This window comes from Pan paniscus, chromosome 9 (assembly GCF_029289425.2).
Source record: "Pan paniscus chromosome 9, NHGRI_mPanPan1-v2.0_pri, whole genome shotgun sequence".
NCBI lineage: Eukaryota > Metazoa > Chordata > Mammalia > Primates > Hominidae > Pan > Pan paniscus.
The window spans coordinates 32,989,245-33,061,333 of NC_073258.2; the positions used below are offsets into that span (position 1 = coordinate 32,989,245).

Consider the following 72,089-nt stretch of genomic DNA (forward strand, 5'->3'; position numbering starts at 1 on the left):
GTTTGCATTGGGGTCTGGAATTGAGGATTAGTGTTCTTGTTCCTTACTGCTATTTCTAGACCCTAGTCCCTTCCTTCACCCTCAAAACCCCTGGCTCCTTTGAAGCAGGTGACATTAAATGACCATTTGTTCTCTCCTGTTTTGCAATCTCCTGTCCCCTGGTCACTTCTCTCAACCTCTGAAATTTTAGCACTGGCTCACTGTCTTTCCCTCCACTGTTCTCCTGCCATTATTCCTGAGAATTTCGATGCCCACACCCTGCCCGTCATTACCCTGACCTCATTGCTTCCTACACACTTTAAGTCTATACCTCCCTCCCCCACCTTCCATGGTCTGACCCTAGGACTTCCCAAAAATCTTAATGCCAAATACCTCACACTCTAAACTTCAAAATCTTAGTGAATAAATATTCACTTTCATGTTCCAAATTACCTACTCTACCAAACCCACTTCGGTCTACCCACTTTTACTACCTATCACCCTCTCTGGTCTCTCATTCCTCCTCACTCCTCATCCAGTTTAGATCCACCGTTGATGATCATAAAACTTTCTATATAACTTGTCTGTCTCCCCTCCCATCATGTTCTACTGGCAAATCCCAAAATCTATTTAATATTTATTGCTATATTTCATCAGTTAAATAGAACTATAGACAAAACAAAGCAATACAACACAAATGCATATAGACTGGTTTCATTTTAAATTTATGTTTATAATCTCAAGAAAATCTTCAGCACAGCCTGGAAATTCTGCATATTTCATTACTCAACTTGCTTGTCTGTTTTCTAAAATAATTATCTCAACTTGTCCTCTACTCTCCAAACTCCAAAATATTTTCTTTCCTTTCACTTTCAACTAATGGTGGCTCTTTTTTAGTTCACTCAAGTAAAAAACAAAAACAAAAAAACAATCAAAAGAGGCAGGTTTAGTTCAAATGCCAGTTTTGCTACTCACTACCTGAGTGAATTCTGTGAGCCAGTTACTTATTTTCTCTGGGGCTCAGTTTCCTCATCTGTACAAGGGGTAGATAATAGCAGTAGTGTCCAGTTATGAATGACACGTAGTTTCTGCTAATGTAATGTTCACTTAACGAGGGAAACCGAAAACTATCTACTTTACACTATCAAATCTTCTGTCCTACCCAGGTATTTGAATATATCTGTGAACTCTGCCTTCCCTTCTTGTGCATACAGTTGTTTCAGGACCCCCATGAATACTAAAATCTGAGGATGCTCAAGTTCCTGACATAAAATGGAGTAGCATTTGCATAGAACCAATGCACATCCTCCATATACTTTAAGTCATCTCTAGATTATTTACTTTAAATCATCTCTGGATTATTTAAAATATAATACAATGTAAATTCTATGTAAACATTTGTTGTACCATACTGTTTTTAATTTGCATTATTTATATTTTTGTTGTTGCATTGTTATTTTTTATTGTTCTTCCCCCTGGATTTTTTTGATCTGTGGTTGGTTGAATCCACAAATGTGGAACCCACAGACAGGAAGGCTGACTATGTCCTTAGCCCCCGCCTCCCCTTCTGAAACAGTGGGTGAACTGTTCCTGAATCTCATTTCAACCCCTCTATATGAGTGTTGGATCTCCTTCCCTCTCCCCTATTCAATGACTTTGTTCCTGCAGTTGTTCCTCTTCAATCATATCCTATGGAATTTCCTCTGTCTACTAAGTTATACCATCAGCATATAAACGTTATGTATTGTCTTCCATCTTAAAGGTCCTTCAGTGCTGTCATGGCTTAGTTCTTGATTCCTTTTGTAAGAAAACTCCTTGAAAGAGCTGTTTACGTTTGCTTTTATTTTCCCGACCTCTGCCCCCTTTTTTGAGTGAATTGGAATCTCACTCTGTCACCCAGGCTGGAGTACAGTGGCATAATTATAGCTCACTGCAGCCTTGAACACCCAGGCAGTCCTCACACCTCAGCCCCCCAAGTAGTTGGAACTACAGGCATGTACCATCACACCTAGCTAAGTGTTTTTATTTTTATTTTTAGAGATGAGGGTGGTCTCACGATGTTGCCCAGGCTGGTCTTGAACTCCTGGCATCAAGCAAAACTCCTGCCTCAGCCTCCTGAGTCGATGGGATTACAGATGTGAGCCACCACACCTAGCCTTTTCATCACTCTTTTGAACCCATTGCAATACCTCTTGTCAAAGTTTATCTTTCCAAATTCTCAAGTACTCTGCCCTTCTTCATTAAACATCTCAGAAGCATTATTCTTCTAGGCTTCTAGACTTCATTTGGTGTCTTAGTCAGCTTGGGCTGCCAAAACAAACACCAACAACTGGGTGCCTTACACAACAGAAATTAATTTTCTTACAGTTCTGAAGGCTGGGAAGTCCAAGGTCAAGGTGGTGGCCAATGCTTTTTCTGGATTTTGGAGCAGACTGCTTTGGTTTAAATCTAGACTCTGTCATTTACAAACTTTGTGACCCTGACCAAGACAGTTAACTACCAGTGCCTTGGTGTCCTCATCTGTAAAATGGGGATCATGATAATATACTCATCTAAGTTAAATAAGTTAAAATATGCAAAAAGCTAAGAATGTTGTCTGGTACAATTTAAGTTCTTAATAAATGTTAGCTATTACTTTATGATTCATATTTGTCCATTTTCCTCTTTAGAAAAAAAAAAAAACTCCCAGAAGACAAGAACTTTCTGCCCTGCTGAAATACATGGTAACCCCAGTGCCTAGACCACTGCCTGATATTCCACATACATTTGTTAAAAGAACAAAGGTGTAAATGAGTGCTTTCTTGGAAGGATTTTAAAACGTGTGGTTTACAGTGTCAAATGCTTCAGACAGCTTGGCAGATAAGGACGTAAGCCATTTGTCAATCAAAAGGTCATTGGTGATTTGAGTAGTAGTAATAGCCATAATTTACTGAGCCACCTTGCTAAGTGTGCTAATCTACACAATGGCCCTACAAGGAAGCCATTATTATCACCATTTTATAGATGGAGAGCGTATCTGCAGCTCTATGGGACAGAAGTAAGACTGAAAAGGATTGAGAGATGAACGGGAATTAAAGATACACTATCAACTCTATTATAACTGGCAGCTTGTTTAAATATATTAACCTATAGGAGAAGAAATAAATTCAACTGGCCAGAGACATAATTTGTCAACCACTCTTATCAAAAAAACCAAGTATGAGTGAGTCAAGGGGAGTGGAGTGAGAAAAATATAAAATAAATGAAGGTTCTCAACTTTATACATATTTTTTTTTCTCCTGGGTCATTTTAAATGCTACCTTGGTAATGATCTTCATTTAATTTATTCTTCAGATCCTCTGTGCTTGAAAATACAGAGATGATATGTAAAAAAAAAAGTTACCATCTTTGTAAGAATCTTACTGAATAAGAAAGATCTTTTTTACAAATTAAACTGCTGAAGAGATTTCAACTGGGTTTGGAATCCAGATCAACTCAATCTCTGGCAGAATATTTTCAGGAAAAAAAAAACCCTGGAACATTTGAGAATTACAGTTCTGTACCTCTGCAAAGATTTGTATATTCTTCCATTGGTGGATGAGGGGGCAGGAGGAAATTCTCTGGGTAGGCTTACAAAAACAAGCTTTTTAAGCGCTTCTGATGATTCTGAGCTACATTTCTGGACTGGGATTTGAGTGTTTACGTCACTGTTTCTTGGATAATTAAAGAGGTATGTGTCTGTTTCAGAGAATCTGCTCTCTTCTACCTTGCTTTATTTGGGTGGTGTGACCTTGGCTCTTCTATATATTCATCCTGCCTGTCACTTTTCAGAACCGAGTAAGGCAGCACCAGCAACGTAAAGATGTAATAGTCACTTTGGACACAGAATATTTAAAAGTTTTGTGTTTTATTTTAAATTGGAGGCTCAAATATCATTGTTTATTTTCAGGGCAGCAAAGGACCATAAGCAATTCTCCAATGGTGAAGATCAACCCCAGTCATGTAAAAACACGTACGTATTCATTAATGTGTACATTTCTTTTTCTGTGTTAGTTTTCCCAAGCTATTTCCCTCCTCAGCCCAGTCTCCCTGCTTCTGTTTTTTATTAGCTTTTCATAGTTCTTTTTTCTTACTCCTTAGTCTTAGCTCTTTGGCTGTCAATAAAGATGGCTGGTAGGGATTTGCAGGGGCCAATGAGTAGTTAGAAAAGGTGATTTGCCAAAATAAGAATGATAATTTCATTATGCATATCTCACTTGGAGTATTGAAAATTAAAGCTTAAAAATAAAGCTAATCCCCTGTCTTTTTTTTTTTTAAAGCTTCCGTATTGCTGGGGTGACCTTTTCTGTTCTGTCCTGTGCTAACATCACCATATGAATTTTAAGTTCTCCCCTGCCCCTGTGGCTATGTTAGGTTGATAGTTAAGCCAGGACTCTGCCCTGAAGCACTGTGCTGTTCTCAGCTCCAGGCAGCAAAGGGTTAACAGAGTCTCCAGTGCCTACCGAGTTGTAAAAGGAACTGCTGAAGCTGATCAATGACCACTGTTAAGACCTGGAAACCAATTATAAACCTGAAATTTGTGATGAACAAAGCCTGAAACACTGGGATGAAAACTACTGAATTAGTCCAGTTCATTAAAATCATTAATAGTCATGAAATGAAAACCACCAGAGTCCAAAAAGGCTTAATGCTCTATCCATATTAATTAGATGGGAGCAAATCTGAACTGAAAAGCAGCACATGCTTTGTAGAATTAGCAATTGGTCTCTACAGACTACACAGATCTCTATTAAAATTCAGTTTAATTAAAATTGATCACGTTAAGAAACTGATGTGGTTAATTAACTGAATTCCTGGACTTCTTTTCATACGTTTCACAGACGCCTTTTACACTGCGTTTGTGGGTGACACTTCATGTTGCACAGAGCAAATCCAATTGCAAAGGTTAACTCTCTGTGTTCCTGGAGAGGATACAGACCACGGAGGAGGGGTGTGTGGGGGAGAGGTAGAAGAAACCCGCTTTATGGAGAGTCAAACCCCAGGTTAAACTTGAGGAAACTCCTTTAGAAAATTTGTCCCATTCACGGTGGATAAATGAATGTGTATCTATCAGTGACAAAGAGGTTCTCTCTCCCAAGCTGCCACCTCTAGAGGAACTGAGAAGTATTGCCAAAAATAAGAGTCACTCTAACTTCAAAAGGAGGACAGTAGGCAGTTGGTTAAGTGTGGCTAATTCTGTACCAGGATTGCTGAAGGCATCTTAGTTTTATTGCCTACACACCTCCTTGTTCTGTTTGGCTCAGAAGTCATTTTCTGTTTTTTCCATCTGCAGAATGGTATACTGACATTTCTAGATTTCACCAAGGCCTAAAATAACAGCAATAGTCCCTCTGCCTTGAGGCTGCTCTGCTGCTCCTGGCCAAGTCTACCCCCCTTCCCAAGTCCACCAAGCACATTGCTGCTAACGCAGCCTTCCCAAGACTGCAGCTTATGGTGTCACCGGCCTGCTCAGGACTCTGTAATGACTGTGTGCTGTATACAGGACAAATTCTAAACTCCATAGATTTAAATCCAGAGCTCTTCATCATCTAGCCCAACATACTCTTACTTCCTTTGCCTCTTAGAGATGTACTTTGCCTATGAGATCTATTTCTTTGTTTCAGCCACACTGGCCAATTTACAAACTTTGAGTCCCTTATTTGCTTTACAGCCTGCACTCCTTTTTCCTCTTAGAAATTTGTTTCAATCCAGCCCATCCTTAAGAATTCCACTGGAATCCCATCACCATAAAGTAATTCTGTCATCAACCCTCACAAAAGATCTCTCCTTCCCCTGCCCTCTGGTAGTTGGTATGATCTCAACGGTCAATTGGCTCTTGTTCCCCAAAATCTGAAATAATTACTCACATGTACACATCAGCTCCTAAACATTTTAAGTTCTTATCAGGCAGAGGCCATATCTTATATTTCACTGAATCTGAACATGCGCCAGACACAATGTGTGCTCCATAAATGTTGTTTACAATGAGGGAATAACTTATCCTTTGATAGCTTCTGGCAATTTTTCTCAGCGAGGGAGGTTTGAGCTTCGTCTTATGATGAACTGGCAAAAAAATTTGAATGTGACATGCTAATAGCAATAATAATAATAGATGATATTTATTAAGCTCACATGTCATTGTGCTAAAGACCTATTGTTTTACAAGGAAATCACCCTTTCCCTCTGTTTGTTGTCAGAGTTGCAAGTGCCTCTCCCAGCGTTTTGTTCATCTTTTGCATCTAGGATTGTGTCTTCCATCTCGTTTCTAATTCTTGTATATTTTTGTTCCTTTTTTTCTAACATAATTTGGCAATTCTTTGTGGGTTTTGTTGTTGTTGTTGCTTGTTGTTCTTGTTGTTTTTCAGGTATTTTCAAACAACCAGCTTTGAATATACACATTCTTTGTTTTTATCTTCATTGACTCAAATTTAGCTTTTAATTTGCTATTTCTTGGCAGATTTCGTTGTTTGGTTTTTTTCTTTCTTTCTTTCTTTCTTTCTTTTTTTTTTTTTTGAGACACAGTCTTGCTCTGTCACCAGGCTGGAGTGGAGTGGCACAATCTCGGCTCACTGCAACCTCCGCCTCCTGCCTCAGCCTTCTGAGTAGCTGGGACTACAGGCGCCTGCCACCACGCCCAGCTAATTTTTTGTATTTTTAGTAGAGACGGGATTTGTTGGCCAGGATGGTCTCGATGTCTTGACCTCATGATCCACCCACCTCAGCCTCCCAAAGTGCTGAGATTACAGGCATGAGCCACCGCGCCCGGCCATTGTTTTTTTTTCTAATGCCTTAATAAGTTAAAAGTTTCTTAATAAGTATTTAATTCCATTTTCCCCCTTTTCCCTTTTTTGGTCTTTCTTCCTTAATAATAAAGGCATTAAGAACATACATTTTATCATAAACACAATTTTTATTATGATGCTTAGATTTTTGATGAAGTATTTTTATTTTCACTTATTTCTATAAATCATTTATAATTTCAGATTTGATTTCTTTTTTTGATCTAACGTCTTTTATAAATTATTATTAGAGACTATTTTAAAAATTACTTATTTTTAACTTCATTATATTTTGATTAGAGAGCATGCCCTATATGGTTTCTTTGGTCAAGTATGGAATTAATTCTTATAAATATTCCACAGATATGTACACAATGTATTTTCCTATTTAAAAGTTACAGAATTATATTCTTCAATTATTTTATTTATATCCTTATTTTTTGGTCTAATTCAACTGTCCAGTTCTGAAATAGTCATATTAAAGAGTACCACTATATTGTATTTTAATTAAACTCTACTTACATATCTATGCATTTTTGCTTTCTGTTCAGCTGCTATGTATTTTGATACAAAAAGGTGTGAAACAATTATATCTTATTTTTCTTAGAATTTTTTAATCCAAATTCATTATCTGATTTTAATATTATCACTCTTTTTTTCTTATTGTTTGGCTTTGCCTGCTATCTCTTTGCCCATTCATTCACTCATAAATTTCTTTTCATTTTTGGGGGTCATATTTTTCTTCAAAATATATTTGTATGTAGGCTTTTTTAAAGGAAATGTATGCTACTTCTTGTTATAAAAGATTTTTTGAAAACATACACTATATCTTGTTATAAAACATTTTTGAGGCAATTTACAAACTATATAGACTCTCAAAAAAATAAAATAAGATAGCTGGAAAAATTAGTGCTGGTAGAAATAAAAAAGAAAGTTCTGCCGGGCACGGTGGCTCATCCCTGTAATCCCAGCACTTTGGGAGGCCAAGGCGAGGGGATCATCTGAGGTCAGGAGTTCAAGACCAGCCTGGCCAACATGGTGAAACCCGTCTTTACTAAAAATACAAAAATTAGCTAGGCATGGTGGCAGGCCCCTGTAGTCCCAGCTACTCAGGAGGCTGAGGCAGGAGAATTGCTTGAACTCAGGAAGTGGAGGTTGCAGTGAGCTAAGATCGTGCCACTGCACTCCAGCCTGGGCGACAGAGCAAGACTGTGTCTCAAAAAAAAAAAAAAAAAAAAGAAAGTTCCAAGCCAAAATGTTTGCTCAACTCTAAAATGCAAATTTTATGACACACATTTTGTATTTATTTTTATTAATTAATATTTCCTTTTTTCAAATCTTACTGTCCTTTGTATTTCAGTCATTGCAAAACTAAAAACAAGATTAATTAATGACTGGCTGTATCCATATGCCTCTCTCTTTTGTTCTTTGTTTCTGCTGATTTGATCAAGCGAACTATTCCAATCCCTCTACTCCCACCACATCAATTAATTTAGAAGGGCAATTAACTGTATTTACCATTTCATTAGTGGTTAATTTCCCTTTCCTAAAATTCCTCATCAAACTAATATTTTTCTATTATTATATGAAAATAAAATACAACTCTTCTCTTCCCAACCTCCCTCAAGATTTATTGCCTCATTGGTTTGTCTGCTATTACTTATTCTTTCCCCCATCTCTACCACTTTGACAACTCAGGTTTTGCTAAGACAGTTAAAAACTTTTGGTTTCAATCCATCATTAGGTCTTCCCTTGAAATATGGCTCTTTCTTTTAAGAATACTTATATAGCTCACATATTATGCTCTCAGGCAATTTTTCTAGCTACATATTTTGCAAGTTTTATGGTTTCTTCTCCTCTTCCACTTCTCCTATGTTAAGATCTCTGTTCTGACTCATTATTTTTTTTTTATAAAAGTCTCTTCCTCAAAAGGGGCTTATGGGAACTTGATTCCTCGAACTTTTTCTTATATACAAACATCTTTCCAACCTCCTGGTAGTTGAGTGACTTTCAGTCCTTCCCTATCAATCTTCTGTAGATGTTATTCCATAGTCAGAATGATTGTTTTCCTTTGCAAATCATTGTCATTTCCTCTCAAATAATACTTAGAATTAAATAAGGTATTTTACTTTCCAGACTCAAGTTTATTTTAGCATAGAGAATTTAAATATTGCCATCTATTTATTTTTCTCCTTCTAGATCTTCTATTACTCACATTTAGTTATCTTCCAAGTCTTCTACCTTGTCCTTCATGATTCCCATCTTTTTGTATTTTTTGCAAGGTTTTGAAATACATATTCCATTTGATATTCTTGGATACTAATGAATTCTGTCATTCAATTTACAAATTAAACTTCTGTTTCAAACATAGAATCTTCTAGGTATTTGTATTACTTTTTTTGTATTGTTTTAGTAATAATCTGCCTCTTTTAACAGCTTTATTTAATCAAGAACCACCTTTTCCAGATGTTCTGAGTGTTCTTTCTCTGGCTGCTAGGATCCCTTACGTGGATTATAGTTTTCCTTTGCCTACTCTGCAGGCTCAGGCTGAGTTTATGGGGTACTCACTCTTGAGGGTGGTGAGGCACAAATATATCTCTGCCAGTGTGGCGAGTTCAGTACCAGCTGATAGGTGGTAGTAATTACCTGATTGAGGCTCTCAAGGGAAGGGGAAAAGGAAATCCCCTTGAAATATTTTTCTGGGCACCACTCTTCTTCTTGGAATGCCACAGAGTTCCAAAACCTACGTTCTCTCCAAGACTATGGTACACTGATTTTTGCTCCAAAATTCTCTACAACTCCAGGCTGTGTCCCAAGCCAAAAGAAAAAGTCTGACATCAACTTTCTGTGTCTGGATCCGCAGAGCCCAAAGTCATATTCTTACCCTTCAATGCCCTGCCTGCCTGCCAGATAGACTCAGGAGAGGAAGACTGCTGTTAGGAATGGAGATTTGAGAACAGCAGGGACACATTCAGGGTGCCATATTCCCAACATTCCCCTAAATACTTTTTAAATGTTTTAAAATGTGAAATATAACACTCATATAGAAATGTGCATAAATCATAAATATCAGTGTAATAAATGATTATAAAATAAATACTTGTGTAACTAATACCAAAGTCAAGACATAGAATATTGGCAGCAACCCAGAAAATGCCTGTGTCTTCCTCATTTAACACAATACTCTCTTTGCCCTTCTAAAGGTAAATCACTATTCTGTCTTTTATAGTAATTAGTTTTCTTGCCTCTTTAAAAAGGTCTTACATTTTTGTATGCTCAAAAAATGGAGTTTAGTTTTTACTTTTGAACTTTATATATATGGCATCATATAGTATGTACTCTTTTGTGTTTTGCTCCTTTTTGAACTTTATATATATGGTATCATACCGGATGTATTCTTTTATGTTTGCTTATAATATTTATTCATCTATCTATAGCTCATTCCTTTTTATTCACTATAGAGTATTCCATTGAATGGATATGCCACATGTCTTTGCTTATTCTCCCATCAATGAACATTTGGGTTGTTTCTAGTTTAATGCTATTTCAAAATATTGCTACTGTAAACATACACAGTGCGTGCTCTGATTCACATGTACACAAGTTTATAACATATAATTAGGAGTAGAATTGATGTGATGGCTAATAAGGCTGCATATCTTTGATGTTATTAGATAACGCCAAGCTGTTTCCAAAGAGGTTGTATCAATTTTATTTATTTATTTATTTATTTATTTATTTATTTATTTTTGAGTTGGAGTCTTGCTCGGTCACCCAGGCTGGAGTGCAGTGGCACAATCTTAGCTCACTGCAACCTCCGCCTCCTGGGTTCAAGCGATTCTCCTGCCTCAGACCCCCGAGTAGCTGGGACTACAGGTGCGTGCCACCACGGCTGGCTAATTTTTGTGTTTTTAGTAGAGACGGGGTTTCACCATATTAGCCATGCTGGTCTTGAACTCCTGACCTCGTGATCCACCCACCTCAGCCTCCCAAAGTGCTGGGATTATGAGCGTGAGCCACCATGCCCAGCCTGGTTGTATCAATTTATAACAAAGAGCCGTTTATCAGAGTTTATTAGCAGTTTATTAGTGTTCTCATTTTTTCATGTCCTTTACCAATCTGTTGAATATGTAATGTTATCTCATTTTGGTTTTAATTCACATTTCCCTGATTAGAAGTTAAGCATCATTTTTTATAAAAGAAAAAACAAACAATAAAGAGTCATTTACAAAATGAGAGTGAAAGTAACATAGCTGCACTCAATGTTTCATAGAGTGGTAATTCTCCTAACAATCTTGATTTAGGTAGTCTATTATAATCACCCCCATTTTACAGATGGGGGAGTTTTAGTTTTAATGAAGACATACAGCTAGTCAATAGCAAAGCTGAGATTTGAACCAGGCTTGAACTTCTCAGCACTGAGTCCCCTATGCTTTAAGAAGCTAACTATAACAGCCATGTGGATAACAGTGTAGAGACAGGAGTTACTAATAGTAGTGAGAGCAGGCAGGAGCCTGTAGTACAGTATTTGATGAAAATGTTCAGACGGTGAGTGAGTCACACAGGTGTAGCTTTAAAGCTTGTTAGCTAAGGCCTTAGGGGGAAAAAAGCAAAATGTCATATGAATTGAGATTAGGCTTAATTATGCCGTAAAGATTTGAGTACTCATGGAACCCAATTGAGAATTATTTTTAATTTTAAGACTCAAAGCTATTTTTTTAAAATTTTTTCCTGGCATAAAAAGGGATATATTTTATCTCTGATATAAGGGATAAAAATCACCCTTGATGTCACTACCCAGAGATAACCACTATTAATATTTTATTTTATCCTTCCAGCATTTTTGAGCCTGAAGAGATGTATTACATTTAAACAAAGTTGAGATCAGAGTGTATATGCTGTTTTATAACCTATTTATCCTAAACAAAATATTGAGAACAACTTTCCTTGTCATTAAAATTTCTTTTGCACATGACTTTTAGCAGTAGTTCATTTTAAAGTTGTATCATAATTACTTTTTAAGTATTTCAAATACTACATGATAAGAATATTTGTAGATAAATCTTTGCCACACTTCTGATTATTATTTCCTTATGTAACATTTCTAAACGTGTGTGTGACTGTGGATCATAGTTCATAAACTCAGGTTTGCAAAATATATCTCACCTGTGTAATTTCCTTAGATCGATTCAAATTTGATCCCAAATTCCCTTATCTTAAACCCTTAAGATTTTTTAAGAATCTGAGAAGCTTATATGGTGCCTGGAATGAAGAGGAAAGATGCAATCACTCTAAGCATCTATAGTCAGCATGGACAACAGCAGTGGTCAAACTCCTGTTGTCCCTCAAAGTCATGTAACTCTCAGCTTGTATACCACTTGTGGGACAGGATGACTTTCCAAGCCTGAGAACCTCAGTGCCCATTATCCAGTCTCTCCAAGGACACCACACAACTGGTCCTCTCTGAGTTGCTGCCACCACCCTGAGTGCTCCCAAGATAAGGACATGGGTCAGTGACCGCTGCCTCCCTACCCAGTCTGGGAGAGAAAAGCCCTGTCCCTACCTTTGCATGTTCTCCAAGAGCCCTTTTCTCTCCATTTCTCTCTGGGATGATTTTAGGCTTTTATGTGAGATAGGACACATTCTTGACTCTAAGCAGCTTCAGCTTTCCAATGTGTAACAAACTTCTCTTGGGACAAAGAAACTTAAGGTTTTGCCACCTTCTTGAAAATGAGGAGGAGAAAATATATAAGAATACCACCAGTCAAATTACCTGTGATCCTTTTCTTTATATGTTTCTAATATGTCCTCCTGTGATGTCTAAAACACTTGCCAAGGTGATTTCTGACCAGTGAAATAGATAGAAGGTAAAAAGGTGAAAGATACCATATAAAAGGCATGGATAGAGTCTAATGAGATTAAAAGAACTCAGGGCATCAGCTCACAGAGGAAAAAAATAAAGCTTGAGAATGGGTAAATATTAGACATTTCAAGCAGAGAACAGAGGGATGAACAAAGGCACAAAAGTGGGAAATCGGAAGTGTGTTAAAAGCCTTGCTACTCAAAGTTTGGTCCATGGACCAGCAGCACTGGCGTGACCTAGCAACTCATTAGAAATGCAGACTCTTAGGACTTGCTTCTGACTGACTGAATCAGAATCTTCATTGTGACAGAACCACAGTGATTTGTAGGCAATTACAGTTTGAGCAGCTCAGCTTTACAGCAGTGGTTCTCAACATGTGATTCCCAGATCAGCAGTATCACCTCCCCCTGGGAACCTGATCCCAGGAGTTTGAGAGCAGCCTGGGAAACATACAAGACCCCATCTCTACAAAACAAATTTTAAAAATAGGCATGGTGGCATGTACCTGTAGTCCCACCTACTCTGGAGGCTGAGGCAGGAGGATCTCTTGAGCCCAGGAGTTGAGGTTGCAGTGAGCGTGATAGTGCCGCTGCACTCCAGCATAGGTAGCAGAGTGAGACCCTGTCTTTTAGAAAAAAGAAAAAGAAATGCAAATTCTTGAGCCCTATCTCAGACCTACTGAATGAATATCTCTGGAGGGAAGGCCCAGCAATGCATTTTAATAAGTCTTACAAAGTGATTCTGACACATGTACAAAGTTGACAACCACTGCTCCAGAGCAGAGTTGAAAAAGGCTTCATGGAAAAGGACCAGATACTAAATATTTTAAGCGGGCTTTGTGGGCAATAAGGTCTCTGTCATAACTTCTCAATTCTGCCAATGTAGCAAGAAAGTACCAATAGGCAGTCTGTAAAAGAATGAGCATGGCTCTACTCCATTGAAACTTTATTCACAAAACACTGGAGGACTTGATTTGGTCCATGGGTCGTATTTGCCAACCCCTTTTCTAGAGTACAGATTTTCAAACTTGCATGTGCATTAGAATCACTTGGAGAGCTTCATAAATCTTGATATTCAGACCGTATCCCACACCAATTAACCAGCATCTCTACAGTTGGCTGAGGGATCGATATTTTTTAAAAACTCTCCAAGTGTTTTAAACTCTCTGGAATGCACAGCAAGGGATGAGACCAGATGCTACAGAACGGAATAGAAGGCCTGAGAAAGAAAGATGGGTTGAGAGGGTCAAGGGAGATTCAGTAGGAAAGGTGGCTAGAAGCCTGAAGGTAGAGGCCTTTCAAATTGGGATGTTCCCCAAGCACGACAATCCTGTGGGGATTTGAATATCCATACAGGTCAGGGCACACATTTTCATTTTTTTCTTAACCACATGTTACTGCATTTAAACCACAATATTAAAAATGAGAAACGTCTGAACAAGGAGTAGGCCAAAAGGCTTTTAATTCCCCAACAGCAAAACCCTGTTAATACCTTGCCCTGTGTCAGCAAAATAATTGTGGTTCAAATGAATATAAAACACTTCCATTCAATCTTCTCCCTCCTCCCTAAGGCAAATGCTTTCTTATCATGGAGAAACAGTACTCCTCAAACTGTCAGACTGCATCAGGGGAGTTGAACAAGAATTATAAAGCCAGGCTAAATCAAGGCATCAGCTAGGAGGGCAAAATTCTCCTGCAGGTGCACTTTCTTTAGCCCCTTCCCTGACCAGAGCCTTCACTAATGCTGCTGTGGAAATGCTGACAGAGAGTGAGCTGAGACTTTTGCAAGAAGATGAATTAAATTTCTTTGGTTGCAAGTAGCGAAGCAGTCACTGGCTAAGTCAAGTGAAAAAAAAAAAAAGTTAACTGAAAAGATCTGTGGTGGCCCAGACAATAAAAGGAGACGCTAAAGAACTGGTCTTGGGAAGGATGGAACCATAGCGGATCTGAGCCTTTGTAATAGGAGCTGTGCAAGGTCTCTTCATGGGCTGCCTTCTCTATGGGAACTCTGCCTACTTTCTGCTCTAGAGTCCCACCATCTAAGGTGCCGTGTCCAAGAAGAGAACATCTAATTGGCCAAGCATGGGCCCCAAGACCTTAATAAACAGTCCCACCTTGATTGATGGTTCCCCAAAGTCTGTGGAATTTTATTGCCACAAGAAGGAAGAATAGATGCTAGGAAGCTAAAAATAGCAGATGTCCATTACGGAGAATAATAATCAACATTTTTTAAACAATGCTAAACAATGCGTCTAGAGACTCAAACAGGGTTTGTCACATATTGATCATGGGACTGGGCACACAATCTCTTACAATCCCCAAAGGAGAACGCTTATCTAGTCATAGGCATTGGGTCAAGAAAAACTTAAAAATACAACCCCCTTTTTTACAGGGGAGAAAATGAAGGATGACTGAATAATTTTTCCAAGCCTTTTCCTATTCATGTTTAATGTTATTCATGAAAAGTGTACAATCAGATAAGAGTCCAAGCTGGACCCTTCATCCAGAGTATTCTGCCTGTGGTTGTGAAAGTCAGTGTTTTTTAATTTCCTTGAAGACTCTGTGCATGCATCATGTTTGCTCTTTTAAAGATGAGAAATAACAGTATTTCACATTTGTCCAGGGGTTCTTATTTAAAAAGCACCACTGGCCAGGCACAGTGGCTCACACCTGTAATCCCAGCACTTTGGGAGGCCAAGGTGAGCAGATCACCTGAGGTCAGGAGTTCGAGACCAGCTTGGCCAATAGTGAAACCCCATCTCTACTAAAACCCCATCTCTACTAAACCCCATCTCTATTAAACCCCGTCTCTGCTAAAAAAATACAAAAATGAAACCCCATCTCTACTAAAAAAATACAAAAATTAGCTGGGCTTGGTGATGCACGGCTGTAGCTAGACTACAGCAGAATTGCTTAAACCTGGGAGGCGGAGGTTGCAGTGAGCCAAGATCGCGCCACTGCACTCCAGCCTGGGGGACAGAGACTCCATCTCTCAAAAAATAAAAATAAAAATAAAAAGCACCACTTCCTAGGCCCCATATTTCAGAGATTCTGATTCAATAGGCCTGGGTTAAGACCCAGGAAGCTGCTTTTTCACACAACTACCTATATACCGTTGGTGTGTACAATGCATTTTGAACAACAGTGTGGTCCCACGCTCAAGTGTTTGCAGAGACCAGAGAGGTCATGTGAGTAAAGCCAGGAGAGGATAAGAAAACGAAAAGAAGTGAGGATGGTGACTTGGGAAGTACATGTACTGTCTAAGGGTACTCGGACTCCATCTGTTTTCAAGCACCCTGCAGGCTAAAGAAAACCTTACCATAGGACAAGTTTTATTCTCATAGATTCTATAGGTTGTGAGTGCTGTTAGCGCTTTCACATGAATTTTATCACTCAATGAACTTCTAAGATGGGGAAAAATTATTATTATGAACACGCTTTCATGAATAAAAAGGGGGACGTTTAGAGGAGCTCCCCTAAGGCTCCTGCCATCTGCCAAATTTGAACACAAATCTAATTTCTAAACCGAGGTGCTTTGCAAAACCGCAAGTAATGCACCCCTGTTTATTTTTTTAACTCCTCTCTGTCATGTGGCCTGCATAAACAACATTCCTTTCAAATGTGATTATGTCTGTTCAATCATAAATAGGGCAGAAAAAAAAGCCTAGCTGTAATTTTTTTAAATATGTGAAAAGCACGCAAAACAAGCAGAATCTTCAGGATTTCAAATAGTGATACAAAGCCTGGCACGTCATTATGTAAAATTACTACAAGCCTCTTGAAGATTGACCCAGTTTACATAGTTTTCTTCATTTTATCCAATAAAGTTAAAATATATTATTCTCATATTACAGTTGGATGATTTAGAAACACAAAATATGTTTGGCACAGATTCACAGTTCCTTAGTAAAACAAAAGACAAAGTCCCCGCAATAGTTAGAAAGTTAATTATTTATCTTGGCCAAAGACTCTGACTGTTGCCATGACACAGATTAAAACAGCACTTTTCAAATAAGGTGGTAGTTATTTCATGTCAGGCTTTGAAAGTGCTGGGCTGAGTCCCTCTTTCAGTAATCGGAAATTCTGGACCTATCTTACTCAACACTTCAAACCCTTGTAGTATTTCTATATGATGTTGGAGTTTGAGAACAGAATTAGGACTAGGTTAGAGGTTAACTGTGTAACATCAGTCTTTCACAAAACAAAGCTTAGTTCAGGGAACATGCCTTGACCTACCTTAACCTAAAATCTGTGTGATAATGAACCAAGTTATAACAAGGCTTTACAGTACATGGAAGACCTTTTTGGGACATTAGAACCACTCAAAGGAGGAGAGAGAAATACAGGCCCTTCTGGTTATAAGGGGATATACTTGTGGTTTTAATTGTTACCCAATTAAATGAGGTTAGATACTTACAAAAATACATTAAAATAACATTAAAATAAGGAAAATTTTATAACAAAGGAGACAGAAACTAAGTTATTGTCTACAATATGTAAAGAGTGCTTAAAAATCAATAAAAATTAAAAATCAACCAACTACAAAGATGGTAAAAGGATATTGACAATTCATAAAAGAAGAAATCAAACACCCAATAAATGCATAAAACACATAAAAAATTCTTTTACTAAGAACAAAACAAATGCACATTAAAACAGAAATAAGACAAAAATTGTCACCTATCAAATTAGTAAATATTTAAATATTAAATATTATTAAATATTAAATTTTATTAAATATTTAAAAATATTTAAATATTTTTTAAATGATACTTAAAAGTGGAAAGTATGCAGTGAAACAAGGATTCTGAAATAATGCATGTGAAAGTGAAATTTCATACAATAATTCTGGAAAGCAATTTGGCATATTATATCAAAATGGTAAATGTTTCCTTACCTGTACAAACATATTAAAAGTAAAATATTAGAAGTGCAGTCCAATATTGGTTTCTAATAAGGTATATTTATTATAGTTTTATTTATAATAGAAAATTGGATGATCCTCAAATGTCCAATAAGAGGATGGGTTAAACAGTCCAGGGCTATTTGGAGACAGGGAAAAACCAAAATGTGTTTCCTACTCTCTTTCACACCAACCAAGCAATTCTGACACTAGATGTGTATCTGTTGGGGGTAGTCTCTCCACGCACCAACGAGTTCTCCAGCAGGCACCATCTGGGTGTTCTCTAATTCAAGTCAATTCTTACACTATCTACCTGGAGTTAGTAACAGATCCCACAAGTTGAGGGCTCAGTCCTACAAGACTGTACCCTGCTTTAGGTGCCCGTTGCAAGTAGTAGCAGTTGTCACCTCTGCTTCTGATGGACTGGCTATGAATTCAAGGTTCTAACAAACCCCTTCTTGGGTTTGATTAATTTGCTACAGGTCCTCACCGAACCCAGGGAAACAATTTACTTCTGTTGACCTATTTGTTATGAAGGATAGAATAGCCAGATGGAAGAGATGCACAGGACAAAGCATATGAGAAGGGACATGAAGCTTCCAACCATGTACAACCAGAATAACACCCTCCAGGCACCTACACATATTCTGCTATCTGAAAGCTCCCTGATCCTAGTCCTTTTGGGATTTATAGAGGTTTCATTACTAGGCACAATTGATTACATCATTGGCCATTGGTGATCATCTCAACCTTCAGCCTCTTACTTCTCTTCAGAGGTTGGGGTTAAGGCTGAAAATCCCAACTCTCTAATCATCTCTTGGTCTTCTCAGTAACAAGCCCCCATCCTGAAGCTATTTAGGGGACCCCAGCCACCAGTCTTCTTATTAGCATATAAAAAACACTTATCATTCCAGAGCTTTTAATCATTTTAGGAGCTGCATGTCAGGAAACAAAAACAAAGACCAAATATATATTTTACAGTATCACAAGGACATATCCATATGATGAAATATCATGCATTCGTTTCAAACATCAGCTTGCCAAGAATATTTAACTTTTTGGGAAAATTTTAATGAGTGAAAAAGGAAGGATTCAAAATGGAATCTGTGGAATAATCTTAATTTTATTTAAAATATATGTTCTGTATTAGTTTACTTGGGCTGCCATAAGAGAATATCAGAGACTGGTGGATTAAACAATAGACATTTATTTTCTTACAGTTCTGGAGGTTAGAAGTCCAAGATCAAGGTGACAGCCACATTGGTTTTTGGTGAGGCCTCACTTCCTGGTTTGCAGATGACTGCCTTCTTGCTGTGTCCTCGCATGACCTTTTCTCTGTGTAGGGCACATGCCCCATGTTTCTTCCTTTTCTTATAAGGACATTAGTCCTGTTGGGTTAGGGTCCCATCCTTATGACCTCATTTAACTTCAACTACCTCCTTGTTAAATCAAGTTTAGCCTAAAGTTGCCTCCTTATGTATTTTAAGTTCGGCCTAAAGGTTTTCCTGTACATTGTGAACTATAATAAGTGGAGGTGTAAACAAACCATAGCCTACACTTGTGCCAATCACTGAGTTTTGGCCGATCAAATGTAGCCAACTGTTGGGACCGTGTTGAAATAAGGCAAAAGCTGAGCTGTAACCTATCCAGCTGTTTCTGTACCTCATTTCCATTTTCTGCATGTCACTTTCCTTTGTCTGTCCATAAATCTTCTTCCACCATGTGGCTGTGCTGGAATCTGTGAGCCTGCTGTGGCTCAGAAGGCTGCCTGACTTGTGAATCATTCATTGCTCAATTAAGCGCCTTTAAATTTAACTTGGCTGATGCTTTTTCTTTTATCATCCTTAAAGGCTCTACCTCCAAATATAGTCACATTGGAATTGGGACTTCAATTTGGGGGCACACAATTCAGTCTACAGCACGTTTCATATCCATAAAGGAAAGCCTAGAGGCCAGGTGTGGTGGCTCACATCTGTAATCCTAGCATCTTGGGAGGTTGAGGCGGGCAGATTGCTTGAGCTCAAGAGTTTAAGACTAGCTTGGGCAATGTGGTAAAACCTCCTCTCTACGAAAAATACAAAATAATTAGCCAGGCATGGTGGCATGGTGGCGTGCACCTGTAGTCCCGACTACTGGGGAGGCTGAGGTAGGAGGATGGCTTGATCCCGGGAGGCAGAGTTTGCAATGAACCAAGATTGTGTCAGTGCACTCCAACTTAGAAAGAAGGAAAAAGAAAGAAAACAAAAGAAAGAAAGAAGGAAAGAAGGAAGGAAGGAGAGAGAGAGAAGAAAGAAAAAGAAAGAAAGAGAAAGAGAGAGAGGGAGAAAGAAAGAAAAAGAAAGAAAGAAAAGAAAAGAAAGAGAGAGAAAGAAAAAGAAAGAAAGAAAGAAAGAGAAGGATGAGAACGAAAGGATGGAAGGAAGGAGAAAGAAAGAGAAAGAAGAAGAAAGAAAGAAAGGCAATAGTCTTAATATTGATTATCCCTGAGTAAAGGGAATATAAACCTTTTAACTTTATGGTTTTCCTTGTCCTCTTCTCTCTCCACCCCCTCCTCGTTTTTTGTTTTGTTTTATTTTTACAGTGATCATGCATTACAGCAGGGGCGGAAAGGTAAACAAATGGGAAAAATAAAACAGTACTCAGTTTCATAGATGTGGGGAAAAATCATGAAAATTAAAATCATAAAACTGGAATTCGAGTTACATTATTTTGGTTTAAAAAGGTATGTAATCTTATGCTTCAGTTTCCAGAAGTGCAACAAAGGGATGAAAAGAATATTCATCTCATGAAATCACTGTGAGAAACAAACTAGATGATATATATAAAAATTATTTTGCAACCTGAATACTAGTTTTAGTTTTTTTGTTTTGTTTTGTTTTGTTTTTTGTATTTTTAGTAGAGACAGGGTTTCACCCTGTTAGCCAGGATGGTCTCGATCTCCTGACCTTGTAATCCACCTGCCTCGGCCTCCCAAAGTGCTGGGATTACAGGCGTGAGCCACCGCGCCCAGCCTAGTTTTAGTTTTTATTACTTTTTTTTTTTTAAGACGGAGTCTCGCCCTGTTGCCCAGGCTGGAGTGCAGTGCAAGATGTCGGCTCACTGTAAGCTCCGCCTCCTGGGTTCACGCCATTCTCCTGCCTCAGCCTCCGGAGTAGCTGGGACTACAGGTGCCAGCCACCATGCCCGGCTAAGTTTTTTGTATTTTTTAATAGAGACGGGGTTTCACCATGTTAGCCAGGATGGTCTCGATCTCCTGACCTCATGATCCACCCGCCTCGACCTCCCAAAGTGCTGGGATTACAGGTGTGAGCCACCGTGCCCGGCCTAGTTTTTATTTCAAAAGTTTAATTCTTTTTTTTTTTTTTTGAGACACAGTCTCGCTCTGTCACCCAGGCTGAAGTGCAGTGGTGCGATCTCGGCTCATTGCGACCTCCAGCTCCTGGGTTCAAGCAATTCTCTTGCCTCAGCCTCCTGAGTAGCTGGGACTACAGGTGGGTGCCATCAGGCCTGGCTGATTTTTTTCTATTTTTAGTAGAGACGGAGTTTCACCATGTTAGCCAGGGTGGTCTTGATGTCCTGACCTCATGATCTGCCCGCCTCGGCCTCCCAAAGTGCTGGGATTACAGGCGTGAGCCACCACACCCGGCCAAGTTTAATTCATGTTAAAGACATTTGGAGAGCATTTCCTCTGGGCATAAGGGCCTTCTACCTGTGATGGGGATCTATATTTATATCTATAGTTATATCAATATCTATACCATCTAGATCTGTTTCTATGTCTAAGCTTTGATTTCTGAGAGTTTGCAGCTCATTAGAGGTAGAGAATAACAATTAGGACCACTTCAGGGAAAGGAGATGGGGCTGGGAGGGTGGCAATACAAAATCATGGGGATGAGGAGAGGAGGAAAATGGAAAATGTGAAATAAAAAACCAGCCAACTAGTTATATGAAATATGAGCAGAACCTCAGGCGTGTATTGTATAAGGGTCACATGTTAATTTCATGTTTGCTTATTAGTCTCTTCGCTTTTCCAGAACAAGTCCTCCCATCCTGACAGGGCCATCAATTACAAAGACATGACTTGTTAACATCAGAGATGGGCACATGACCAACTGACCAACCAGAAAACCTCATCCCCTGGGAGATGGTAATTGGTTCAGAGGTGATCAAGTGACATTAGCAGGGCTAGAGACTTTTTGCAACACTTTTTAATAAGAGTTCACCTTAATATCTCCTTCTAATATCATGAAAATTAAAAATATAGTGAGTGAATGATTTATCATGCAAACCAGGACATTTTTGAGAGTGAAAGGGGTTGCTATCCATACACATGCTGGCATGATAGACGTAAACTGGACTTATTCTGGACAAACTGTGATATGTGGTCACCCTAATTAAGGACCGTGCAAATCCAGAACTACTCAGAACTATGATGTAGGAGAGTACAGGCCTGCAAATGACACTGGGAGAAAGGAAAGCAAAGGGAGAGAGCCAGAGAAAGAGCGCTGGTGACTTGTTTGTACACAATGTCTGATGCTGCCCACTTATGGAATTTTCTATTTACAGGAGGCAACACATTTCACTTTTGCTTAAGAAGGATCTTGCAGAAAGTGAAGAAGAGCAGGAATAGAGAAGACATTTGAATGACGACTGATGTTCTCTTCTTTGGCCTGAGGTTTTAGAACACATTCACTGCCTGATCACTGTGGCCCAGAAGCCATGGCCTCTGCTGAGAGATAGGGACCCCATGTTCCCTCTACACATCTTCTTCCCCAAAGCCTCTCTGAGGCTCCTATATTCAAAGAAACAGTCCTCTGGCAATGGCCTGGTCCTTTCTGCCATACAAAAGAAAGTTGTTTTTTGTTTTGAGCAAGAGATCACTTCTGATTTTCCTACCTTTGACATGGACCAGACTAATTGACAAATTCTAGAAGGACAGACACTTCCAAACGTCTCTTGACATACTGGCTTCACAAAGGTTAGGAAAGCTGTTATGGGGAGGACGGAGCCTTTCTCCTCTTCCTGAGAACGTTTGAAGAAGAAAGGGGCTACTGAGAAGTCTGGTAGATTCAGCAGCTAGTAAATATCGTGTCTAAATGGGCATCTTTTATTAAACTCTGAGGCAGGGTTGGTGTGTTAGGCCATTCTTTCTTGCTATAAAGAAATATCTGAGACTGGGTAACTTATAAAGAACAGAGGTTTAATTGGCTCATGGTTCTGCAGGCTGCACAGAAAGCATAATGACATCTTCTTCTGGCTAGGCCTCTGGAAGCTTCCAATGATGGTGGAAGGCGAAGAGGGAGCTTGCGCATCACATGGCAAAAGCAGGAGCAAGAGAGAGGCGAGGAGGTGCCACACACTTTTAAAAGACCAGATCTCATGAAAACTCACTATTGTGAGGACAGCACCAAGAGGATCGTGCTAAATTATTCAAGAGAAATCCTCCCCCATGATCCAGTCACCTCCCACCAGGCCCCACCTCCAACATTGGGGATTACATTTCAACATGAGATTTGGATGGAAACACGTTCAAGCTTTATCAGGTAGGTGGGTGAGGGGGTTGGCCATCTTTTCTGATCTAAAGAAAGTCAGCAAACCTCCCAAGAAAAGACTCACATGCCTGCCTCTTATATCTTGCAGCCCAGCTCCGGGAGTTCTTAAACTCATAAGAATCTATGAGCTCCCAGATTTATGGGCCTTGAAATAGACTTTGTAAGTACACAAAACCAAAGTTCTTTATTAGAGTTGACACATTTATTTTCCTCATCTATTCTCCCTTTTGTGATCTTTTACTTTCTTCTTTCTCTTTCTTTATATTGAATACTTATCTCTTTTTCACTTTCCTCCCTCTACAAACATCATCTATTCTTTCTCTTTAAGACTTTCTTTTTGGAAATAATTTCAGATACATGAAAGGATTGAAAGACTAGTACAAATAATTATATACCCACCACTGAGCTTCCCTAAATACTCTGCTAGCATTTTTCCATATTTGCTTTATGCGCTGTCTCTCTCTCTTGCTATCAAGCTCTCTTGCTCTCTCTCTCAAATGCTCTCTCCTTCTCCATAAATATAAATTTATTTTCCAAGCTACTTGGAAATAAGTTGTAGACAAATGCCCCTTAACCCCTAAATATTTAATCATAAAAATAAGGATATTTTCTTTCACAACAACAGTAAAGTTATTATAATCCAAAAATAGCATTGATACAACACTATTATCTAATTTGCAGAGCAAATGTATAGCAAATTTCATTTTTCTCAACCAGGGTCTAATCCCGGATTACACATTACATTTAGATTTCCTGTCTCTTTAGACTCCCTTAATCTGGAATATTTCCTCCATTTTTCCTTGTCTTTAATGATCTTGACATTTCTGAAGAGCACCATCCAATTATTTTGTAGAATATTCCTCAGTTAGGGTTTATCCTCAGTTTGGGCTTCCTCATGACCAGACTCCAGTAACACATTTTCGGCAGGAACAACACGAAAGTGATGTTGTGTCTTCAATTCATTATATCAGAAGTCATATAATGTCTATTTGTCCTATTACTGGTAAGTCAACTCTGACATCTTCCTTAATGTTGTGTCTACCAGATTCTCCACTACCATTTTTCCTTTGTAATTTACAAGTGTCTTATGGGAAGCGACATTGAGGGTATGTAAGTATCCTGTTTCTCATCTAATTTTTACCCACTATTGTAGCCAGTATATTCATTCTTACTTGAATCAATTATTACTACCATGTTGGCCAAATGATGATTTTTCTAATTCCATCATTCATTCTTAATTGATTAGCTGGTATTCTATTATTAAAAAGAGCAACTGCTTCTTCCCTATTTATATATTAATTAATTTATATCAGTATTGATTCATGGATTCCTATTCTATTCAATAGTGTTTAATAGGTTCTAATCTGTAATAATTATTTTGACATTCAAATGGTCTCAATTTCTCTCCCTTTTCATATTTTTCCTTTTCCTGCTCCCCTTGTCCCCTTGGTTTCCTATTCTCAGCCTCCCAGCCCCATCTCTTTTCCTTGTCCTGGTCCTAAGCCCATCCTTTTCCTTTATTCATTAGATGGCCCAAAATGTATGCAGGTCCCCTTCCAGCACAGCCTTTCCTCATTTCCTGGGGCTGCAGCTGCACTGGAGCAAATCTGCTAGTTTCTAAAGGTGATATAATCGTAAAGATACCAACTGCAGTTAAGTGTCTCAGTATTTCCAAGGGTTTGTAACTCAGCCATAAAAATTCACTTTAGGCTATAGCTTGACATATAATTTCTCAGCCCAGGAGTGAATTTCTTTAACCATTTTCTCTTTAATTCAACACTACTTGATTCAATGTATCTTTCATATATGCTCATGAGTTGTTACTGCATCAATACAAATCATGTCTATTGCTAAAGTAATTACTAAGGGTAAATATGAAAAAAGTTACAACTTCACTAGTTCAGAGTTTGTGAAAAGAAAACAGTATTGATCTATGTTACTCTCTCTTCTATTCATCCTTCTACTGGCAAATCTTCAATCTATGAATCCAAAAATGTTTTCTTATGTTCAAAGGAAAGATATTATGGCATTTGTAAGATCCTGGCTTCTTTGCGGGGGTTTGTGTCTAATTTTTGTTTCACAATCTGGGTTCAAATTAAGGGACATCACTTGACCAAAGGATTTGATGGGGTATTCTACGTTTTAATAACCAGAATTTGTAGAACTGAAATATTTAGAAATATTAGTTTCAGGAGACTGGCAACTAGCTGTGCGGCTGTGGACAAACTGTAGGAAGGGAAACATATGATAGAGAAAGGGTTGAATTTGAAAGCAGGAGATTGGTATTCCAGGTCTGGCCCTGTGCAGCCACTGACAATAAGAGTCCAATCACTTCAGCTTTCCTCTAACTCATTTTCCTCATCTGTAAAAGTAAACAGTTTTGGACATAATGACCCATAAGGTCCCTTCTAACCATACTGCAGCTCTATAATCCTTCAGCTCCATAAAAACAATTGCTCCTCTATTTAGTTTTAATATGACAAAGCAACTTTAACCTGCATTTGGGAATAGTGAAAAGAATAGGATTGGAGACATTAGAATCATAGATTTTCAGGAAAGAAAAAAAAAAAACAGGAAAAAGACTAGAAAAATTCGGTGGGAAAAGTTGTTTGCTGATTTGCCTAGTTGTTTGTTTAAACTCATTTAATTCATTTGATCAAAGTGGTCTCCTGTGTATATCCAGTCTCAAAGGGCAGCAGAGGTAGAACATCTTTGAAATTGACTGTACATACCTTTCTCTCTTTCTAGTCCTTTATTATCATATGTACAGAAGGAAGGATGCTTTCCTGGTTAGAAGGAAAGTGTTTAGGCATCTTATATACAGCATCATCCACTAAGCCTAGTTTAGTGCCTTAGACTTAATGAGCACTACAAAGATAGCTATTGAAGGGAATTACATTGAATCTATATAGAGCCCTTCTAGTTCTTTGGCAGTTTCTTTGTGTCTCTGTCAATTACTTTACTTCTCTTTGTTATTCTGTCTTTAAACAAAAGGTAGTTTCAAGTATTATCAGTGGTCTTATCCTCTTCTGCACTCTCTCCTTAAATGATTTTGACCTGTTTTCTGGTTACACTTAGCTCCTGAGTGCTAATGACCCCCAGATCTTTATTTTGGGGCTTGACCTATCTTCTGATACACGGATTTGCATTTCTAAGTATCATTTTCAACAAGAGACCCATCAGTATCCTAAATTTCACATGATATAAATGGAAATATTTGTTCTCACCAAGAAATAGGTGAGATTAGGCAATAACTTGTATTATGGTTAATACTCATTCCTTTTTTCCTGGCATATTGTCTAGAAATGGTGGTGTCATCTTCAATTTCTCTCTTTACCTCATCCACTTTTTCTCATCTCTGCAGCTAATCAGACTGTGTATGCTAGTCAAGTTGGCCTCCTTTTCAAGTTTCCTGTATTTAAATTCTGGCCTTGACAAGAAATAAGGGAACCCAGGCCAGTCATTATACCTCTTAAATGTTACTTTCTTTCTTGGTTGGGTTGCAGTGAGGATTAAAGGGGATAATGCAAGTAAAGTGCTAAGCACAAGTCCTGGCACATAGCATGAACTCCATGAATGCTGCTGTTGTCTTTGCTTTTATTGCATTTTCATTTTTCCCCTGTAATCCCTTGACATCCTGTGTTACCTTCTTTTAGCATGTATATCAATCTGCCTTGCAGTATCATTAGGTACTTATGTGTTGATTTTACCGAGGAGACTGTAAGCTCCTGGAAGCAACCAGTTCAGCTGGGCCCTCTGCAATCAGCCATCAGATGACCAGACAGAAAGATAACTCATGAAAGATCATGTATTAAGGGATGGGCCTGAAAATGGCGAGCTTCCCCTCAGCCATTTCAATGACCTACTTTACAATGACCAGAAGTAATCACAAGGCCCCATTGTGGAGAGGGAGGGTAAGGACTTGCTATCTTCCCATGTGCTCAAGAGGGAAACAAAACAGTAAACAAAACAGTGTGGAGAGCGCATAACAGTGTCTCTGCCCCACAAAGTGTGTGGATGGGGGAGAGGGATACAAAAAATACAAGACAAAACAAAGACAGTACAATTTTATTTCCTCCAGATGTCTCAAGTTCCTTTACTGTAATGTTTTCCAAACATTGGTCATTCTAGCACCACGTAAGAAGTTTTGCTATGATGCTATGAGTCATTTTTTTTCTTTACATGGACTTCTTTTATTGAATATGGGTTTTGTTTGTTTGTTTGGTTGGTTTTTTGGGGGGGATTGGAGTCTCGCTCTGTCACCCAGGCTGGAGTGCAGTGGCGCGATCTCGGCTCACTGCAACCTCCACCTCCCAGGCTCAAGTGATTCTCCTGCCTTAGCCTCCTGAGTAGCTGGGATTACAGGCGCATGCACCACCACGCTCGGCTAATTTTTGTATTTTTAGTAGAGACGGGGTTTCACCATGTTGGTCAGCATGATCTCGAACTCCTGACCTCGTGATCCGCCCGCCACAGCCTCCCAAAGTGCTGGGATTACAGGCATGGGCCACCGCGCCCAGCCATTTATTTTTAAAAATAGATTTTTTCATCACTGCGATAAGTAGAAAACCAGTATTTTTCCAATCTATGTCAAAATAAATCATGAGTACTCAAATAAATTTATCCATTGCTCACCTAAAACATTTTTCATAGCACTCACAGGCATTCCACATTTGGGGAAACACTGACTTACTGCATTACACAAACACACACACACATACACACAAACATCTACACACATTTTAAGTGAAGAGTGTTTATTGTTGGGCAGATATGTTGAGGAAATGTAGAACAAAAAAGAAATTGCCAGGCTTTTTCATCGAAAAGTTTTTTCCTTTATCCCTTTTTTCTCTCTTTCCCTCTTTCTGCCTTTCCACCTTCCTTCCTTTTTTTTCTTTATTTCTCTCTCTCTCTTCATCTTCCCCTCTTTCTGTTACATTTTGAAGAGGATGAGAGAGGGCAAAATCTTGGAAAAATACGTCTTTTATTAGTTCCCCACAATACTTTTCTTGAGATGCGGTGAATTCTGGTCATGAAGGCAACATCCTAGCACAATGAAAAAGTCCTGTCTAATTAAATGAACTTTGAAGCTCTAGGATGACCCCACTACCCTCCTTTCCACCTCCCACTCCCATCTTCATTTCCTGAGCGAACACAACCCTCAGCATGCCAGGCTTCTTACCACCATTTGCAACTCTACTCTTTAGAACAGAAAGCATGGCAAACTGTGCAGTCTTTCAAAGTGAATGTTAGCAGTAGCAGAATCAGTTGGGGCCTCTGGGTGCAGGTCAGGTTAGCCCTGTCAGACTTGGCCACAAGGCTGAAAAGCTGGAGTTGTTATATTTACCTGTCCTCAATTATGCTGAAATGAGGAAAGCCTTCTAGCAAGGTCTGGGGATTCAGGACAAGGATCAAAATGGCCCAACAGGAGTGCCTGAGAAAACAGTTCATTTTCTTACCAATAGAGTTTTACATCTAAGCAGTAAATTTTATCAGAGCCCTCTAACTCTAGTGAAATACAGCAAAGTGCAATAAATTTCACTTTATGGGTTTTATAGTTTAAAAACAGCCTCAGGCAGTCTGGTTACTGAGAGAACCTGGTTGGAGCAGTCTCCAAGGGTTGGTTTCTATATGCAGGGATCCATGGAGATGACCCCATACAGGTTAGCAACCAGCCATTCAGGTAAGATGTTACCTCCCGCTTGAACATCACTAAAGGTATGATCTAAGTTCTGTGTCTACACCTGTGAAGCTGGCTTTAAACAGTGAAGAAAGAAAGCAATTAAAGTACTAAGCAAAGGGCTTCTAGCGTCCCTGGGACAAGAATAAATGAAGTTCATTAAAGACAGGGGTTTAGTCACTGACTTATTAGAAGATAGCTGACTGCTCTATAAGGTCCCTTGGCCATTTTTTGTTTTTTTGATTTTGTTTGTTTGTTTTTTTTCCAAGTGGTTTTGGACTTGGAGTAAATCAAACAACATTTCTTAAGGGAAACTCTTCCAACTGCCCCTCAACCAAAAATATTTTTATAATTTTCCCTGAGGCAGGCTTTTGTCTTTTCAATTGGACTTTAATTGACTGTTTTCTTTACCTTAATAAGTTGTTAAGACTTGAGAAGTTCTCTTAATTCTAACAAGGCCTGGTCACAATAGCAATTTGCATCACATGGGACCTCCCCCTACCCAGACGTCAACGACCAAACTCTGATCCTATAGTTCCTTTATTTTCATTATTATTATTATTTTACTTTTTTATTTATATATCTACATATTTTGAGAGGGAGTCTCACTCTGTCACTCAGGCTGGAGTGCAGTGGCATGATCTCAGCTCACTGCAACCTCTGCCACCGAGGTTCAAGTGATTCTCCTGCCTCAGCCTTTCAAGTAGCTGGGATTACAGATGCCTGCCACTGAGCCTAACTAATTTTTTTTTGTTTTGTATTTTTAGTAGAGATGGGGTTTCACCATCTTGGCCAGGCTTGTCTTGAACTCCTGACCTCATGATCCACCCGCCTCGGCATCCCAAAGTGCTGGGATTACAGGCGTGAGCCACCACACCCAGGGTATTTTTATTATTTTTTAATCAACTAGGATTCATGTTGAGTCCTTGTAATGGATCCACTGTCTAAGGCCTTTTGCCTTTATGTAATGATAAAACCCACTGGCATTTATTATTTGGCAGGCATGATTGGAAGCACTTTATCTGTATTACCTTGTTTTATTCTAAAAAAAAAAAAAAAAAAAAAAAAAAAAAAAAAAAAAAAGGAAAAAAACAGCCCATGAGGTAGAGCTTTATTCCTGGCCCTTTTACAGATAAGGACACCAGTTTTCCCAGAGTTGCAAAGCTAGCAAGTGGGAAAGCTAGATTCAACTGCCACTTAACATCCTCCATAGGTTCTTGGACACTGCTACTTTAAGCGAAATGATATACTGCAGGTCTTCAAATAATGTTGTTTTCCTTCAATGTCATTTTGTTATAACACTGATGGAAAACAGATTGGTTCATTATAGGTCATTTGGCTTAAAGTTTCCTTTTTCAAGAACCTATGGACAATGTTAAGCGAGGACTTAACATACTCCCTTCTGGTTGGCACCTGGATGGTAGATGCAGTGTTCCCCATCAAAGCATTCATGTGCATGAGTTGATAAGCATGAGAGCTTTTATTTTGACCTGAGAAGGATTGAGTTGTTTTCAAAGAACATTAAGGAATACTTTAGTCTTTACAGTTGGGATGGAAGGGGTAGGGCAAGAACCCAACGGTTGGTTCTAGGTTCATGAAAAGAAAGGGAGGCATTGCACTTTGGGAACTGAGTGGTATCATTAAACCAAGTCAAAAGAGGAGGGAAATACAGAATCAGGGTATCCCACTGCACTGGCAACTCCCTCCAACCACAGACCACAGGCCCTCCCTCCTAAAATGCATCAGCAGAAGCAGTTATGAAGCAAATGGCCTAAGTGGCTGGCAGATATCCTCAACTGTCTGTCCCCAGAGAGACCTCAGGCACTTCATTCCCCATTTTCCATCTTCTACCCCAACCCTGTTTTATATTCCTTGGTGGTCCTCATCATTGCTTAATACAAATATGCTTATCTTGTTTTCTTATCTCTCTTCTCACTAGAATGTCAACTCCACAAAAGCAGGGACCTTATTTGTCTTGTTCATTGATCCCTGGTGCCTGGCATCTGGTATGACCTTAATAAATATTTGTTGAGTAAATGAATAAAATGTAGACAGGAGATGTACCTGGAAGTCCCAAAAATAATTCAGAGGTGGTCAGTTGTGGTGGGGGAGGGTGGTTAAATGTGCTGAGATGGAAGTCACCAAGTAAGAACTAAGAGGCATAATCATTTTGGATTGGTGAAGTCTTGAAAAGTTTTGTTACAAACAACATTTCAATATAAGCATCACCATTTCCATTTTACAGATGAGAAAGCAAAGGCTCATGAAAATTAAATAAATTACTTGCCCCTGGTCCCACAGGCCATATGTGGAAGAACAGGAATTTGCAACTCCATCTAGCTGTTGCTATAGCTCATGCTATTTCTACTCCACCTCGTTAGTGAACGTCTACCACTGGAGCCTGTCTTCTATCTATGAGGTAGATGGAGGGGAAGAGACAACATGGGCATAAATCTCTCAAAGAACAGCTGCAACATATCTTTTATTTTGACAGCACTATGCAGGGCCAAAATCAAAACAAAACAAAAACAAACACAGCCAAAGTTCATGGCCTTTGTCTGCCAAAGCACAGCCAAAACAAAAGGGAGATCTCTTTGATGTAGGTGAACTAAAATGATCTCTTCATGGTCAACTTATGACCTAAAAATGTTTATTAAGCTGCAGTTACACAAAAGTGACATTGAGCTATCCTTTTTCATGGACCACATAACTCTCTAGGTACCACAGCATGGGAATGATAATGTCACAAAGAAAGAGACTGTGGTAGTAAATGTGTGAGGTCTTCTTATTTAAAGCTAGCTTATTTTCATTGTGGTTGACAATTACAGGATTTGTTGCTTTCACTGTCCTTGAAATATCCTTTCAAACAGCAGTGGTGGCGTCTTTGCCTGGTCCCTTGTTCCCTCACAACTCCCAGGAGAGTTCTGAACTTTATTTTGCCAAGTGCAAAGAGAGTCAATGAGTAGTCAATGGTTGCAGCTAATCAATATCTTATCCCCAGTTCAATTTCAACAATGGAGAATAAAGTGACATTTAAAAGGAGACCAAAGGGGAATTCTGTTAAGAACATCTCAGGAAATATATCAAGTTAGGATTAAAATGAAATCTTCTATCTTTTGCTAAGAGATTTCATTTCTATAAACAATTCTTAGGAAAATAATACTAAATGCAGAAGTTTTACGCAAAAAGCTCTTGATTGAAACAGTACTTATGATAATGGGAAATTGGAGAAAACCTAAGCAGCTACAGCAGGTAAAATGGTATGTAAGTTATAGTTACATTCATGCAGGAGACATGAGGCAATAATCAAAAGATTATGAAATAACATAACATAAGGAATTGCTTATGCTTTAATGCAAAGTGGGAAAAAGTAGAAAACAAAAATTAATATTTGGTATCAGAGTGACTATTAAAAAACTTTAATACATAGAAAAAAGATTGGAAGAAAATATACCAAAATGCCTAAAGGACTAGATTTATGTGACAGGACTAGAGATTATTTTTCTCTCCTCTGTTGGTTCATATAAATTTTTCAGGTATGTTTTATGTTTATATAAGGAAAACATCCTGATACACTTCATTTTTTAAGCTTTGTTTTTAAAAGAAAGATTTCCAAAGCTCTTGTAAGAAAACAAATTCATATCAAATAATTTCTATTTGTTGATGAATGTGGCTTTCAGTCTGCATGAGATGAATCACTCAACCTCTTTTAAAGCACTGGGTCTGAACTGGGCAGACACCTCTGAATATCCCTGAGAGAAGCAAGTGCTGTTTCAGAGGTGTCCTGGTCCCATGAGAAAATGGGGAGGAAGAGACCACAGTTCTTTTCACGTCTGAGTCTTGTTAACATCACTAAATGAGAGAACACACCGAGTGTGGTAGCCAGAATTCTGAGAGCAACCTCAAAATTCTTGGGGTATATACACGCCTGGTATATACACTCCTTCTCTCATTACTCAGTCAACACTAATTTAAGTGTTGCCTTGAAAGGATTTTACAGATGTAATTGAGGCCTCAAGTTAGTCAACATTAAGATACAAAAAATTTCGAGGTGACTCAATCTAATTACATGAACCCTTTAAATTCAGGTCTAGAGGGCAGCATCAGGGAAGCCAGAGATTCCAAGCACAAGAAAGATGTGATGCAGCCTTGATGACTTGGAGATGGAAGGGGCCATGAGGCAAGGAATGTAGACAACTGTAAGTGTTGAAAGTGGACCTCGGCTGGCAGCCAGTAAGAAAAGAGGAACCTTCAGGCTACAACCTCAAGGGACAGAATTCAGCCAACATCCAGAGTAAGTTTAGAAATGGACTTTTCCTCGGCGCCTCCAAATAAGAGTCCATTCTGGCCTCTGCATTGATTTTAGGCTTATAAGATTAAGCAGGTGACCCAGCCACACACTTCTGGTCTTCTGAGCTCCCGAAGAAATGCATGTTGTTTGAAGCTGCCAAGTTTGTGGCAATATGTTACTCAGCAACAGAAAACTAATATACTTGGAATAGAATATTCACTGTGAATGAAGGAAGTTTTGAGCTCTATAAAAATGGAAAACTTTTATCTTACTCTCACTTCCAACTCATTTCCCAGATGCATTATCACTTCAGAACATTCTTCAGGGTATTGGCAATGATTTTTCTTCTTTATAGAGATCCAGTATTAAGTTAGAGAATAAATAGTGGTAATAATAATAATTAATAATAATATAGATAACATTTTGAGAGTGTTTATCATGTGCTAGCATTTTGCTAAACGCTTTATCTACATTCTTTCATATAATTCCCACAATGGTCATTTTAAGACAGAGATTATTACTATTTTCATTTTGTGTTTTCGGAATTAGAGAATTGCAGACATGTATAAATCTTCATATATAAACCTGTGATATTGTGATATAATGGGAAATATATATTTTGTTTCTGCTCCTGGTTCCTGGCACAAAGCTACTAAAACCCTTGTAGTTTCCTGACTAATAGGGGTGCTAGGTATATCTTTGGTTCTGATATTGGGTCTTTGATTCCAGTTCCTGACATGGTGTTCATAATCCCTTAGAATTTTCTGGGTGATACATGTGTCTTTTTTTCTAAGGAAGTGACTCTTGATGGGCTACTGGATTGGAGCTTGTCACCAGAAAGACCAAGCCACGATTAGAAGCTTGGAACTTTCAGCCTCATCCCCTATCCTCCAGGAAGCAGAGAGGGGCTGGAGATTGCTAATAATCAATCTTGCCTATGTGATGAAGCTTCCATAAAAATCCCTGAATTCTGGGGTTCAGAGAGATGCAAGGTTGCTGAACATGTGGAGATGCTAGGAGGGTGGTGCCCTGGAAAGAGCATGGAGGTTCAAGCGCCCCTTTCCCCATACCTTGCCCTATGCATCTCACCCCCTCTGGCTGTTAATCTGTATCCTTAGTAATATTCTTTATGATAAAATGGCAAGTGTAAATAAAGTGTTTCCCTGAATCCTATGAGCCACTCCAGCTAATTAAGCAAACCTGAGGGGGTTCTAGAAAACACCAATTTATAGCCAGTCAGTCAGAAGTTCTAGAGGCCCATACTTGTGATTAGCATCTGGAGTGAGGGGCAGTCTTGCGGTGCTGAGTCCTCACCCTGTGAGATCTGACTCCAACTCCAGGTAGGTATTGTCAGATCGAGTTAAATTGTAGGACACCCCATTGGTGTCCACTGGAGAACTGCTTGCAGTATAAGGGGAAAATCCCACAAATCTGGTGTCAAAAGTCTTGTAATGTTTTGTTGAGAATATAATAGAAGAAAACAGTTGCTTAGTTCATCTGTTTGTTTGTTTACTATCATACAGAACCAAAATCCAGGTCTGTCTGATCTTAAACCCATTTGCCTGGTGGAAAGTTATGGATGGTGCTCAGAGTTCACTGTTCTCTTTCTGTTTCATATGCTCAGGTGTGTTGCTAAACATGAGATGCTGGGAAACTGAAAGGAATACGTAAGAAAGATGGTAACAATTAAAAAATGCAGAATGAGGTTGATCTAAAATAAAAGTTGACAACCAATGAAATGGAGTCCTTAAAATTCATTTTTCATAGAAGAACAGATAATGGAATTACATATTTAAGACAAATAATTGCCTGGGCTTGGTTTACTGAGATTTTTCAACCATGTTTTATATTTGTGATTTAAAAAACTATCAGGGAAGCTTATCTGCAATGTGTTAAGAGCCAACTACATAAATAGAAATCATAGACTCCATCAAGAGGGACAAAATCATCTGATTCTTTTTATTAAATTATGGTAGCATAGATATTTAGAAAGCCAAGAAGTAAATTCTGTAGGACAAAGTAGGTCATATCTATACTACAGCCATTAAGAATTATTGCCAACTATTGACAATTATTATCAACTATGAGTAACAGGGTTATGTATCTCAGACAGGCCAAATATGAGGAGCTCACTCCAAAGCAGCTCTGTCCAGTGGAAATGTAATGCAGGATGCATATGTATTTACAAATATTCTAGTAACCACATTATGAAAGCAAAATGAAAGAGGTGAAATTAATTTTAATACTATATTTAATTTAACTCAATACATCCAAAACACTATCATTTCAACATGTAATTAATATAAAAATGTTGAGATATTTTGTATTCTTTTTCATACTAAGTGTTCAAAATCTAGTGTGTATTTTATATTTATATAATAGTTCAAACTAGCCACTTTTTTTCTTGTCTATAACTTTTTTTAAAAAATTTATTTTATTTTAAGTTCTGGGATACATGTGCTGAACGTGCAGGTTTGTTACATAGGTATACATGTGCCATGGTGGTTTGCAGCACCTATCAACCCTCATCAAGGTTTTAAGCCCCACATGCATTAAGTATTTGTCCTAGTGCTCTCCCTCCCTTTGCCCCCTATCCCCCAACAGGCCCCAGTGCCTGATGTTCCCCTCATTGTGTCCATGTGTTCTCATTGTTCAACTCCCACTTGTGAGTGAGAACATACAGTGTTTGGTTTTCTGTTCCTGTGTTAGTTTGCCGAGGATGATAGTTTCAAGCTTTATCCATGTCCCTGCAAAGGACATGAACTCATTCTTTTTTATGGCTGCATAGTATTCTGTGGTATATATGTGCCACATTTTCTTTATCCAGTCTATCATTGATGGGCATTTGGGTTGGTTCCAAGTCTTTGCTATTGTAAATAGTGCTGCTGCAATAAACATATGTGTGCATGTGTCTTTATAGTAGAATGATTTATAATCTTTTGGATATATACCCACTAATGGGATTGCTGGGTCAAATGGTATTTCTGGTTCTAGATCCTTGAGGAATTGCCACACTGTCTTCCACAATGGTTGAACTAATTTACACTCCCACCAACAGTACAAAAGCCTTCCTATTTCTCCACATCCTCACCATCATCTGTTGTTTTCAGACTTTTTAATGATCAGCATTCTAACTGGTGTGAGATGGTATCTCATTATGGTTTTGATTTGCATTTCTCTAATGACCAGTGATGAGGAGCTTTTTTTCACACGTTTGTTGGCCATATAAATGTCTTCCTTTGAGAAGTGTCTGTTCATATCCTTCACCCACTTTTTAATGGGGTTGTTTTTTTTTCTTGTAAATTTAAGTTCCTTGTAGATTCTGGATATTGGACCTTTGTCAGATGGATAGATTGCAAAAATTTTCTCCCATTCTATAGGCTGCCTGTTCACTCTGATGATAGTTTCTTTTGCTATGCAGACGCTCTTTAGTTTAATTAGATCCCACTTGTCAATTTTGGCTTTTGTTGCCATTGCTTTTGGTGTTTTAGTCATGAAGTCTTTGCTCATGCCTATGTCCTGAATGGTACTGTGTAGGTTTTCTTCTAGGGGTTTTATGGTTTTAGGTTTTACGTGTTAAGTCTCTAATCCACTTCGAGTTAATTTTTGTATAAGGTGTAAGGAAGGGGTCCAGTTTCTGTTTTCTGCATATAGCTAGCCAGTTTTCCCAGTATCATTCATTAAATAGGGAATCCTTTCCCCATTGCTTGTTTTTTGTCAGGTTTGTTGAAGATCAGATAGTTGTAGATGTGTGGTGTTATTTCTGAGGCCTCCATTCTGTTCCAGTGGTCTATAGATCTGTTTTGGTCCAGTACCATGCTGTTTTGGTTACTGCAGCCTTGTAGTATACTTTGAAGTCGGAACGTGATGCCTCCAGCTTTTTTCTTTTTGCTTAGGATTGTCTTGTCTATACAGGCTCTTTTTGGTTCCATATGAAATTTAAAGTAATTTGTTCTAGTTCTGTGAAGAAAGTCAATGGTAGCTTGATGAGAATAGTATTGAATCTATAAATTACTTTAAGCAGTATGGCCATTTTCACAATATTGATTCTTCCTATTCATGAGCATGGAATTTTTTTCCATTTGTTTGCATCCTTTCTTATTTCCTTGAGCAGTGGTTTGTAGTTCTCCTTGAAGAGGTCCTTCATGTCCCTTGTAAGTTGTAATCCTGGGTATTTTATTTTCTTTGTAGCAATTGTGAATGAGACTTCACTCATGATTTGGCTCTCTGCTTGTCTATTATTGGTAAGTGCTCTGTAGACACACATGGCTACTGGCTGTCACGATATTCAACAGCACAATTCTAAAGTTTATTCTCATTGGGGGCAATGTTGTATACAATCAAGCAAAAGTTGAAATTGATTCTAGAGGATGGAAATCTTACTCGTTTTATGTATAAAGCACAGATGTACATACAGTACACAAAAATATATAGAGTTTGTGGTATTAAAATTTCATGGCAAGCCTATTAGTCAAGAGTTCTCTAGAGAAACAGAACCAATAGGACACACATATAAATATAAAATATATGTAAGTATATATACAGAATTTACTTTTCTTGGTTTTCAAAATCTCATATATTTACATATCTAAATATATATATTTCATATATATGAAAATTTAATGCCATAGATAAAATGTATATCTTTTTATGCACTGTATATAATCTTACTCGCTTTATATATAAAGTATATATATAACATATATATGACGTAAGTAAGATTTCCTCATTCTCTAGAATCAATTTCAACTTTTAATCCTTTGTATACAACATCATCCCCAAAGAGAATGAACATTTTAGAACTATGTTATCCAATACAATGAGAACCAATAGCCACATGTGGCTATAGAGCACTTGAAATGTGACCACTTTGAGCTGAAATGTTATATAAATATAACATAATGTATTTTGAAGCCTTTTAGTATGAAAAAGAATGCGAAATATCTCACATATGGAGAGAGAGAGTGAGGGACATTTATTATAAGGAATTGATTGGCTCATCATGGAGGGTAGCAAGCCCCAAATTCACAAAGCTGCTGTCCCAGTTCAAGTTTGAAGGCCCACAGCCTACAGTAGAACCAGGAAGAGCCAAAGTCCCAGTTTAAAGGACTTCAGGCAGGAGACTTCTCTCTTGCTGCGGGTAGGGTTAGCTTTTTTGTTCAGTTCAGGCCTTCACCAATTGGATGAGGCCACCCACATTAGGGAAGACAATCTGCTTTTCTTAGTCTACAGATTTAAATGTTAATCTTATCCAAATAGACCCTCATAGAAACACCCAGAATAACATTTGACCAAATGTTTAGGCACATTGTGGCTCAGTCAAGTTGACACATAAAATTAACCATCACAAGGTTAACATTAAAAAAAAAAAAAAAAAGTCTAAAAAGCTCCTTAGTGGATGGGGGAAGCAGTAATGCTCAAAGGTTGAAGAAGCTGTTCTGGAGAGACCACTACATGACTGAGAGCTGACCCTTCCCGTTTTGAAAAGACAAAATACTGTAGAAAAGCAGCTGAAGCTTTAACAAAGCACAAAGGCCAAGTTTACAGTCTCCAGAACTGTGCCGTCCAATGATTAAATTGCCACTATTCAAGTGGCAATTTAAATGTAAATTGAATTCAATTAATAATAAATGTGGCACTAGCCACATTTCAAGTGCCCAATAGCTCCATGTGGCTAGTGGCTACCATATCCGACAACAGGTAGAGAATTTTCATCGTTGCAGAAAGTTCTATTGGACAGTGCTGCTCTTGGGTGTGGTGAGTCAGGAATCAAACCCCATTTCTGCCACTTGCTATGTGTAAAACCTTGGGCAGGTTGCTATATCTTTCTTTGTCTCAGTGTCTTTACCTGTAACATAAAATAATGATAAAAGTACCTGCTTTAGAGAGCTATGTGAGTAGTAAATGGGTTAATTCATGTAAAGAGCCTAGCACAGTACTTGGGATATAATTAAATATTTCCTAAATGGCAGCTATTATTTCAGTCATCTTCTTCAGGTTTTTTTTTTTTTTTTTTTGGCATCACTCAATATTTGTAGTATTTATTAAACCTGAAGAAAATAGGAAATAAAACGTTCGCTCAAATAACTTAATTTTGCTACTTAGATAAAATTATCTTGAAATAATCTCAATCATTATTTAAGATGTGGTCTTGGTAACCCCATTATCACAGTATTTAAAATATGATTTTTATTTTGGACTGTTTGTGTGACGGAAAACTTGACCTCATCAAAATTTTAATTAATGCCTCAAATACTGATCTACTATAATTTCATCAGTATCAAAATGTAGCTGTTATAATGTCAAGAAAACAAATTGCATTAATTGGTGGTGTTTATTCACTCACACAGAGGTGGCACTGGAGCTGGTTAGACCATTGGCAAATGTCATGCGGGAGGTAGCTGCTTTCTCTTCTTTTGGCATTGCCCACTTAGTTCACTTTATATAATCTAATTCAGAGCTTCTGCCCCTGTTTTTTTCTTTCCCCCAGTCACTTTTGCAATGGGTACAAACTTTGGTATTTCTTATTACAAACACCAAGCAACTCACCATCTAAGTCAGTATTGCTTATAAAGTGCCACACCAATGAATATACCAGCTTCATTCCTGCATTTGAATACCTGGTGAAAATCAGAATCTCTGTGTGTGGCTCATGGTGATCAAAATATGTCTGGCTTCTGACCAGCTAAGTTTGCATATAGTCTGATGATTATTTAAAAATCTACCCAGAGATGCTTTTCCAGGAGAATGGGTGGTAGTAACATATCTAGGAGTAAAGAAAGTTGCCCAAATTTCAAATTCTATGTGATACAAAAATAGGTTTTATTTGTTTAAAGTAAATGTCAGGCACTGTTGGTTAAAGTAATTCTACAAATGAAATGTGGCAAGACGCAATGTCTCCCTTAAGCAGTGGCTGCAAATCAGAATACATTTATAGTTAGCAAAAACTGGGAAAAAAATAAAAAGCTGATCGGCAATGAGTACTCCATCTGCTTGTTTCAGGCCTGGAGAATATTTATTGCATAGAGCTTGCGCTGCTATTTTAGTTAGATTTTGGATTTAGATAAACTTTTTCACATAAGATATCCTAGATGCTTGTGTAGTTTGATGGGTTTCTATGATCTCCAAACTTATTTTTTCCATATGTAATATTGTGCAGAACACAAACATATATTTAAAGGAGATGAAAGTGGAACTGTTCTGGTTAGAAGATGGCTCTCCTTCCTTCCTTCCTCAACTCAACCACCACCTTCCATCCAAATTGCTTAGTGCCCTAAGGCTCTCTCATATTAAAGTTTTGGAGCATATTTCTATGTCCTACCACAAGACAATCTTGTGTGACACCTCTAAGAAAAAAAAAAACGTGGAAGCTAGGGCTATACAGAATGTGGTTTGAAAATATTGTATTGAAATAGTACTGAGGGGTATTTACAGTAGAAGGAACTATTCAACTTATGTTATTTTAATGGAGAACAGTCTCACTAGCTAGAGGTCCTCTTTAGGGGGAAGAAAAGCTAGAAAGTTGAGGCCAAGAGATTTGAGTTCTAGTCCTGAACCCCACTCATCAACTGGGTGTTCTTTGGCATGTCATTTAACCTCTAGCCTCTTTCTAATTTGACTTCTTCATCTGTAAAATGAAGGATTGAAGTAGATATACATACCCTTGTTGCCAGGAATTAAGTTCTATGATGCCATGATTCAAAACCAAGACACATACAGGGAATTCAACTTGAGTGGGAATTGAATATTGGTAATTTCATGTGGTTCAACCTATAGTATCTAGAGGAATCCAGGTAGTCACAAACTGAACACACATATATATTACAACACTGTAATTTAAGAGTTTATTTATAGAACACCATAGAAAATTCAAGAAAGAGAGAAAGGGAAATTATGGCAAATTTGTCTTGACTCATCTGTCAGTAACTTTTTCAGGGAATAAAAGTAAGTTCTGAGATATGTAGCATAACGTGTCCAAGATGCAACATCCCCAAATCATTTTCTCTGTTGTCTATGGTAAGCCAAGGAATGGTAATAGGAGCCTGTGTTAATTCTATCTGAAAACACCATCTGGTTCTAAGCACTTATCTAGGCCATGGATGTCACAGTCTAGATGTGGTCACCATGATATTCAAAGGTCAAAGAGGGGTCTAATTACATGCCCCAGTACTTAAAGGGCAGAGCCACCAGAGCATGAACATAATCACTCAGGCCAAACAAGACCCATTTATAATTTTAATTATCAGTGAATCAGACAACTCTATCAAATACCAATTATTTGGCTGTTGCTGAAAATAACTGTCTTGTCTTGTTAGTCTCTAGAATAACCCCTTGAGGGAAGTTGGAATGTTCCCCTTAATGTAAATATTTGATAAAATCCATCAAGCAGAATTAGACTCATTTATTGACACTCTGTATTGGTGGTTTATTTTATTTATTGTAAAGGAGTTTCCAATATAGGAAGAATGTGGTTGAAAGCCTGTTAACTGTCCACCACTACCAGCCAGGAATGTGTCTTGGGAGCACAAGGCAGCTTCTACTTCAGAGCTCACTTTATTTTTTTCCATTAAAAGAAATACTTCACCTTACAACTCAGCAAAACTTTATTTGGGGTCTTATTTATCATAGTGATTTGACGATAAATACTTTACGTGTCTGGGTACTCGGGCTATGCATTAGAAAAGGCACGAAGCCTCCTCTCAAGAGTTCACAGACTATATACATCCATGTTCAGAAAAAATGAATACATGCTAAAGAAAAATTTAATTCAGCCTAGAAACTATTTTTCTTTAATTATAAGATTGTGTTCTGCATAAAGAATCCAAGAAATGTTCCACAAATGATTAATCTTAATGTTAAGCAGTGGCTACCCTGAGCACTCTATTAAATGAACCGTATGAAACCGCCTGGTCAATAACTGTGGAAAATCAGTAATTTTATATAGTTTAACCCAACAGCATCTGGGAGAGATAAAAATAAAAAAGACCATCCAGACTCTCCACATTTTTAGAAATTGACTATCTTGAAAATGAATATCTTTGAATAAATTATTTTTCAAAGTGTCCAGGGCTGTCACTTTGAGATCTGCCTTCTTGTGAGTGGCTCTCAAAGACAAATATGAGCTCCACTTTCTGCTGTCATCATTGCTTCCCTTTGCTTTTTACCTACAGCAATTAAGACACAAGTAACATGTTATCTGCACTGCTTAGATATTTCCATTTCATTTGCAACTTCAGTGCTCCTCAGTCATTTTTGACACTCTTATCATTTTTATCTGCAATTACGCTTTCATTATCTTCCTTCCTGATATTTTAGATGTCCAATAAGCCTCTCAATTTCCTTAATTACCAAGTAACCTTCCTTCTTCATGCCGAGGTCTATTTTTATTCCTACAATATTTATTACTAATTGGCACCCACACACTTTTATACTTATAATAATTTTTCTGTTCTGCCCTTTATTTACCCTCTGTTTCTCTCTTTGAGAAACATTTTACCCTCCTTGGCAATACTTGATGCTAGTTCTTGGGAGTGGCAATATGATATAAATTTTCCTTGAACATAGTTTGAGGTCTTACTTTAAATTTACAAGTGTCATTTTATGCTTCTTGAATAGTTGCACCAGCTTCCTTCCTTCCTTCCTCCCTTCCTTTCTCTTCCTTCTTCCTTCTTTCCTTCCCTTCTCAACAAATATCATCATACCAATCACAACTCCTGCACCAGAACTATGTTATTCCTATGTGCTGCTACTTGGTCTTGCAGTTCTTGCATTTACCATTGAAATATTTTGCACTTTGCATTCTGACCTTGGAGCAAAGAGTTTGTAGCTAGGGACACATAGAAGCATTGACACTAATTCCCTGTACATTTGGAGCATGTCTCAGAAATGCTGTCTCAATTACAAGTTCATATTGTCAATTGTTTCTTCCCATAAGTAGAAAGTAGACTTTTGTGTGGTACCTTCTACATCATTGAAAATTCAGTGGATATTAGTATGTTGGATGTGAGTCACCAGAACTTACCCTTTTAGGAAAAGTAACACTACCTTTAAAATATGTATCTTTTGAGGCTGGACACAGTAGTTCATGCCTGTAATTCCAGCACTGTGGGAGGCTAAGGCAGGAGGATCGCTTGAGTCCAGGAGTTCAAGGCTGCAGCTAGCTATGATCACACCACTGTACTCCAGCCTGGGCAACAGAGTGAGACCCTGTCCCCCTCTCTTTCTCTCTCTCTCTCTCTCCCTCCCTCCCTTCCTATCTCTCTGTTTCTCTCTCTCTCTATATATATATATATGTTTAATTAAATGAGAAATACTTATTAATTGCAGATATATCTATTCCATCTACAATGTAGATGGAAAATGAAAATAAAACCATCTGTACTACCCCAGAGATAACTACTATGAAATTTATTCTTGAATTTTTTTTTTAGACGGAGTCTCACTCTGTCACCCAGGCTGGAGTGCAGTGGTGCGATCTCTGCTCACTGCAAGCTCCGCCTCCCGGGTTCACACCATTCTCCTGCCTCAGCCTCCCGAGTAGCTGGGACTATAGGTGCCCATCACCACGCCCAGCTAATTTTTTGTATTTTTAGTAGAGATGGGATTTCACCGTGACAGCCAGGATGGTCTCAATCTCCTGACCTCGTGACCTGCGTGCCTCGGCCTCCCAAAGTGCTGGAATTACAGGTGTGAGCCACCGCGCCCGGTATCTTGAATGTTTTTAATAACCTTTGTTTCAACTAACCAAGAAGGCTTCCCTCTCTGCACTTTTCCACTTTACAATTTATATTTATTTTTCTCTCCTGGAGTAAGGTTTATTATTTTCTCAAGGGGCTTATGATGTGTTTTTGTTTTTTCTTTCATCTAAGAAGTCTAAGTTTTAATTTCTCTATGCCTCAGAATAACTTTCTCCCAAGTTCTCTGAATATATTCACTTTCCATTCAGTTAAATGAGTTTCTTTCTTGGCTTTTCCTTCTATATTCTGCACTACACCCAAAACCAAAATACTTGGGGATTCTGCTTTCCCTTTTACTTTAGATGAAAGTTTTGATTTCACACTCTATTAACTCAGAGATTAAAAACCATGTCCTGTGCTTAGGACAGAATGAAGGACAACCAGTGATTACAATGAGGTATCCGCTTTGCAAGTCAAGCGTTTGCCCCAAAGCTGTGTGACTGGGAAATCTAGCAGGCTTGAGTCCAGTAAAAGAACACTTGAACTAAAAGTATATTATCCGAAAGTGCACATTTTTATTTAATTCAGGGTAAAGCAGAATGAATCATAATAGGTCAATAATAATGACTTATGGCTTCCTTCATATGGCACATTTACAATAAATGGTAATTTACCATTAAAGAGAGATATATTTCTTTTGTGTGTGTGCAAGAAAAATTAGCATTAAGTCATACTGAGAAAGAACAGGTTTTCCATTCCTACATTTAGGATTTTATTCAGTTATTCAGGCTTAGAATATCATATGCAAACCACTTTCTCCCAAGTTCCCCCCTCCCTATTCCCATTTAGAAAATACAGGAAGGATTAAAATGTAACCATTTATGACATCATTCCAAATGTACAATGATGGACTGCAGATCCATTCAGTGGAGCCATTTGGAAAATATTTCATGTTCCAGTCATTAGACTTGCTAAATAAGTTCAGACATGGAATTGTATAGGTAGAGAAAGAGAAAGGTAATATCTATAGGTGACTGTATATAAATAAAAGAAATACATGCATATAATTCAGGCTCCTAACTATCGCTCTGATGTTTTAGGATCCTTTGTGCTTGGATTCCTCCCTCCTTCCCTTCCTCCCTTCTTTCCTTCTTTCCTTCCTTCTATACAATACATGCTGATGCTTTACCTGAGGTGTTAACTCTGTTCATTGACAAAATTATAGGCCATTATTGTTTTCACCAATAAAGATCTCAGACTTGGACTATCCCAGCGAAAAGTGATTGACTCTAATTTGTTTGGTGTATACTCTCCAGGAAAAGAATCAGTATAAAGTAGACTACAAAAATATAATTCTAAAAGTTCAATCTCTCTACCCACCTTTTGAGTATTCGGCTAAAACTCTCCTCCAGCTCAGAGAGATGCCAAATTAAATTATAGAGAACATCCTAACACTTTAAAACCTGCATATTTTATGTCTGTGGTCTATAAACTGGCTCACAATAACTTGATTAGAGAAAAGTCTTGAGTAATTGGATGAAGTCAGGCACAGAAGATTTGCCCAATAATCAATGAATCTCAGGCGCCTAGCTCTGCTGGTTCCATACTGCTTTTCTATCTGTCCAAATAGCCCTTTCAATGCTGAAGCTTCAGAGAAAGAATATCAAATCCTCAAAACTGAGCTAATTTCATAAGCTTTTTGAAAGTAGATTGGATTTAACAGGGCTGTGCTTTTGGAAATGAATGGTTGATATAAATCAGAGGTACTGGAAAGGTAACGTTTATCTGATTTGATTTAGCAGCAATCTGGTCCAGATGGCAACGTGGAATTTAAAGATATTGAAATATATGGTTGCAGCTGGAGACTGTATAAACCTAAATATAAATAATTCAGATGTGTTTATGCATTTAACAATGTCAGTTTTAAATATAGATAACAGCCAAGACTTTAGGCTCACATTTGAAAACGGGAAGATGACTAAATGCAGGTGCTCTTATGTATGTGACCACATTTTAATGCCTAATTTAGCTCCAATCTGAAAATCAAGGTGGAGCTCATCAGATGTACCTGTCTGGTCTAAGAGCATGAAGCACATATTACTATAAGGTTAAATCTGGAATATCGGAAGCAAAAGGTGTGATAAACCAAAACTGAGTGCAATGAATACACCTGATTGACTAGGACTTGGAAAGACACAACCTTTCTCTCCACGCTAGGATCACAGACCTATCTTTTTGAAAAGGAAAAAAAGAAAGAAAGAAAGATGGAAATATGTCAGCTTGAGCCAACAAAGGTTTGACACCATCCAAAAAGGAGATTGGAAAAAATCCCAGGGTGCCAGAATGATGAGAAGAGTTTCTAGAGTTTAGCACATGGCTTCTTCTACCATTCAGAAAGAACTCTGAGTTTAAAGACTTGAGTTCAAATTCTGCCTGTCACTTGAGAGCTCTGTGGCTGTGGGCCAAGGACGTACAGGAGATAATCATCCACACCTCCTAGGGAGCTATGAGGTTTTCTTGGATCAGGAGTTTTAAGCCCTGACCTGGCAATACTTTGTTTCTTTCCCTGCTTTGACCTTTACTTCTCTTTTCTGTCTCTTTTTCCTTTCCTTTCTTCCAATATATTATCCACTGGACCTCAGAGCCAGGGTTGGACTGAGACTATGGGCTGAACTAGGGCTCTCCTGAGATTCAGTCACTCTTTCTCTCAAGTCAATCCTGCACACCTTCACTGCCTCAAGGACAACCCCTTAACTTGTTATTTGGGCTCTGTCTCTTCGTTCCTCTTCCTTAACCAAGGGCCCACTGATAGGACCCTCAAAATGATGACTTGATACTTGGTAAGATCTTAAACTAAAATTAGGGATAGAAAAAAAAGCAATGCCTACAGAAAATATTGTGAATGAAAAATTAACAAATTTGTATAGGCTGTCTGAGGAGTGGGGAGGGCTGATAAAGAGGTAATGAAACATCAAAGATGACCCCAGGATTCACTCTTGGGTCTGACTGAACCACACCTAGAATCAAAGACCTGGCTTGAAAAAGAAGAGCCTACTTGGGAGATTAAGTGACTTGTCGAAGGCCACAGAGCTAATTATAGTTTGGCTTGGAGAAAAGGTCTCTTGGCTTCTGACAGAGAACCTGCTCATTCTATCTCCACAGAAACATTGGAAGAAAAATCTTACTAAAGCCACAGGGAAAGCAAGATTGATCTAGAAGATTTTCATAATTAAAAATGTTTATGGGAGTATGATGGAACAATGCCATGCTTTCTAAAATAGATCAATGCCATCACTTTTCCTGGAGACTATTTTAGGAGGAGGAACAGGAAAGTTAAAAAAAAAATTATGGGAGGAGGAGGGTCAGGAAGTTTGAACAGAGGAGTATTCATCCTGACACACCTAACATCGCCTCAATGCTTAAAATCACTTTATACAGTTATTTTTCCAAATTAAAGGTTTGATTTCATTAGGAATATTCTTGAAATGTCAGCCTTCACCTCACCTGCCCATCACAGATGGTTCACAGCCCTGTCTCATTCCCACAAGCAGAGCCCAACCTTACCAGCCAGCAGAAGAAAACAGTGCTCTTTCTTGTATCACATGCCCTAAGGCAGTGAAAATGAATCATGCCTTTACATCAGTGTCCTACGATGCTTTCTGAAGGGGTCACTTCTTTACCTCTTTTTTAAGTCCATGGAGCTGCACTCTGTATTAATTATCCACTTACATGCTCTACTATGAGTGAGAAGCAGAAGGAAGGTTCTTGTCCATCTTTGTATTCCCAGCCCTTAATACAGAACCTGAAACAAGATAGTCACACTCTAAATGCTGGTTGACCAATATGATGGCAACTGCTTACATCTGCACAGCAGTTGAGTAATTCATTCATTTATTTGTTTATTCAAATATACATCCCCAGAGTACTCTAGTACTGGGATGACTACAGGGATTATGGCACATCCCTACCCTTGAGGGGCATGTAAAATCTTTCATTGAGACAATTTTAAAAGCAATTCCAATAGAGAGTAAAAAGTGCTGTGATAATAAAAGTGCAGGGGGCTCTATGTGGGAGGACACAGAGAGGTACACAGCTCACTCTTAGGGACAAGGAAGTCTTCTCTGAGGAAGTCATAACTAATCTAAGACACAAAAGACTGGGAAGGAAAGGAAAGGAAAGGAAAAAGAAGAAGAAGGAGAAGCAGAAGCAGAAGAAGAAGAAAGAGGAGGAGGAGGTCTAGGAGAGGAAGGACGGAAAGAAGGAAGGAAGGAAGAGAAGTAAGGAAAAGTGCATAGTGATTACTAGTAGCAAGATAGTAAAAAAGATATTACAGGTGTTACAGGTAAAGGTGGGAAGGCGAGAGTGCAACACATTCAGGAATTGCATGGCCTTCCATTTTCAAAAGGACTTTCATTCCCATGAGCTCATTTGACCCTCATAGTCACTTTCTGGGATAGACAGTGTTTTTCGAGGGGAGGGCTGAGTTAATTGTTATGTCTACTTTACAAGTGAGGAAAGAAAGACCCAGACTCTGAGAGTTTAAATAACTAGTTCAGGTCACACTTGCCAGGGTCTTCTGGCTCCAATCTCTGTGCTCACTCTACCATATCACAGTGAAAATCATTTAGGCCTTACTTGATTCCTGAGGTCTGTGATTTCTGAGTGATCTAATCCAGGGCTGCAGGTTGGCCCCTGGGCTTGAAGGGCATGCTGTCCCCACGCTGGGTATAGTGGTGACCTCGCTCAGCTCTGTGGCCTCTGGCCTTTGCCTAAGCACACAGATGCCCAGAGGCTTTAACTTCAAAGACATGCCAAGCCAACTCCTAGAGCCTTCAGCTCCCTGTGGCTTCTTCTGGAATCCACACTCTTTGTGCCAGAAACTCCAACTGCCAACTAAGGGACAACTTGCTCCTGAGCCTGTGCTAATGCACTCTCAGTAAAGGCCCTTGGGGAGCAAGGATTGACTGGGCAGATCACCTATGCTGAGCTGTCCCCTCAGCCCACCCCTAAATGGACACCAAATTGCACCAAAGGCACAGTCCTTCTGGGACAGGGATGGTCACCTGAATTTCAGTACTTCTTCCTCTCTCACCTTATGCATTCAGCCAGCCCCTACATCCAGAGAACTTGCCTCTGAAATTCCTGTAGAGTCTATAACCTGCCATTCATAACTGCCATGTGTTCAAAGCATGCCCAACCAATTCCATTCACTACATGGCAGACACTGTTCTAATTGCTGTATGTAGATTAACTTGTTTAATTTTCACAACAACCCTGTAAAGTAGGTAATATTACTATTCTCATTTTACTGACCAGAAAACTGTATCAGAGAAAGGTTAGGCAATCTTCCAAAAATTGAACAGCTTAATGCATGAAACACTTGGGTTATGAAGCCAAGCGGCCTGACTCCAAAAGACACATTTTTAACAGCTAGGTCATATGTCATGTCATAGATGGAGCAGCTGAAAGAAGGGGAGATGGAGCCTGCAGATGGACTCTCATATACCTCCTTGCGTGCTCTCACACCATCACCTCTGCCTATAATGCCCTTCCTGGCTCTATCATCTTTCCATTCTCTTTGTCCTGTTGACAAAACTAAATTCAACTCATTTATATGGCAACAAGTAAGTGTACTCTCCCTGTTGGGAGACTTCTTCTACTTCCCAACAGACACAAAATCAGGCTGAATTCATTACTCCTTAATCAGTGTCCCCATAGCTATATAGTAATGATGTCATTATGAGCCTGACCCCTCATACCCCTAAAAGGCATTACTTTCTTTGAGAGTAAGGGGTCCTTCATTTTGTACCCCTTCTACAGAGCACAAAGCCTGGCATATGCTGAGAACCTCACAAATGTTGAGTTGATCAAACAGAGAAACATGCAAAAGCTGCCAGGAAAAGAGGGTTTACATTTGTACCTCGACCAAAGCAGTGAGAAAAGCAGCAGATGAAAGCTGCCCCAAGCCATAATTAACTTAATAGAAGTAAAATCTAAAGGTAGAGTAAGCCAGCAGGAGGTGCTGAGTCCCTCATCACTGACAGTCTTCAAGTAGGTCTAGGCGGCGCATAAAGAAGAGGTTATGAAGGGGATTACAGGTTTAGCTGGGAGCTAGATAAGGTTCTGAATGGAGACTGTGATTTCCACTGCCAAGGTCCCAGGAGGCTTGCCTGGACTAGCACAATAGTCTCCTAACTAGTCTCACTGCCAAATCTGTTTCCATGCTAATGCCAATTCACACACACACACGTGCACACACATACACGCACACTCATAAACACACACACATACACACACACATATATACACACACATACACATGTGCCTGACACTTTCACTTTTTTATGAAAAACCACCTAAGCTCCCTCCTGCCCATAGCAGGTGTTCTCAAAACTGTTCTGTTTGGTCTTCTCTATAGTGTAACTTAGTGGCTTCCCTGTGGAGTAGGAAGATGGGGCTGGGAAGACTCAACCAAAAGGTTGCTCTAAACCCTTCCCTGTGTGACCACAAAAGTAACCTTATGTCTTGTATCTATGTTAAATATTGGGACTCTATGGGAAATTTTAGTTAGGAAAAAAAAGAGCTTTGCTAATTGAAAAAAAGTCTCAAAACCCCTGGCCTCTTGCATGAATCCAAATTACTGGGCACTGAAAACCCCACCTCTGCAGGCTGACATAGCCTTTCTTGGCTCTACGCTCTCTGTGCCATGTTGGGTTTCTTACTTTTGCCCCAAAATGCTCCTAAGGTTCACATGAAACCTGTGTTTCTGGGTATGTTGGAGGTGGCAGGGATCCCTCCATCAATCATTTTCTTGTTTGGTGAAATATTCTTTTCTTTAAGGCCTCCATTCATTTCTCATGTCCCCTGTGAAGGCTCCTACATGATTTGCACTGATGTGGGTACTTAGCACAGGTTTAGCATGTGCTGACTTAGGCATCATTCCCCTGAAACCATGGGCTCTTCGTACCTCCAGTGCCGCTCACATCTTATGACACATAGTAGGGGCTTAATAAATGCTTATTAAGTTGACGACTATGCCAGAAAAAGGGTGAGGGATTACACAAAGTTATAAGAAAATCTCAGGGTAACTCTTCAGAAGCAAAAATAAAATAATAACATTTAATAAAAGTGCCTGCTCAAGGCCTGCAGCCCAATTCCAGTTTTGCTCCAAATGTTGATGGCCTTGAGCTTTCTTGTGTGAAATTCAGGACAGGCTCCATAGGAGAGAACAGATGATGAGTAGGATTTGAGGAGCAGTTTTAGGTGGGGCTGTTTTCCAGAGCCTGCAATACCCTATTCCTGCATGTTTGTACCCTAACCTAAATCATACATTATCCTGGCTTTGTGCAGAATTAAAGGAGGTGAGAAAATATGTAGCCCTACGAGTAAAGGGAGAATGCCAGGGAAATGATAAAAGATTCCAACCTGAGCCTCTTCCAACTCAGTGAGGCTCAGGTTGGAATCTTTGGAAACACAGTACCCAAGTGTTGCCATGCCTGGAGCAAAGGCGTTGGTGCCAATTCTCACCAGGTGAAAAATACCCACAGATCACAAGAAGAAAATGATGTCAGTTCTTCCAACTCTTCCAAGAATAAACTGGGCCCTTGGGCTGTATTTACTCTGTGAAACATGTATTTGTCTGAAGTCAGTACATATTAGGAAAAGTGTGGGATTACCCAGAAAAGCTTAATTTCATTTCCGCTCAGGAAGAATGTTTTCATTGTGAAAATTCAACAGGCAGTAAAGGAATTGTGAGAGTGTGTGTGTTTGCAGAGGTCAAGGAGAAAGTTTTGGCTGCATCTTTCCCAAATTGTTTTGCGACATCCAAATTTCTAGCAGCTAATATTTTAAAGTTATAGCATCAAGATTTCTAAGAGTTATTAATACCAGGAACTTTAATTTACAAAGGCCAAATCTCAAGCAACTCAAAAGATCTCACCTTCCCCCACAGTGGTTCAAAGACAAGACTAATGAGAGGAATTTTGATCCATTCAAGGCTGTAGTAGCCAGCCTCCAATATGGTGCCACATGATCCCTGTCTTCTGTTATTTCATCCCTTCAAGTAGTACCCTCCCACAGTGAATCAGGGTTGATCTGCGTAACAAAGAACAGTTTAGTATCCTCCACACTGGATTAGGACTTTCAGGAGTTATGTTATCAGAGGCATTGCAACTTCTAGACTAGGGGGATCCAGTCATCATGCTGCAAGTCACTGATGAACACTGTGGAGAGACCCATGTGGAGAGGAACTGAGGACTGTCATCAACAGGCAGCACCAACTTGCCAGCCATGGGAGTGCACCATCTTGGAAGCAAATCCTCCAGCCCCAGTCAAGGCTTCAGATGACTGCAGCCCTGGCTTACTTCTGACTCAGTCTCATGTGAGACTCCACCAAGAACTGCCCAGACAAGTTGCTGCCAAATTCCTGGCAGCACTGTGAACTGTGAATTTCACAGAACTGTGAAAATTAATTAATGTTTATTGTTAAGCCACTGAGTTTGGGGGGTAATTGGTTTCACAGCAATCAATAATACATGAGGCATTAAGTTATTCATTCATTTGTTGACTAAATATTTTTTTCAATATCTGCTCTGTACCAGGAGCCTGACTGATCCTACCATGAACTCTAATAAAGGGAGAATAAGAGAAGAGAAACAGAGCTTGGGGTGACAACAGGTTACTTATTGCCTTTTCTTGCAAACTGACTGGTCCTTAGGTTCACCCTGGACAGAGACTTGAAGTTTGATTTCACCAGCAACTGAATTTACTCCTTGGGTACCTGTATTAGCTACAAGTGACAGATACTCAATCACTGTTTTGTTTTTTTTTTGAAGGGATTATCAACTTATGTAAGTAAACAATACAGGTACTGCTTAAGTGATTTATATGTCTTACTTCATGTAATTCCCAAACAACTTCATAAAGGAAGTACTCACATGATCCCCACTTCACAGAATGGGAAAACTGGGGCACAGAGAAGTAAAATAATGGTTGAATTTAGGTGCTCAAATCATCATCCATAACCTCTTTCTCCTGCTCTTGGCTCTGTTTTTTCTTATTGGTTTCAGATGCAGACAGGTTTTCCCTAAGTGGTGGTAGGCAAGGCCCCCAGCAGCTCAATCTTACCAGCTTAGTACTCCCCAGAGAGAAAGTACATCTCCTTCCCAGTGGTTCCTGAAAATGTCCCTGGACTGGCACTCATTGGCTCTGATCATCCCAGTTTGCTCCCTGGCCTGCTCTGTCCTAGTTACAGCCAGACTTCTGTCACATGTCCACCCAGGAGTGAGGTGATAGGGTAACTCCACCTGAACTTCACATACTCAGAGCAAGGGAGGGGTAGCTTTCCTAAAGGAAAATCCATATCTCGTTGCCAAGATAAAGGAAGTTGAATGCTGTTGGCAGGCAAAAATAACTGATGTTCACCAGAGCGCCCTTCTCACTTTGTTGACTGGAGTAGAGGGTGCTAGTGGGAGAGGGTAGGAAAGAAAACTAGTAAAGTCATTTTGGATCAGATAAAGCCTTGTGTTTATTCCTTCATTCCCTAAATGTTTATAAATAAGTTTCTGCTAAGCCTTAGGGGTCAATGCAATGGTGTGCTGGAGGTGGGTTTCATTGACTTGTGAGAGTCAATCATTAACGTTTCAGAAATTTTGCAGGATAGTATCAAACATAGCCATTTTCAGATTTATATGGGCCAGGAGCCTGTAATTCCAGCACTTTGGGAGGCTGAGGCTGGTAAGATTGTTTGAGCTTAGGAGTTCCAAACCAGCCTGGACAACATAAGACAATCAATTATTTTTCTATTGATTATCTAGACTCAAGAAAGTGATGGAGAAAGTTAATGATGCAAATGTATCCATAACCATTACATTGTAAATGGCACAAAATATCGAACAAATATTCCTCCAGTATCTGCAAATGTCTGATTCAGCAAAGATGACTCACATCTTTGATGATAAGTGAAGTTTCAGTGTTTCCCCTTTATATTATGTGCTGAAAGAAAATATCAACTGACACGTTGGAACTATACTTGTTCATCAGTTGCAACTATAGATTAGCAGCAGACACAGGAGTTTGGCAAGAATTAACAAAAGCATTCTATAAGAATCAATTGGCTAAAGGAAGTTTACAAGAGTATTGTACTTTTTTATGATTTGTAAAGAGTGTGCTAAACATCTGTTATATCAATAAACTTTATAATTAAATAATGTATACATATACATGCATAAATTCCCTGCCCCTCCTCCTCCAGGGCACAAGTTATTCAGCATTTACCGGGGTGTTACTTTATAAAAGAGTAAATATGCAGTATTATATCAAGCTAAATATTTTAGACTATTTTGCAGTCAATGGGAGCCACTGGGGTTTTTTGAGCAGAGGCATGGCAAAATTAGATTAGCATTTTAGAAAGTTCACTCTAGCAGTGATATGGAGGATAGACTGAAGATAAAGTAGTTAGGGAGGTCTCTTAGAAAGTCTATTCAAATTCAAATACAATTAATAATATCCTTCAGCTAAATGCTAGACTTTATGCTAAGAAATTTCATACCCTATTTCTTTTACTCCTTATAGCAGCTCTATTGAGGTAGAGATCATCATGACAAAGGCAATGAGACTAGATATAAAGGTACAGGTTTAAGAAGGAAACAGACTGACTAAGCATTGCTGACTGTAGCCTAGGTGTAGACTTATTTAGCTGTCTGGCAACCAGTCTCTAGTGAACGGCAACACTAGTGTCTTTTGAAAAGTCACCCCTCCCATTGCACCTATCTGCCTTGGCCACCCAAGGAAAAACCACATCACCCAAACTAAGCCAAACAGCCTGCCTTTCCTTGTATGAAAATTAAAGAATGGGAAAATGGGTGGAGGGCATGTATTCCAGAGAAAGTACTTAGCATAGCTGGCTAAATCGTTAGCTCTGCCTGCACCCAGAACAGCACTGGTTTCTGTCCTGTTTCTAAACCTAGTTTCCAGCCTCCAATAAATAATCTTTCTACTGAAGTTTTCTAGAATTGGCTTCTATTGTTTGCAACCAGAAAAACTCCCACCACTACTGTGTCTAATTAGAAGAAAAGGCACAGGACTGGGTGATGTTTAAGGCTTAATGTTTAAGAAAGAAGACAGTAAATAGCCCCAGTTTTGTAATGCCACTGACACAAGTGACTACAATTTGTTCTGTAGGTCTCTTTTGCTCTGAAGAACAATCTCCATTTTAACATTTGTATATGGTGGGTTTCCTGAGCTCACATAAAAGGCAACCTCGGCTCCTTTATTTCTATCAGTTTCCCCACCAGCTGCACTGAGGTGCATATTAATGATGGCTTGGCAGACCCTGGTCTGTGAGGCTGAGAAGCATGAAAGACACACCTATGTGTGTGTGATCTGTGCTATCAAAGGCCACAGGAACATCAGTGGGAAGGAAAATTGACACAGCGACAGAATCCGCCCCTTATCAAACAGAAGGTCTTGACAAGTCCTCATTAGAGAGGTCTCTGTGTTTTGGACTGATTGAAATGTCTCAGTCTGCAAGGATCCTGAAGCAAAGGTCAAAGTGGCCTTGCAATTGGGCCTTCTAGCTTCTCTTTCTGTGGAGGGGATGAAGAGAGCCCTTAAAATCAGTCAGGACCAGACCCTGGGCTAGCAGGAGTGCTTAATCAGCTGCCCTAGGTCTCAGACAAGAAAATTCTGACTGTTACCAAGGAGGTATTAATGACGGATACCATAAAAGGCAGTGACCTCATAGCTCTCAACTTCTCTGTCAAACCCCTAGTTGGCAACAGATCAAGGAGGCAGGTTGCCACACTGATCACATCTGGCTGCGTCTATAAGAAAGATCAAAGTGGCAGGCCTGTAAGTCTGAGAGAGGCCCACTTGCCAGTTTCCATCTCAGCAGCCCACTGCCTGGCACCTGGAGGAGGCTCCACAAGGGTTTGTGGGTAAAAGGCGAGCAGTGGAAGAAGGAAAGGATCTGCTGCTGCTGCTCTGAGTCTGGGGGGGAATCTCTTTCTCATCATTGCAACTCCTGGGGCTTTGGTCCAGGTGGGAGGAATTGCCTCCTGTTCCACTCCTGCCTCCTCACTCCCCAAATCCTGAGTAAGATTCAGATTCTTATGAAGGCAGATGGAGGCCTGGGACTCTTCTGACAACACTTCTTTTTATTCATCCTGGAGACCACTCAGAAGATAAGCATAGAAGAGCTCCAGCCTGGAACCCCTGCCTTAGCTATTCCAGCTTTGCCTGTAACAGAAGTTGCATCAGGCTTTAGTCTTTTCATTTGTTGAAAGGAAGCATGAGCCTAATTATTCTAAAGGGTCCTGTCCAACAGTAATCTTCCATGTGTTGGGCTAACAGAATCGCGTCTGTCACTGCTGAGTGTATCTTTACTTAAAACACAGATTCCCCAAATAGGGTTGCATGCCTTCTCTTCTTGACAACGGCCTTTCATGTTGTTACCATTATAACCTTCCACTGACATTATCAAAGTCCAGAAAGCAAAAGCCTGATGCCAGAGATAACAAGGCAAAAGAACCCACCCCACAAGGCCCGAGTCACGGTCATGCACTGACAGCCACCCCAGCCACCGAGGCCAGGAATACAGTCTCTCAGTTAAGCCATTTCCTGGAGCGAAAACCAGCATTTTTCCACAGAGCCAACCATTCAAAGCTGCCCTCTCTGCCCTTTCAAATTTAATTTGTTTCAAATCTTGTAGGAGCCACAGAATTATTTCAGGATTGGAGTCAAGTGAAAACAGGTGTGCCACTCTTTCATCCGCCCCCACCCCTCCTCTTCAAAGGGGCCTGATTAGCCACCAGATTAATCGAGCTGGCCAATGGGGAGAGAGAAGCCCTGCAGCTTGCCTGAGCACCAGTCACTGGGATGCTGACCCAGAGTCTGGGGGTCCCAGTATAGGACCCCTGACCTGGTTAAACTTCTCATGCCCTACCCAAGTGCCCATGCAGTGACAGGACTTGGCTATGACCTCATCCGCCCTGTGCCAATATATTTCTCTGCCCTTGTGCAGGCCATTCTGGCCTTGAAAGCCAAGGCATGGTGATCCTGCCTTCCAAGATAAACCAGAGTTCTGCTCTTGGCTATCCCAGCATTTGCTTTGGCAGTTCCATTTAGGCTGACCTTCGTGATGTGTCAATATTTGGGGGGCTATGCATGGAAAACATTTGCAAAGTTTAAAATGAAATAGAAAAGTCTTATTCAAAGACAAAAGTTGGAGTTCAGCAAAAAGTCAAACCAAAGGGAAAAATTATTTTCACTGTGCAATCCCTGGAAGGGGAGCTGTTAGCACTCAGGGCCACTGTAAAGGGACATTTTTGCCCCAGATCCTGCTGGAGAGGACTGCAGGGCTCACACCTGGGATGGCTTTTCTCTTCTATCTGTACAAACCCCTTTGGTTTCTTCATTTCTTCTCATGGCTAAATACCATCTTGATACTGACAACTCCCAGGCTTAAATCTCCAACTAATGCCCCTCTCTCTTGAACTTCAGGCTTGTATATTAATTATTGATTTGTTATCCCTTCTCAGCATCTAAAATATGCAAAACCATTCCATCCTAAATCTTGCTTTCCCTCAGTCTTCTCTGTGGCAGCACTGTCCTTTCCTTTGTTCAGGCCCAAAACCCTGGAGTCATCCTTGCCTCCTCTCTTTCCACACCCCACATGCAGTATCAGGACATCTCATCTGTTCTACCTGCAGAACATGTCTCAAGTCCAACCACTTCTCACCATTTCCATCACTACCACCCTGCTACAAATCACCACAATTTTCCGCCTAAAAAAAATGTAGTAGGCTCCTAGCTAGTCATCCTACTCCCACCCCACCCCTCTACCCCGACCCTGGTTGCAAAGAGAAATGAAAATTATTCTTTTAAGATACAGTTAGGTTGTATCACCATCTTCTCAACACCTTCCAGTAGTTTTCTGTCTCATTCACAATAAAAGCCAAAGTCACCACAAGGGCCTTAAAGATCCTCCAATATCAGTTCCCTGTCCCACTTCCCACCAGTTAACCCCTGACCTCATCACCTGCTGTCTTCTCCTCGCTCACTCTGCTCCAGCCACACTGGCCTTCCTGATGATCCTCAAGTTCAGCAAACATGCTCCCACCTCAGGACTTTGCTCCTGCTGTTCCCTCTATGTGCTGTTCCCCTTCCCCCAGGTATCTCTGTCTGCTTTGCTTCCTCAACTGCTTTAGTTCATTGCCAAGATTTGCTTTAACAGAGGCAGCATCTCCAACCACTCTACATAAAATAGTAATGGTCACACCTTCCTCTGCATCATAGCCCTCACTATGTTACTCATCCTGTTTTATATTTTTATGTGACAATTATCTCCATCAGACTTATTATAGACACATGTATTTGTTTATTTTCTGTATCCCCCAACTACAGAATAAATTCCAGGGGGTTGAAACCTCATGTTGTTCACTGCTGTATCCCCAGAACCTAGACCAATGCCTCGTACCTGGTAGACATGAATATGTAATTTTTAAGATAATTAATACCCAGCAGCCTTCAAGTCTTCTGGCACCCTCAACTTTTCTTCGCATGATCACTCCAGGTTTAAGAGTGGAGCATGAGTCTCGGTGCTGATCAATTATAACACTTCGTGCCCCCCTCCACCACATACACACACACATGCAAAGGAATTGGATCAGGGAGGATCACATAACTCACTTGGATCCAGTGAGACGCAAAGACATTTTCTCTGGCTTCTGAGAAAAGAATATTGCTCCTTCCCATTTAATTTAACATAGAAGGGACTGGATCTGCTATAGCCATTTGGACACTTTGAGAAGAGTCCAGGCAGCCTTGGAGATGAATTGATGGGAAGCAGTTACCAATCTTAAGGACTATATGATTCCATTGACCATGACCTACACATTTCACATAGAGAGACTTGAACTTCAGAGAGAAAATGAGGAAAAATAAATGAAGAAGCGCTTGTCCTTGCCCTTGTCCTCTTGCTGAGCCTTCCCACTTCCACCATTTAGAACTGTGATGACGCTTCAAGGTAGAGCAGGGATGGTAAACAGGTCATGTGCCATATCCGACTCTAACTGACAAGTTAAAGTCTTGTACTAACTGGAGCTTAATACTGAAAAAGATTTAGAAACTGTGAACAGCTCAGCGGGGGAATGCACCATGATTGACTAGTAATGCCTGTTATAAGCACAAGACAGGGGAGGGATGTATTAATTTCTTTGTGCTTGGAAAAAGTATAAAATTGAGCTAATTTCAGGTACATGATATAAAATATATACATAATAGAGGATAGAGAAAAAAAAAGATGTGATTAGATGAGGAGGAAATCCAGTGATGGCTTCTGGAAGATGAACCAAGAATGAAAGCCAGGAAATGCAGACAGTCCACCAAGTTTTTAATCTAGAGCAGAGGGGCCATGTCATAGAGAGGTTCAAGATAAGGCTGGAGATGTTCCACCAGGGACAGAATAATTGATGAGGGCCTTGAATGCTAGACTAAAAAAGGTGGATTGGATGCAGGCAGCAATAGGGAGTTTCTGTAGGGTTTGGAGCACATGAGGGTTGTAATAAGATAGATGTTTGAGGCAGATTATCCTGTCATTTGGATCCAGGATGAATTGAAGCCATGGGAATTGGTGGTAGGGAGGCTGGTTAGCATCCTGCAGCAATGAGTGCATTTCAAGGAAATGCACTCTGGAAAATGTCTTAAGCAGATCCGTCATGAATACGACCACAGACTCTTTAGCTGTGTCCAGACCTGTGCGGTGGACATGCTCAGAGAAGTCTCAGAACCTCCATAGCAGAGTTTTCAGAGTAAGGGACCTGGTCAGTTTTGGAAGGGTCTTTCCATTCAGTTCGCTGGACAGTGGCCAGGGCAAGGAGAGAGGCCATTCTGAAGCAGCTGTGAAAGCTTCTGTGTGAAAAGCATTGTGTGCCTTTTGTTGCTGTGGCACCACAAAGTCAGCTCACTGGGGTCTCCTGAAGTTTCCACTAAATCATACATAGGAAGAGATGATTTGTTAATCACTAAACTTAACCCATATAAATGTAGGCTATATACTTAGGTTAGCCATAGTAATGGCAAGGGGTACAAGTGCAAATGTTAGCAGGGTCCAGGTTGGTAAAATAACAAAGCAAAGCAAGCTGGAGTCTGGCATACCAGGAGGCCACATTCTGAAAAAACAGTAGCCGCTCAGCTCTAACTGGTGGTTTCCATCAACTCATGTAGACTAAATACTTCAGTTTTTACGTGAGAACTCTTATATCTAGTGTTTCATGTGAAATTCCCTCATTCTTAAATGTTCAGAGCTATTTTAATTTTATTTTAACTGCTGATTTCTCTATTCAGATCTCTCGACTCAGAAGCTACAGATGTGGGTTTAGTCCCTGTTATTGGGTGTAGCACTTGATTCGAGGGAGGCAGATGAGGAGCTTTGTAGCAGGCAGCCTGGGATGAAATCTCAGCCAGCCCACTTTTCCTCTCGGTAACTGTGACCCAGGGACTCAGCACTGCCCAGCTTCCATTTCATTAGCTGTCAAATGGAGAAAATAACAAAGTAATTAAGCATTTGCCAAATGCCAGGCACTGTCTTGATTTTTTGCATTCTAACAATGACCCTATGAGGTAGTTGCTATTATATGTTCTCCATTTTTCAGATGAGAAAACAGAGATGCAGAAAGTTTTAAGTACTCCTTCAAAGGACTGCAATAATAATAGATGTGAGGCAGTTGTGGTGGTTGCAAAGCACATTCTAAGCATTAGTTATTATTGTCATTATTGAGTATGACTCAGAGAAAAGGTGTTTTTTTAAAATCACAGCTGTTGGCAGCTGTTTCTGCCCGGGGGAGTGGAAACTTTTTTCTTGACATGGCTCTGCATTTTGAAAAATGCCTGGAGAGTCCTCTTAGAGTCTAATGCTGAAGCTTCTAAAGGATTGGCCCAAATTATGTATCTGGGCAAATTGTGATGTTGAATTGTTCTTCAAAACAGTGGGAGGATTTGGAGGGTCTGGGGATCCTGAGCAGAGGGAATGAGGGAGCTGAGAAGGAGGGGGGAGGAGGAAGGGGTAAGGAGGACGTTGAAGGGGAATAGCTCAAGCACCATGGTGAGAGCCTGGAAGGACTGGAGGAGGAGATGGTCAGTGAGTGATCTTCTGCTTTGCAGGACTGGAGAAGACATTGCAATTATTGACAAATCAGGCTACATGCACTCACCTCTATTGCTGCTGAGCCTTCAGTACAATCCTTCCACTTACAAAGGCTGCTTCAGGAAAGCAGAGATAAAAGGGCTGTGTACCTTTGGGTAGAGGTGAGAAAGGGAGACAGTTAATACTTATAAAGCTTTTTCGCTGTGGCAGTCCTCCTCCAAGTGCTTTATGCTCATTTAATATCAAAAACAACCTCTGAGGAGATGTTCTATTAGCCCGTTTTTACAGATGAGGAAACTGAGGCAGAGTTACTCAGCTACAACTGACTCCAGATTCTGTGCTCTTAACTTCTATGTTATCCTGAAAGAAAGACACAGCTGCCGGAGAGGAGATCCTTGTGAAAGCAAGGATTCAAAGGAAAGAGATAGTAAGAACAAAAGTGACCAAAAAGACTATAAGCCCCGGAGAATCCCTAGGGATATTGGGAGGCTCAGGGAGGAGGTTGCTTGTTGCTGGTTTTTCCACTAACCTGCTCAGTGGGGACTTGAACCATTTTTACTTAAACATTAAAACAAGATGATCCACCTTCAACTGATCTTTGGGTGACACTGTTTATTTTCAAGATTCAAATAGAATATCCAAGTAACTAAGGCCTGTCATTCTAAGTCAATTCAGACATGAACCTTATCCTTGACCTGTGCAGATGAGTGATTAGTATACCCAGGTAGTATATCCCACTTGTGTTAGCTGCTTCCCCAAGTGTGGGGAGAAGGTGATAACACCTCAGAAGCCTCCTAGGCATCGGAGTAAACTTAACTGAGAATGTTCTGAGTGAGGAGGGGAAGAGATCGTTTTGTTATGTAGAGGACTATCAATCACTTTCAAAGATACAACTAATACCTAGATCTAAAAAGAGAAAATGGTTGAGCAAATTCATCAGGGAGGCTTTGATTTTGTCTGATTATGGGCAGAAAAGAGACAAAACTGTTGCGTGTTTTGAACTCTGTTAATTTGTGTAACACATGTTCTACTTATGTTTTTAAAGAGATATAGATCCACATGGTGGCTACTTTTTTTTTCTTATTGATTTTTTAAGCACAAGCATTGAAATTACTTTTAACTCACAACAACGGAAAAATCTTTTAATGAAAATAGTATCCACCAAAGGTTAAAAAGTTAAGGTTTGTCACAGAGGAAAATGAGACCGGCATGATCAAAATGCAATGCATGTTGCCCTTAGAGAGATCTGGCAGTCCCCGGATCTGTTTTGTCTCTAATCTCTCTCTCTCTCTCTCTTCCTCTCTCTCATCTTTCTCTTTCTCTCTCTCTCTTTTTGCTAGTAATCTACTAAAGAAGTGTCAAAAACTTATATTTTACTGATGATTCATTATCAAGTTTGGCTCTGTCGAAACAGCCTCCTTCTTTCTCTAATGCTGTTTTTGTTTCCCAGAATGGAAGCTGAGGGGAAAAATGGCACATGAATTATGACTTCTTTGAGATGCTCCCATCCAGTACATCAAGGGTTACTTCCCAAATTCCATTTTCTCTTATCAGGAATGTGTTACTCTTTGCACTTACACACTTTGCATCTGTATTTTCTGTCTTGGAAATTGCACATGTGAAGCAACTACAAGCGGTGACTGAGCTGAGGGATTGGCATATGTAGTAAGCATTTACAAAGGGAATCAGATCATGTGACCTCAAAAAGATGAGCTTCTTTTAGGTGGGATTTTGTTAGACCAATTGTGGTGAGCTCAAGTAGAGCAAAAGGGAGGAAAGAGACTCAAAGTGAGAAAAGGGCACTTATGGAAGCTCAGAATTAAACAAAGAAGTCTTTTTGAGTATTAAGAAATAAAAACAATGGATCCAGAGCCATGGAATGGTGCCCAGGGCCCCCAAAAGCTCATTTGCTTTTAAGATTGTTTAGGCTTTAATTAGTGAAGCCTTGCCCAGAAGGATTAAAAATCTTGAACTTTGAAAAAGAACAATTTGCAAGGCCAAATGGGAAGAAGGCTGAGTGGATACAGATGGCAGTATAGAACTCACAGCTTGTTTAGTCAAGGATTAGAACTCTGAGCTCTGAAGTGGGGCTGGTAGTTTTATTTACAAGAAAAGTTCAGACCACTTTATTCTGCTTTAGGCATGAGATAAAACCTATCATGAAGAAACTTAGAGAAATGATGTCCCTCTGTCGTTTTAATCTTTCTACATTTATCAAGCATCAATAGCTCACATTTTCCCCTACTTTCAATGCTCCAAAGCATATTGAATTGTTTACAATCCCTCCAAAGCCCAAACTATTTTATATGTCTAAACCCTCCGCATAAAAATTTTTTTTCTACCTCTACCTGTAAACTCCCATGAATCCTTTAGAAACATATCCACTCATATCCTCTTCTCTGAAGATCTGTCTGAATCTTGCAGGCAGTGGATCATGTTCTCCTGTTTGTCATCTACTTAAATTCACCTGTGCAGTTGCACTTATCACTTTGTGTTGCATTTATTTGGTAACATGTAGAATATATGCAAAAGAATGCATATGGAATAAATGTACATTTTAAATACTAACAATTTTAAAACACCTATGTACCAACTAAATAGCTTAAGTTATTGCCAATAACTTAAAATTCCTGCATGACTCACCCATCCCTCTGCCTACTTGCTCTGAAGTGGAAACTGCTGAAGAAATTTTATGTTTATTCTAACCTCGTTTTTCTTTCTAATTTTACCACATATATTCGTGTTCCTAAACAACGTAGTGTTTTGAGTTGCCTATTTGGAACCTAATAATGTGATATTAGGATTCATCTATATGGATGATTGAATCATGCTTTCTTAATGGGGGTGATACCGCCCTCAAGGGGTAAAATTTGATTCATAATGTGTACAGCAAAGTTATATATATGATCTATATCTTAGTCTTAATGTATACAGCAAAGTTGTATATATGATCTATAAATATGCAGTTTGTCTGTGGCATTAAAATTTCACCCAGGGTTGTTCAAAAAAAATACCTAAAAAGACTTCGTAGGGATATGATATAAAAAAAAAGATTGGGAAACACAAGTATGGGTCATATATTTTTATTGCTGTATAATATCTCATCAGATGACTAAACCACAATTCATCTATCTATTTTAATGATTATGGATATATGGGTTGTTTCAAATTATTTTTATTATTAAAATGGTGTGCTCATAAACTTGATAGCCTAGATGAAATGAACCAATTGCTTAAAAAACACAATCTACCAAAACAAACACAAATTACTATAAGTAATCTGAATAGGTCTACATTTGTTAAAGAAATTAAATCAAACATTAATAACTTTCCAAGACAGAAAGCACCAGTCCTAGATGGGTTCACTGGTAAATTCTACCAAATATTTAAGGAAGAAATTGTACCAATTCTCTACAACCTATTTCAGAAGATAAAAACAGAGGGCATACTCCCTAATACTCTATGAGGCAAACGTGACCCCAATACCAAAACCAGACAAAGATACTACAAGGAAAGAAAACCATAGACCAATATCACTCATAAACATAGATGTAAAATTCCTCACAAAATATTAGCAAATCAACTACAATAATGTATACAAAGATTTATCCACCACAACCAAGTAGAATTTATCCCAAGTATGCAAGGCTGGTTCAACGTTCAAAATTCCATTAATGTAATACGTAACATCAACAGTCTAAAGAAGAAAAATCACATGGTCTTATCAATGGACACAGAAAATTATTTGACAAAACCCAACATCCACTCATAATAAAAACTTGATCAACAAATTAGAAATAGATGGGAACTGCCTACATTTGATAAAGACCAACTACAAAAATTTACAGCTAAAATCGTACTTAATGGTGAAAACTTCAGAACTTACCTGCTACGATCAGGAACAAAGCAAGGATGTCCCTTCTCATCACTGCTTTTCACCATTGTACTAGAAGACCCAGGTAATGCAATAAGACAAGAAAATGAAATAAAAAGTATACAGATTTGGAAAGAAGAAACAAAACTTCCTTTGTTCACAGATGACATGACAGCCTTTGTAGAAAATCTGAACTGATTTTTAAACCTTATAAAACTAAGTGATTATATCATTTTCTAGAACTATAAATGCAGCATACAAAGTTAATATATAAAAGTCAACTGCTTTCCTATATGCCAGAAATGAACAAGAAAATTTGAAATTAAATCACATGACCATTTACATTAGCACCCCCCAAAATGAAATATTTAAGTAACATCTAACAAAATATGGACAAGATCTATATGAGGAAAACTACAAAACTCTGATGAAAGAAATAAAAGAAGAACGAAATGAATGGAAAGATAGTTTGTCTCCATGGATAGGAAGACTCAATAGTGTAAAGATTCAGTTCTTCCCAAGTTTATCTGTACATCTTATTTATATAACTCAGCAAGTTATTTTGTGGATATCAACAAACTGATTGTCCAAAGTTTATGGTCAAAGGGCCAGAATAGTCAACTCAATATTGAAGAACAAAGTTTAGAGAACTGACATTACCTGCCTTCAAGATTTGATATAAAGCTGCAGTAATCAAGACAGTGTAATATTAGCAAAAGAATACACAGATAGATCGATAGAACAGAATAGAGAGCCCAGAAATAGACCCACATAAATATAGTCAACTGATTTTTGACAAGCAGCAAAGGTAATACAATAAAGCAAAGATAGCCTTTTCAACAAATGGTGCTACAACAACTGAATTTCCATATGCAAAAAAAAAATCTAGACATAGACTTTACACCATTCACAAAAATTAACTCAAAATAGGTCATAGATCTAAATGTAAAACTAAAAACCATAGAACTTCCAGAGGATAACTTAAGAGAAAATCTAGATGACCTTGGATATGGCAATAATATTTTAGATATAAAACCAAAGTCATGATCCATGAAAAAAAACTAAGCTGTGCTTTATTAAAATTAAAAGCTTCCACTCTGCAAAAGAAAATGTCACAATTAATTAGATGACAGCCTGGGAGAAAATATTTGCAAAAAGGTACATCTGATAAAGAACTGTTACCCAAAAAATCTACAAAGAACCCATAAAATCAAAAGATAATGAACGACTTGATGTTATAAATGGGCAAAATACCTGAACAGATACCTCACCAAAGAAGATACACAGGTAACCAAGAAGCATATGAAAAGATGTTCAATATCATATGGCATTAGGGAATTGAGAATGAAAACAACAATGCAATTCCACTACACACCTATTAGAATGGCCAAAATCTAGAATATTGACAACACCAAATGCTGACAAGAATGTGGAGCAACAGGAACCCTCATTTATTGCTGGTGGGAATACAAAATGATACAGGCATATGGAAAATGATTTTGCAGTTTCTTACAAAACTAAGATATTCTTATCATCTGATCCAATAGTCATGCTGTTTGGTATTTACCCAAATGAGTTGAAAACTTATGTTCGTAGAAAAACCAGCACTAGGATGCTTATAGTGGCTTTATTCGTAATTGCCAAAACTTGAAAGCAACCAAGATGTCCTTCAGTAGGTGAATGGATAAGTAAACTGTGGCACATCCGGAAAATGAATATTATTCAGCACTGAAAAGGAATGAGCCATCAAGCCATGAAAAGACATAGAAGAAGCTCATATGCATATGTAAGTGAAAGATGCCATGTGGAAAGGCTACATATGGTATGATTTTAACTATATGTAATTCTGGAAAAGGCAAAACTATGAAGACAGTAAAGAGATCAGTGGTTGATGTGTGTTTGAGGGGAGGATGGATCAATAGGGAGAGCACAGAGGATTTTTCAGGCAGTGAAGCTACTCTATATGATATTAAAATGGTGGATACATACCATTACAGATTTCTCAAAATGCAGAGAATGTACAACATCAAGAGTGAACCCTAATGTAAACCATGGACTTTGGGTGACAATGATGTGTCAATGTAGGTTTATTGATGATAACAAATGTTCCCCTGGGGTGCAGGACATTAACAGTGGAAAAGCTGTGCCTGTGTGGGATCAGGGAGTATATGAAAACTCCATACCTTCTGCTCAGTTTTGCTCTCAATATAAAACTGCTCTAAAAATAAAGTAAATTTACGAAAATGTTGCTTGGACATTCTTGTACACAGCTACTGGTGCATATGTGCATCAGTTAATTTAGGGAATGCCTAGAAAATGAATTGATTGGTTGTATGGCATATGCATATCCAAATGTACTGGGTTATTCACAAAAATTGTTTCAATTTACATTCCCAACAACAGTGCATAAATCCTCTTTACTCCACCTCCTCACCAACGTTTGGGATTGTCATGTGTGAAAATTTGTCATTCTTGTGGATGTCAACAACAAAAAAACATGTTTGGGATTTAGTCTATTATTAATAAAGTAGAGCATCTTCTCATATGTTTATGCCAGTGCAAGTTTCTTCCTCTGTAAAGTACTTATTTATTTATTTTGTCATTTTTGGTAGGGTTGTTTGTTTTATTGATGGGTAGGAATTATTTATGTCCTGAATATTGTTCCTTTGTTGCTAATATATGTTATAAATGCCATTTCCAGTATATGTTCTTTTTTCATTCTATTATGCTTTTTAGTGAACAAAATTTCTTAATTTTAATGCAGCTGAATTTACCCTTTTTTTATTTTTTATTAATATCTGCTGCTGTTTTTGACATTTTCTGTCCTCTACTTTTGTTGGGTTTAGACTGTTGTCCCTATTTAAAATTCTTTTTTTTTTTTTTTTTTTTTGAGACGGAGTCTCGCTCTATCGCCCACCCTGGAGTGCAGTGGCGCGATCTCAGCTCACTGCAAGCTCCGCCTCCCGGGTTCACGCCATTCTCCTGCCTCAGTCTCCCGAGGAGCTGGGATTACAGACACCCACCACCACGCCCGGCTTTTTTTTGTATTTTTAGTAGAGGCAGGGTTTCACCATGTTGGCCAGGATGGTCCAACATTCTTAATTTTAATCCTTCCTTTTTTTATATAGAAATTTATAAGGCATTAAATTTTCCTAAAATACTACTTTATTTTTTCTATTATTTTTCAGATACAAGTATTTTAAAATTTCTATTGTGATTTCCTCTTTACTCAGGAGGTTTTTTTTCTCCCAAATGTATGAGATTATTTTAACTGCCTCTTTGTTATTGATTTCTAACATATTGTGTTATTGTTAGGAATGTGGGCTGTATGATACCCTTTGAAATTTAGTAAGCCCTCTTTTATTGTGTAAAATGTGATCTGGGATCCATGTGTGCTTGAACAAAATATGTATTCTCTTGTTATTGGTGTGTTGGCCTTTGTATGTCTACTAGATAAAGTTTCTTAATTGTATTTTAGAAATCTATATTCTTATTCCTGGAGAGCATGAGCTATCACTTACTGAGAGAAATGTGCTAAATATATCCCATTTTAATAGTGATTTGTCTGTTTTCTTTGCAGTTTTATTAGTATTTGCTGCATATAACTTGGTAGATTATTAGGTACATACTATTTAGAATTTTGCTATATTTTCTTATATTGCATAATTGTGTTATGTTATATGTTTATCTCATGCATGTTTTTTGTCTGAAAGTCCGTGCTGTCTAATGTTAACATAATTATACCATCTTTCTTTTTGCCAATATTTGTCTAGAGCATCAGTAGGGGTCGAATTAGAAAAACAGAAACCTCCTTAAATATCTAAACATAGAGAATTTAATTCAGGAAATGGGATACACAAATGATAGGCATTCAGACAAACCCAACAGGGATGGTGAAGCAATGTAAAGATGAGCAACAGCAAGAAGTTGCTACCATGAAGCGGGTGGGGAAACAAAGGGGAGAGAAAGTGATAGTAGAGCCCAGGAGTCATGGTCACCCACATGACCTAGAACCACAGAGGAGCTGTAACAATGCAGGAAAGACCTCTAGAGCTGGAGACTCCCTGAAAGAGAGGAAACCCCTGGGCACGGTCTTCCACTGATAGTCCAAACTCAGCCTCCCATTGACGGAACTTAGATGGAAACCAGTTGACCTGGGGAAAGCAGCTATTGGGCATCAGCATCACTGAGATTTGCTCAGTAGGAGCCCCTTCACACTGGCTTCTATGTCCTTTTGACATGTCCCTAGTATTCTTTGAGCACTTTCTTACTTAATGGCACAAAAAAGATGTTTCAGGCTCATCTTGTTCTTTCCTTGCGGCCCTGCAGGAGACCCTCTCATCCAGCTCAGCTGGTCTTATGCAGGGCCGCCATCCTGAGCAGAGACTCCTCCATCACTTGGACTCTGGGACTTCTTGCTGCTCCAAAGTCTAAGGGGGAAACGGGGTCCAGGACCTTTTTTTTTTTTTTTTTTTTTTTTTTTGAGACGGAGTCTCGCTCTGTCACCCAGCCTGGAGTGCAGTGGCACAATCTTGGCTCACTGCAGACTGCAGCCTCCAGGACCTTTTCAAACTTTCTGTATCCTGATGTTTCAGATCTGGCCTGTGAACTGCATATAGTTGGAAGTCTGTTTTTATGTCCAGTCTAATTATCTTTATCTTTTAATTAGATAATTTGAATCTTTTTCAATGATTTTGATCCCTAACATATTTAAATTCTACCAACATATTTAGCACTTTCTATTTGTCTCTTTTTGTTTCTTTGCTTCTTGTTTTGTTCTTTTCTTGCCTTCTTTTGCATTGTTTTAGTTTTTCCTTCTTATTCCATTTTTTTCTACTAGCTTTGATGTTACACACTCGATCTCTATCCTTTTAAGGATTAACCTCAAATTTTCAACATGCGTTTTAGTTTAACAAGCTTTAAAAATAAAGCTCTACCTTTTCTACTTATTTTCCCATTTTTCCCTCTGTTTCTCTCTTCTTTCCTCCTCTTCTCTCCCTGCTTCTTCCCTTTTTTCCTTCCCTTCCTTTTCCTTTCATTCCTTTCCCTTCCCGAACAATTTATTCCTAAATCCATTAGGTGGACCCAGGAAGCTTGGAATCCCCATCAGAGTGAAGGTGGCAGAGCACAACTGGGGTGAAGAAGGTATCTACATGGAGTGAGCAGGGCAGCCCCACTTGGCGTGGAGTGTTAGAGCTGTGTTTGGGGATGAGGTTGTCTATGCAGGAGGGTTGCCTGGGCATGATGTTGGAGCCTGTTCAGGATGGGTGAAGCAATCTCATGGAAGGGCAATGTGGTGAGGAGTATCAGAGTTTGAGTGGGGGAGGTTGTGTGTACTCTCCAGAAAGTGACCTAAGCAGAGCAAGGAGGTTTCCGTGTGGAGGTTGGAGAAGGTTCAGTGATAAAGGCAGGCTTCTGGTTCAGGGTACGGAAGCTCAAGACGGGTGAGGAGAATACTCATGTGGGAAGGCAGCTTGTGGGGGCGTTGAAGTCCGAGTGGTGATGGAGAGCTGCTGATCAGGTTGGTGGTTCTGCATAAGGGGAAGGAGCCAGAGCAGGGTGAGGGAGATCTTCCCATGAGGATTGCAAGGAAGGAACAAGGTGACATCTTTTTCATGCCAGAAAATAAGGAGTTATTCAAAGAATGCTGTGGACATTCAAAATAACACAGAAGTGCACCTGATGGAACTCTCATTGATAAAACCAAGGACAATTTGAGCATCAAATTAAGTAAGGGGAATAATGGATTATAACCCATTTAATAAAATAGACATGAGTCAAAATGAAATACAGATGCTCCTCAATTTATGATAGGGCTACACCCCAATAATCCCACCGTAAATTGAAAATACTGTAAGTTGAAAATTCATTTAATGCACCCAAACTCTTGAACATCATAGCTTAGCCTAGCCTACCTTAAATGTGCTCAGTACACTTATATTGGCCTACAATTTGGCAAAATCACCCAATAGATAGCCTATTTTATAATAAAGTATGGGCTATCTCACATTATTTATTGAATACTATACTGAAGATGAAAAACAGAATGGTTATATGGGTACTCGAAATACAGTATCTATTAAATGTACATTGTTTTCCCACCATTGTAAAGTTGAAAATTATTGAGTCAGGAAACTTCTTTACATACATGCATGAAAATTTGATGAGGGATGAGCTATTTTCATGGTTTTATTATACATTCTATCAAGTACTAATTAACTACGAAGGAAAAAAAAAAAGAATAGCTTTTCCATAGTGGGTGGAAAAGCCAGGCTGATATCACCTCAACCAAGGGGTCAGATTTAGCATCTTCAGAAAGGGACAGCCACTTAACAGCCACTTAACAGGATACAATGAGAACACAGTAGTTTGTCTATGCTATTTCTACCAAACATGCATTAATTTAAATCATGAGAAAACATCAGATATATCCAAATGAGGGACATTCTACAAAATAACCAGCCTATAATTTTCAAGTGTCAAGGCCATGAAAATCAGGGAGAAAAAAATATATTAACTAAGAGATGTGACAACTAAATGCAGCATATGATTGTGAGCAGAATCCTTTTGCTATAAAGAATATTATTAGGGCAATTGGCAAAATTTGAATAGGTGTAAGGATTAAATATAGTAATGTATTGATGTTCATTTATATTCTTGTTTGTAGGAATCACACACCTAATTATTCATGGGTCGTAGGACATCCAGTCTGCAACTTACTTTCGAATGGTTCAGGGAAAAAAAGTTACTTATGGTGTCCTTACAACTTTTCTGTATGTTTCAAAATAATTTTAAAAAATCAATATATTTCCCCTTTTTGGATCATTTTGAGAGAACTTAGAAAACTACATTAACCCCATCCATCTCCCTCCTGACTTAAGTGCTACTTTCCAGGGTTTTCATTTTATCTTTATTTTGTTTTGCCCGACATATTAAACATTATTATTACTTTATACATCAATGTTTCTTTCAATTTTCCCATATTTGTATATTTTCTTTGCTAACAATTACTTCTAACATCATAAACTTTCCTTCTAGGATTATATTTACTCTCTCAGAAGTCCTGTAGGAGTCTCTATTAGTGAGAGAGCATCTATTGGGTGGCATGCACTGCTTTTATTTACCTGAAAATGTTTGTACATAACCTTCATTTTTGAAATAAAATTGGAGAAGTTATAGAATTCTAGAATAACATGGTTGTCTTTCAGCACTTTGGTAATATTGATTTTCTGTCTTCTGATTTCTGCTGTCACTTCTAAGAACTGTGCTGTCATTTCTAGTGGTTGTGTCTTTGTAGTTGTCTTTTCTTTCTAGATAGTTTTAAGGTATTCA

General features: G+C 38.9%; 1 long non-coding RNA gene across 2 annotated transcripts; it reads left to right on the forward strand.

Moving 5' to 3' along the window:
- Window positions 1-3,352: 3,352 nt before the first annotated feature.
- Window positions 3,353-34,889, forward strand: LOC117974885 (uncharacterized). 2 transcript variants are annotated; one of them, XR_010113346.1, is made up of 6 exons: window positions 3,353-3,688; window positions 3,908-3,970; window positions 20,123-20,151; window positions 21,576-21,688; window positions 22,108-23,084; window positions 32,862-34,889. It is a non-coding gene; the product is annotated as an uncharacterized LOC117974885 (long non-coding RNA). The 2 variants fall into 2 exon arrangements; XR_004665051.3 differs by lacking the exons at window positions 20,123-20,151; window positions 21,576-21,688.
- Window positions 34,890-72,089: the final 37,200 nt, after the last annotated feature.